Source organism: Coffea eugenioides, chromosome 6 (genome assembly GCF_003713205.1).
Source record: "Coffea eugenioides isolate CCC68of chromosome 6, Ceug_1.0, whole genome shotgun sequence".
NCBI classification, from domain to species: Eukaryota; Viridiplantae; Streptophyta; class Magnoliopsida; order Gentianales; family Rubiaceae; genus Coffea; species Coffea eugenioides.
The window spans coordinates 52,741,193-52,801,945 of NC_040040.1; the positions used below are offsets into that span (position 1 = coordinate 52,741,193).

Here is a 60,753-nt window from a genome sequence, read left to right on the forward strand (position 1 = left end):
TTGATGTTGAAAATTGTGTCATGTCTTAGTGGCTTTCTAAACTTTTTCTCATTATTAAAGTACTGGAAGCATTATGACTGCTTTTGGTTTAGTTACAACTAAAACTATGCTACTATTAATACAGCAATGCACATAGAGTGTATTAATTCTCTTTCCTTTTTGGATATCATCATAATAGTGGTTCAAAAATCTTTATTCAAATCACAGTAAATAGGGAGGTTGACTTCATAGATGGAATTTCTCTTCACAACAAATTTTGAGGGAAATTTTATTTATACTCCATATTTTGTTAATTGTATTCCTACAATAAATAAAAGCTATATGATAAAAATAATAGTGGAAGTGTTATTAACAAAAGTGAGAGTTCAAATAACATTCGTCAATTTTAATTGTTTTGATACTCAATTTTGCTCCTATATTTCTATTCATTCATCATGTGCCAAAATAATTTGATGTTATGTGTTCGACTAAATTTCTAGGGGCCCAAGCTATGACCTGTAGTTATGGTTTACAAGGTCACATATTTTTTCAAAATATTTGATGTAATGAAAATGAGACTTTTTTTGGTTTTGGTGGGGGGGGGGGGGAAGTGGAAGGGAGGTGTCTTATCTCCTGATTTCTACAAGATTATCTTGTAGCAGACAAAAAGAATGGTCAAAATTTTTCTTGGGGAGCCTTCAAAGCTTGAATCAGTACAAAAAAAAAATTTTTTTTTTGAAGAGGAAGAGAGACAAGGATTCGGGGCTAGAACAATTACCAATGAAATCGTCTAGAAGTGTTTTGTGCATTTGAACAAAATGTAAAAGCATTTGTTCATGATGCAAATCAATTTGAACATAATATAAATTTAGTTATTTTTTATGAACCTCACGCACGACATTAAAATCAATGCTCAACTTGTAATTCGAGTCGTACAATTTTTTCTTGATTAATCAAGACCTTGAAATGTTCAGGAATAGTTGCTACTACAGCCGTTCCTGTTCCTGCTCCAAATTTGGGGTGGTTGTTGGGGGGGGGGGATGCCTTGAACCTTGTTCCCCCAAAAATTTATGAAATGAAATACTCCCCCCTCAAAAAATAAACGGGATGTACATGTTGGTTAACAGGATTTGAGAAGACATTAACAAGGTTGCATAACTAACTAAAACCCTAAATTAAAGCACTTGTACATAGCAATTTGATGCATCAAGTTAGTTTAACGATTTTGGCATGGATATATATCATCACTTTCCTCGTACTGCTATCTGTCCTTCTTTTTTTTTTTTTTTCAATTCTTTGGTTTGGGAATCTTGGCAAGGCATCTCCAACCAACAGGCAAACCTCCAAAACCTTTTGTCTCAATTGACTAAACTATATCTCATCAATCACAAATGAAAACAAAATCATCCCATTCGGTATTGGCACGGAAAAGGACTAATAATTTCAGTTGGGTCTCTTCACACCTAGTTTACACTGAGAAAATCTGATCTGATTCCTCTGGACATAATTCTCGAATGAACTCTTTCCTCTTAATAGGTCCACTATACAGTGTTTCCTCAAGTGATCATCGACTTTATTGTTTGTTAATTGTTGGTGGTGTTGTTATTCGCTTATTTATTTTTGGCTGGATCAACATGGTGGAATCTTTTTAGGTTATATATATATATGTCACCTTATTGTATCTATTCTAAGAATGAAACCCGATAATCTTTTCAAATCCTAGAAGACACACAAAAGCTAAAACACCAACAATTTGTAGGACAAAAGCACCAAAAGAATCAATGAAACCTACAATGATAATGTAAGTGGGACTCTAATAATGTTGGGGAGAGGCTAAATCTACAGAGAAACCAAGAAAGAAACAATTCAAACCAATTTCAACTAGTTTTTCAACAGACAAAGAACTAGAAAAAAAATTAACCAAAATCCTCAACCGACTGAGGCAAGCAATCTGCCAAGAAAATCCCATGTGACACACTCACAGCTAACTTAATTTGGAATACCTATACCTAAACCTAAAGAGAAAACACTTCGACATACAAGCAAGATAAATTAATTGATTTTTTTTTTTTACTAACGCAGTGGGTATCCGAGCCTTCGGCCCGACTAATCCCACTGCGAACCTGCAGAGCCCGCCCAAGGATGCAGATCACGATAGACCCCGGGACTTAAAACCTGGTGGGCATGCATAAAGAGGAACAACCGCACCGCCCGAGCTACCTCGAGGGGCTGATAAATTAATTGATTAAGCTTAGTTTAATTTATCCCAACAGCAGTGCCCCTATCAATGAGTATTCCTAGTTTTGTTTGATATGTATTGTAGTACTTGGATTGTAATACTTATCTAACGTTTCTGGAAAAAAAAAAGATTGTAATGCGTTGGATTAATCTTTTGCACCAATTTGATGTTAAATATTTGTACAAATACATATAGAATATAAATGAATTTTGGCAAACAATGGATAATAAATTCGTATTGTAGTAGTTGGATTATAATACTTATCTAACATTTCTAGAAAAAAAAAGATTGTAATATGTTGGATTAATCTTTTGCACCAATTTGATGTTAAATATTTGTACAAATACAGATAGAATATAAATGAATTTTGGCAAACAATGCATAATAAATTCGGACATTTTTTTTTGATAATTCTTTTTAAGTTTTATCTTTTCACCAGGGAAGGGGTGAGATTTAAGAAGTGGGGAAGGAACGGGAGAATTTGAACTCAGGATTAATGATTGAATACTTTAATTGGAATTGACATTAATCTTAATTAGTCAATTCAAAGCAAGGTGCTCTGAAGTTCCATTTTTTTTAAAAATCTTTTCAAGTAGCGAAGAGGTTGGATTTAAAAAACGGAAGATTTGAACTCAAAATTTTTAATTCTTGGAGTTTTAATCTTAGCCACTAGATCCTGAAGTTACACTGGTTTGACAATAATTTGGAAGAATGATTTTTTTCACTTTTGAATCCCAACTTAAAGTAATTTTTTTCTAATTGCTCACTATTTCTAAGTTTCATTATCTACCAAATGAAAGGCTTGTTCAGCAAAACCATCTAATTCTCCCTCAATCATATTCCTAGATTACATCTAATATAGAAAAGAAAGAAACAGATCACTACACATTGAATGGACCCTGTGATTACTTTGTCTCATTTTATGGCAGAAGGAAAGAAAAGCCTCAAGTAAAAATTAACTATCTCACATCAGTTGTTTCTTTGTCAATCTTTTAAATAGAAAGAAAATTGTTTTCAATCATAGTCAGGAGCTAAAAGGACTTGTCGATAAACCACTTGTCTAAATATACTTTAACCCGGATTATTGTAAAATATACTTACTTTTGCTTTCAAAATGTCGTTATATATATATAGATATGTCATTTCGAACATAACAACTCAAACATGCATGTCGAGGTCCAGAACATGTCTACCAATGAAAGCAAATGATAACTTAACTAAAATTCGTAAGGGTAAATTACATTTTACCCCCCTGTGATTTACCCTTTTTTTACATAACCCCCTATAGTTTCAAAAGCTGTACATAACCCCCTCATGGTTTGGATTAAAGTGTCAAAGTAACGGAAATAGTTACTCGTAACGGAACTTCTAAAAATTTTACCATATGACCCCCTTATGATTTTTATATTTTACCATATAACCCTCATATGATTTAATATTTTACCATATAACCCCCTTATGATTTTCAAAATATACATATAACCCCCCTTGGTTAATACATAAATTTCAACTTTACATAGGGGTATTTTTGACATTTTAGATGACGCCGTTACGAGTGACTATTTCCGTTACTTTGACACTTTAATCCAAACCATAAGGGGGTTATGTATAGCTTTTGAAACCATAGGGGAGTTATGTGAAAAAACGCTAAACCACAGGGGGTAAAGTGAAATTTGCCCAATTCGTAATATTCAGCTCATAACTACAGGTTAATTAAGCATCTTAATTTCTACATCTTCGACTAGTTAATTATTGATATGTGTATTTATTTTTGGACAAGAGAAGGGAGAGGGGGACTCCATAGCAACTATATATTCGGAACATATAAGAGTTCATTTGGTTCTCATAGGGATTTCATGCAGGCATCCTATTCTGTAAGTCTCTCTGTCTCTCTTTCCCTTTCTTGTCTAGTAGTCTTCTTTTATTGCTAAGAGCATTGTTTCTTAGCCATAAAACAGTTTTTTGTACTTTAAATTATAGCCATACAAAGACATATATTTGGCCTGTGTGATTATATAGCAGGATGTAAATGATGGTAATTTGAGTTTATTTTTCTTGATTTTAGTCCACTAATAAAGCATAACTTTGACAATTTTAACCACGAAATTAAATTTCCATAATTTTCCCAAAATCCTTCTGGTGCCACATGATTTTTGGGTTTCTGTCAAACTGAGGTAATTTCTATCGAAAAGTTGCATTTGACCCACATACATCTATACATATATATATATATATATATATATATATATGTATTCCTGATTTTTGCTAGTAATTAGTTTATAAGAAGCGTAATTATCTTTCTCTTTGCCACGCCATTTCTTCCTTTCCATCTTTAATATATCCATGCAAAATTTGGTAAAACCCCAGAGCTTATTATGACGTCTCAAGCTGACTACCACATATCACCTTAGTTGTGTGAGTGGGGAAAGAAAGAAAGAAATTTCAATTGAGCTACATGGATTACATATCCACCTTTTCTTGTCAATTAGATTTCGTATTCAGCAATTGAGAGTTCAAATCATGACTTAAGATAAATTCCAGAATGCAACATGGATCAATCTATGAATTTGTGAGGAGATTTTCAGTATCCAGGACTTCAAAAAGAAAAATCTGTAAATTAGCCAATGAGAAAATCTAATGTTGTCAAATGTAACGTTTTGCTGTGAAACTAAGCATTAGAAAACTAGCCGATCGAGAAAGTAAGGCGAAGGAAGGCAATGTGGAAGCTTAAATTGTCTGAAGCAGATGAAGATGATCCAATTTGGCTTACAAGCTCAAACAATCATGTCGGTAGAGAATTTTGGAAGTTCGATCCAAATCTTGGAACCCTTCAAGAACGAGCTGAAATTGAAAAGGTCAGAGAAGAATTTCGTAGGAAGCGTTTTGAGATCAAACATAGCTCTGATCTCCTACTGAGAATCCAGGTAAAAGAACCAGTCAATGATTTGTACTTTGTAACTTAACCAGCTGGAAGGTATTTTATTTCATGTACTCTTTCTTTTCGACTCTGGCTCTCAAAATCTTGAAGAGATTTTTCCTTGTGGAGTTCATTCACATAGAGCCAAAATCTTGAAGAGAATCTTCCATATAGACTTCAAATTGTTTGCTGTTTTTAAAGTTCAGCAGATTCTTTTATAATTACACATACTTCAAAAAAAGCAACTATTTTGATATATAGGACAACGATACTTACACTCCTAGATCATGTTTACTTAGTATTTTCTTTCTTGTTAGCAAGAATTGATCTTGATGGTGTATGATACTTCCAATTACATTGATATTTCGAGTTAATCTTGAAGAGATTCTTTCATATAGAGTCCAAATAGAGCCAAAATCTTGAAGAGATTCTTTCATGTAGAGTTCAAATTGTTCGTTATTTTCGAAGTTTGATAGATTCTTTTATTATGCATACTTAAAAAAAAAGGAAAGAAACTATCTTAATACATATGACAAACGATGCTTACTTATACTCCTAGATCATGCTCATACTAATCAGCAATAAAAGAAATCGAATTTGTAATTCAAAGTACAATAATAAAATCTTAATTAAGAGACAGGAGGACATTACTGTAACTAGGTAAAATGGCAAATTACCAAAAATTATACTTCATAATTCAAGAGGAATGTCTGTTGTATATATGTTTGATAATCCCCAAGGAGTAAGATTACTGTTTTCTTAGCATACTACTATTTAAGAGTTTGTTTTGTAGTTTGCCAAGGAGAATCCGTGTGAAATGAATTTACCACAAGTAAAAATAGCAAGTGAAGAAGAAATTACCGAGGAAGCAGTGGTAACTACCTTGAGAAGGGCACTAAGGTTTTACTCAAATCTCCAGGCAGAGGATGGGCACTGGCCTGGTGATTATGGTGGTCCTTTATTTCTTTTGCCAGGCTTGGTGAGGCATTTTTTTATTTTCTTTTTTTTGAACCATAAGCTAAATGAGCTAGTTATCGAGTTTTCTTATGAGCTAAATGATAATTATTGGTCAATGGTTCAAAATATTATTTGGGTTTCTTTTGGATTTTTGTATAAAGATGTATACGTCTGAATGCGTTAAGATCTAAACCTATTAAATTTAAGTGCTGAATTGAACTAATAAACATAACGTTAATGACCTTCGCATCGATGCACTTGTTATAATTATCTATTAGGCTTCTAAGGAATCTATTATCGTCTTGTCCCTAAACAACAATTTCCCATCAATTATATGACCCAATTGCCTGAGAAAATCATCTTGATTTGCAGATTATAGGTTTGTACATCATGGGAGCCATAAATACAGTTTTATCAGGAGAACACCAAAAGGAAATACGTCGATATCTGCACAATCATCAGGTTGGTAAAATATTCTTTTTATTAACAATTATTTTTTTCACTTAGGTTGGTGCAACATTTCTTTCACATCGATACACATTTCGAGCTAGATTCTTAATTAATATACAAAAGGATACACAAAATGTGGAATAGTGGATTACAAGGCATCTTATCTTTTTACGTGGGCACTAGACATCCAATCATTTGATTATTAAAGTGAATAAAACAAGTCATCAAATAAAAAAAAAAAATACTACATTGATATAATAGTGCATGATTGGACGGATTAAAACTTCATTGAATAACAGAAAATGAACAAACGCTTTTATCTTTTTTTTTCCCCCTCTTTTGTGGGAATGGAAAAAAGAATTGAAAGAGAATGCCTTTGGCAGAGTTTTATTGTAAACCTAAAAGTTTACACCGAAGAGCTCATTACTCATTCTTCTAGCCTTAATGGATTGCATTCTCTTGTAGTATTCTTTTTTTTTTTTTAATTCATTTATTATCACATTCCTTTATAAATTTTTTTTTGGGTATAATATCGATAAAGCATCTTTAAACCTTATATTATTTCCTCAATTTTTTATTATCGCATTCTTTAATAAAATTTTTTTTGTACAATTTAGTAAAGCCTCTTTATTTCTTGATTTATATTTTCTTTTTTTTTTTGAAAAGAAAGATAAGATAGACAAAATAAAGATATCTTAGAATTAATACCTCTTCACACATCATAAACACACTGGCAGGTGGTGTACGAGGTAGAAAATAGCGTTTTTAAGCACTATAATTAATAATAGCGTAATAATATTTACATGTCCTGAATGTTTTTTTAGGCCAAATGACAAAGAAGGAAGAGTAAATAATTAAACTAAGCAAATTTTTAAAATAGTCCTTAAATCTTTATCTTAATCCTTAAACCTCCAAATAAAACCAATTTCTCAAAAAAAAAAAATATTAGCATTTTAGTACCTAAGTATAAGTCTAATTTTTTTCAAATGCATATAACAACAATCAACTTGACTTAAGTTCAAGACCTGTACGAAGATGACTTTTTCCTCCAGAATGCGAGTAGAAATGGCATATTTATCATCAGACTGCTTATTACTGAAAAGAACCATTTGCAAAGAACATACTAATTAAAGAGTTACTTTTTTTTTGTTCGAACTGATTGATTGATCAAGTATTTCACAACATTTGATTTTGTACCCTTGGTAATCAGTTTTGCTCCCTTGTGGATTCTCCTTTCAACCTCTTGCTATGATTATCAGGGACATACTTATTTAATTAATTAAGTGGATGAAACAAAAACCAACAAACTAATTCATTTCGATTGAAAAATATTTTTAATATTTTCTTTGAGTAAATATATACTATTACTGTTGAATGCATGATAGATATACAGAATTTAAATTTTAAATATAAATTTTGATTAGTTATCATGCATCAGGATGACGGTGCACATATATTAATCATTTTTCTTTTAGATATTATTTATCGCATTATGTTTTTTGACGTGATATATGATTTATGATATCAAAAGGTGGTTGAAAAAAGTAATTAATTTTTTTTTCTATTTTTTAGTTTATTATGAACAAGTGTTCATCTGTATGTGCAGAATGAAGATGGAGGGTGGGGTTTACATATAGAAGGTCATAGCACCATGTTTGCTACTGCCTTAAATTATGTCTCTTTGAGGCTGCTTGGACAAGCAGAAGATGGTGGAGATGGATCCATGGAGAAAGCACGAAACTGGATTATCGATCATGGTGGAGTCACTTTCATCCCATCATGGGGAAAATTATGGCTTAGTGTAAGAATCCTTAACTGTTTTCCAAGTTTTCAACATTTACAAGTGTGAATGTTGCAATGCTATCACAAGTCACTAATAAGAAGTGTTTTAAGTGTGTTTGAATTGGAAATTTTTGGGGTTTTTTGTTTTTTTTGCGCATTTTGTACTCTTGCACTAGCACAGTTTTTGTGACACGATATTTGTTTAAAAAGATAAAAAGTTTATTAAAATGAATTTTTTAGGAATCATATGAAAAAGAATTTCGAAGTAATCTCACTTTTTGGACAAAATTCACTAGAATTACTTATATGTTTTCACCAATTAGCTAATTGAACACGAGACAAGTATATTGAATTACTAAAAATAGTTAGTTGAAGTGTTTGGTGGTAAGGTGTTTTTATCTTTCTAATTTAGGTACTTGGGGCTTATGACTGGAGTGGCAACAATCCTTTACCCCCAGAACTGTGGCTTCTTCCTTACTTTCTTCCAATACATCCAGGTCTGCTTGCTGCTCTCCTCATGGTCTTCTTGTTCTGTACGTGCATTTTCATTTAGTTAATATTCCAAACAAGCAAACAAGTCATGAAATTCTTTGGCAACCAAGTTTTTCTACAACTTCTACAGTGATATCTACAGTAAAGTTTTATACAAACACCCAAAAAACTCACCTTCCAAACTGACAAGTTTTCTAGATCAAAGACCGAATGCCTCTTTTGTGCATCTTTTCCATTTAAATAGAAAAACTCTGTACCTTCTCTCCTCCGTCAGAATATCTACCTCCCTAATGTATTAATTACATATATGCTAATATACATCTAATATAGTAGACCATAATCAGCTCTCCTTGATTAGTGCAATTAGTAGACTAGATCCCATAAGCAGCTGTTCTTGTCTCTAGCAGATCAGATCTCATAATCAGTTGCTGCCCATGACTTCCATAAGCAGCTGTTCTTGACTTTTACTTTTGCTAGCAGGCTGTCCTTGACTTCCATAAGCAGCTGTTCTTGACTTTTGCATTTAGTAGACCAGATCCCAACTACTGCCCTTGATACAAACAGGCCCAATATTTCACAGTTTAAAACTCATTATCAGGAATGTTACATCCAAAGCTGAGATGAATTGCAATTATACCAGCTTTGTTCTTTAACATTTTTAGATATATTTGCGAATTGGTAATATATCAACTGGTAAATAATTTATATTAAAGATGGATGTACTGCCTTTTTTTTTCAGTCATTTTATATGCTTTCATCTGACGTTGTTCTTGCCTCTCCCACTCATTCTTAGTTATCAAAGTACTTTGTTTTCTTTGTGAAAATGAATATTTCAACCAATTATTGATTTAACATGTCTTTTGTTTAACTTTATCATTTTCTGATGAGTTCTAAATCCTAATAATCTTGATAAGATATGTTTTCCAAGAGAGGTCATTTGAGGAAAAGGCAGAATCCTGCCAATCAAGTATTTCAGCAATTGGAATCCACAAGAAACCTGAATGTACTGCTCTTGCAGGTCGTATGTGGTGCCATTGTCGCATGGTGTACCTGCCTATGTCATATTTATATGGGAGGAGGTATGTTGGAAGGGTTGATGGCACTGTTCTATCACTCAGAAGAGAGCTCTATGCGCAACCTTACCATCAGATTGACTGGAATTTGGCCAGAAATCAATGTGCAAAGGTATGACATGATATCATGCTACTTTATCAATTGATAGAACTTTTAAAAACCAAAGGAGAGGAATTGGATGTTGGCAATGATATAGTGTCCATATACATTCATCGAATGCTTGCCATCGAGCCCTTCTTGAACCTGATAACTGGATAAATCTTTAAACTAGTTTCAGTATCAGATTTCACTCAGATAACTTAGATGCCATATGTTGGATAGCTATGTTATGGACCAGTCTGTCTAGTTTCCTGTTTCAGTTTGTTGTTGGCCAATCCCCATTAGCCCCTCATAGTCATAGTATAACTTTGTACTGAATCCTGAGTTCATTTGGCTTGCTTAATCATGTTGTGAGAGTTTGAAAGTTAAGAGATCAGATGGTTGAATTTAAAGCATAAGAAACTAAGTTAATTGAGATGCGTGGGGATCATGAGGTATGAAATTATTGCAGCTCAAAACACGTGGGAGCATGGGACAAGAAGAGTGATACTGGTCCAAGTTATCACGCCGCAAAGCTGCACTTTGCCCCATTGGCTAAGAAGGAATGATCTTGCCGTAGAAAAGAAAGGAAAAAGGGCTTCCCATAGAAAAGCAATCAGAAATGCCTTACCAACTCCTGTTAGGTTACATCCATTTCAAGAAGAAATCTATCCAAATGAACTCTTGAATCTTTTAAACAAAGAAGTCAGCTATCACATTTGTATGTGTGATCGAGTTGAGTCTTGCAATTATCCAGTTATCCTTACACTTCTATTGAACAAGAAGCTTATTTGAGTGAAGTCCAACCATCTTGATATCATACTAAATGAAAATTGCAGGAAGATCTGTACTACCCACATCCATTAATCCAGGACATTCTCTGGGGTGGTCTACACAAGGTTGCAGAACCTCTTCTGATGAATTGGCCTCTCTCTAAGCTGAGGCATAGAGCTTTAAGTATTGTAATGCAACATATTCATTATGAGGATGAAAACACTCACTATGTTTGCATTGGACCTGTTAACAAGGTATTTACTTCTGTTTAATCATCAATTTGCACTTCGAGTTCATTCAATCCATGGATTGTCTCATAAGTCAACTATCTAGTTACTGTAAATTAATTCAAATAGGAGACAAAGATCGTACTTGGCTTTCAATATATGACTATATAATCAGGCTTAGCTAAGAAAACAGCTTGAGCTAATTCCCAGCATGGTTTTCATTAGCATCGGCAACTTTAGGGAACTGCTGAGCATCGCTTACATTGCATATGCCAGAACTTGGCTTTGTTGGGCTGGTCATGTGCAAATGATACTTAGTTTGAACTAAATTCTTCTTGGCAGCAAGATATCATTATTGATAAGCTTCAAGATGTACTTATACAATGGGAAGGTCTTATATATCTCCTTTTAAGTTTTAACAGGTGCTAAACATGGTCTGCTGTTGGGTAGAGGATCCAAACTCCAATGCAATCAAATCCCACCTTGCAAGAATAAAGGATTACCTCTGGGTGGCAGAAGATGGCATGAAAATGAAGGTTTTGACACATTATTTTTTTACTATTTGAATTTTCCAAGTTTTCTGTTCTTATTGCAGACAATCTGTATATAAAACTGCGACGGCTTTTCTTTCCAGAAAATTTTCAGGCATTTTGTTTCCAAGCATACTACCAGCTTTTAATGCTGTGCAAACAATTGAATGACAGGGATATAATGGATCTCAGTTGTGGGATGCAGCTTTGGCAGTTCATGCAATAATTGCAACCAACCTTCAGGACGAATATGGGTTAATGCTTAAAAAGGCACACAAATTTATTAAAGCTTCTCAGGTACGTCACTTGGGGTGAAAATATAAGACATCTATACGATTTCTTTTGCTATGTATTTGTTCAGTAAATTAGTTTGGCCTCAAAATTTGTTCAAGATTGGGAAAGACAGTTCTGGAAATCCTGTTTCGTGGTACCGCCACATTTCAAAAGGTGCATGGCCCTTCTCCACTCCAGACAATGGCTGGCCGGTATCAGATACCACTGCAGAAGGCCTGAAGGTTAGATTCTGTTTATTCTCAGAATCCCATTTTTATCTTGCAAGATATTCTATTTGATTTCAACTGCAAAAGGAGGCATGCTTATTTGAGTGGTTCTACTTCCACTGACCTTACTTGCAGTAAGATCATTTAGTAATGACCGAACAACTGGGAATTATAACTCTTTCCTCTACATATGAGTTTCACCTGCAGCTGAAGCATGTCCATAACTAAAACGTTTTCTGCTTATTTTGATTCTATTGAAAGTTTGCTGTTATCAAAATACAAAACAAAATTGTAACCTTGGGCTTACCAAGTCTAGAATTTCAGAGACTGGTTATCCAATTTTTTAACACATTGAAAGAAGATGAAACTCAATACTGAGGGATGGAGAGCTAACATGCATGTTTGATATGTCATCTTTTCTCAAACTTATATACCTTTTGTTACAAGAGTATAATCTCCAACTCACATGCAGGCTGCTCTATTGCTGTCGCGTATGTCATATGATGTTGCTGGAGAAGCAATTGAACAAGAAAAGCTATATGATGCGGTTAATGTGCTTCTCTCCTACCAGGTATTATGTCTCTCTTCAGTCATCTATTACAGTCCATTGAGCTTTAATGCGCATTCTTTTTGTTTGATAGGAGGAAAACTCAAAAACACTTGGAACGTGAAATGGCCAGTTAATTCTGTGCTAGGTGTAAGATAGAATATGATTTTTGAAAATATACAAGCAAATCTAGATGTTATAACTGCAGGAGTGCGATAAGAGTGTATAAGTCTCAAGACAATTGTTCAAAAAGCTCTCTCACCTATTCATAGTCAGTGCACATATTGAAGTGCATTCTTAAAATGTATGAGGACTATGAATTCGATTCGAATGTGATTCAAACTCCATTTCCGTCAGTTGCCCCTGAATATTAATTTTACAATCTCTTTCACGACTGCTATTCATCCTATTAAGAATGAAGCAAGATGATATAGTATTAGTTCTTACCTAGAAAAAATGTGACTAATCTGTCTCACAAACACTTCTGAATGGCAGAATACTAGTGGAGGTTTTGCTTCCTATGAGCTCACAAGATCCTATGCTTGGTTGGAGGTACTTAAGATGCAACTTTTAGTGCTTGTTACTTAATAATGGATTTGCATTTGATTCAAGTGCTGCTTTTACCATGTTTGCCTTGTAGATGATCAACCCAGCAGAAACATTCGGAGATATCGTCATTGATTACCAGTAAGATTAGCCACATATACTTGGTATTCATGATCTTTCATGACATAACTTTTCTAAACTGAAGAAATTACTGTCTTGATGCGTCAAAGAGAACAAAATTAATGAAATCTGTGATAGAAGCAGATGCTTAAACAGGACCATGTTACAAACAAAGCATATTCATTTGTTATGAAGAAGAAACTTTTCTTCACTTCTGAGCTGAAAGTTTCTTGATATAGGTATGTAGAGTGCACTTCAGCAGCAATTCAGGCTCTCAAGTTTTTCACGAAAATATATCCAGGATATCGTAGTAAAGAAATAGAAGCATGTATTCAGAAGGCAATGAATTTCATCGAAAGCATACAACTTTCTGATGGCTCATGGTAATTCTTTTCTTCCATTCAGATGTCGCAACTTCTTTGAAAGCTTGACAGTTCAATGCCTAGTAATATATGCAGCAAGCTCCAAGTAAAACTGTGAAAACCAGACGAGGGAAAATCAACATGCTGGCAGTATGGATAATTGAACTCTGCTACTGCATGCAATTATTGTTAGCCTATGTTGAATCCGCAAAGCACATTGTTTGATTTTTAACATTCTTTAAGTGCATGACTCGAATTTAAATGCAGGTATGGATCTTGGGGAATCTGCTTCACCTATGGTACATGGTTTGGCATAACAGGCTTATTGGCAGGAGGAAGGACCTATGAGAATTCTGAGAGCATTAGAAAAGCTTGTGATTTTTTACTATCCAAGCAACTTCGCTTTGGTGGTTGGGGAGAGAGCTATCTTTCTAGTCAAAACAAGGTAAATGATTAACAGTAATTTTCACTTTAACATATCTATAAGTTTATCACAGTACAAGTGGTACAAAATCAAAATTTGAAGGAATACCTCTATGTAAAAAGAATATATATCAGTGTCTTTGATTAGTGACAGGAGGTGCTAAAAAACTCACTACTTATTTTTACCTTCTACCGCAGCAATAGGGTACCAGGAATCTAGGCTTTGGATTAAGCCATAGCTTTACACATTAAGAACATAACATGGGAGAAAAGGTTTTTGTATTTCTGCTAATACACCAGTTAATAGCTCGAAACAAGCATCGTTGTGAAGTTAGTAGGGATGTCATGGACGTGAGTTCGATTCATTTCTGCTAGATCTTTCTTCATCAAACCTTTGATGTTTCGAATATGTAGGAAGAATTGACAGAAAGGATCTTGTTATAATGTGTTTCATATCTCTGATTAGGTATATACAGAAATTGAAGGGAATAAATCACACATCGTAAGCACATCATGGGCAATGTTGGGTCTTATTGAAGCTGAGCAGGTACCTATCTCATTCATTTGTGAATCAAATTTTGAAGAATTTACAGTACATTGATTTCACAATCTAATTCTAAGTCACCGGTTTTTCTGTCATTAACATGCAATGGACTAGGCCAAAAGAGATCCAATACCTCTGCACCGTGCTGCAAAAGTGTTGATTAACTCACAATTGGAAACTGGAGACTTTCCACAACAGGTATAATGCATCAGAGTTTACATTTGCAAGGATAAAGGAAAGAACACACGCTCATTAGAGTGCTCCAAAGCACAATAATTTGACTACTATAAATCTACAGAAGTATAATTTGCTCATTTACGATTTTTGACAGGAAATTATAGGAGTGTTCAATAGAAACTGCATGATAAGCTACTCAGCCTACAGAAACATCTTTCCCATATGGGCACTAGGAATATACCTCAACAAAGTATTGCAACCTGGGAGGTGATCATGTTAACTCTAGATCTGAGCAACCAGAAGAGTCTCATTATGAAAGAAGAAAATGTACATTATAAATAAACTTGACAATGAGGTATCTTAGTTGTCAACGTGAAAATCCTATCAATGACATGGTGGAACTGAGCTGTAAATTTTATGCTGACACAGTTCTTTCTGCAAATAGATCTGTTTCATGATGGAAGAATAAGTGCTTAATGAAGAGTTGATTACATACTTCTTGTCATCTTTCTTTGCAAGGTCATAAATGAACTGATGTAAACAGCTCAAGTAATAGATAGGATTAAGCAAGAACTCTTTTCATTTTATCTCAAAGATTCAAGTATATGCAGTTTTAAGGACCCCAAAAAAAAAAAAAATGCTCCCAGTTGAGACACAGCATCCATAGAGCTTATAATATGCAGAAACCGGAATGAGCAAAGCTAACCAGCTTGAATAATGCGAGTTGGCCACCTGTCTGGTTGGGATTTATGTCCAATATTAGCTCGTGTAGTAGTGCACCTGTCTGGTTTAGAGGTGGATTTTTGCCCTCCACTCTCCAGTAACGCTTATGGTATTTAATTAGAGAGAGTAGATTAGTGCAACTGCTGTTTGACAAAATCATTATGAAAAAAAATAAATAAAGTGAGCTAAGCTTAATCAGTTCACTAGGAAGGGCAGGAAGCCATGAACTCACAAGAATCAAAGTTCCTGCAAATTCTTTCTAGAAAATAGCTTTTCGTTACTGCACCTTTCTAATTACAAGACAATCAATGAGAATGGGAAGAAAATTCCAAGGGGAATTTTTATTTTTTTCACAGATTCGCTAGATACAAAGAAACAGAGAACACAAATTCACAACCAACCAACCAAAGGAAACAAACATCTTTAGTCGGTTAGCCTGGAATTTCCCTGGCTTAGCGCATGTTGACATGCAAACAACTGTCCCAAGATCTCCTATTTTATGACTTATTCTGCTCAATTTGCTCCTGAATAAAATGATATTTGTTTCTTTAAATTGCAAAAAAACATATTTTCAAGCATCATTGGACAGAACGGTTAGATACAACAGCAATGAAGCTAGTTACATTCACAAATAGCAACAGAAGTTCAACAACTTTTGAAAAACTGTACGTCTCTTACAAGCTGAAAAATATAGGGAAGCAAAGAAGTAGGAGAAGAAAGAGAGGAGAAAACTTAAAGAGTTGTTGATATGCTTGTTCATCTTATGATTGCTAGACATATGTTTATGCCACACGCGTGGCAGTTGACAAAAGAAATTGTTCTTTCCTATGATCATTTGGTCCTTTTCATTTTAACGTTCCATGATTGTGGGAAAAATTGGCATTTGGAAAAAATATTAAAAACCCTTACTTTTGTCTTTTTTTTTTTTTTTTTTTGTCGAAACATTAGTTTTATATTTCATCACAAAAGCTTTACAGTAATTGGACAAAGGTCCAAACAAAAGAGACAACTGTCCCATGATGATGCTTGATGCGTTAGCATCTAAGATTGCGATTGACCCATTCTTCATCAAACCAGCTATTAAGAGCATGCAAGCTCAGTTTAATACTATCTAATTTCCCTGTATTAGCTAATGAAAAGGAGCACAGATGAAACAGGCTGCTAATGGACTGAATATCCTCTATTAGTGTTGCCAACCGTCAGCTACTATGTCTTGAGTCCACAATGTATCCCTTCAGTTTGCTGTTGTCCAGCTCCACCTCTATGTTTCTCCAACCTTGATTGGCGGCATTCATTAGAGCTAGTTTAACAGCTTCCGCTTGATCTTGCAGTGAATCTCCTGACATTCTTTCTCTAAGTGCCCAAACTGCATGTAGTTGGCCTGAGTAGTCTGTAGCTGTAATTCCAATTCCCACTGTAGACTGACTTTTATCTATTTGGGTATGGATCTTTAGTAGCATTCTCATGCACCCAGCTTCGTGATTTTGTTCAGCCCGTTGTTGTACTCCTGTTTCCTACATGATCCTTCTCTCATTCCTCCCTCTGTTAGCCTCTTCAAATTCCATCCACTCCATAGAAGCCTTTTCAATTATCCCATGAGGTTCCTTATCCTTATGATTGAACTCCCTATCGTTTCTGCCTTTCCATATTTGCCAGAGAATGTTGACTATGAGATTGATATGCTCATCATTCCCTCTGATCATTTGAGCTTTTATCACAGCAGACCACCACTTTTGGAAGTTATCTGTTAGGTGCACTAAACCATCCCACTGATCTGGAGCCATCTCCCATATTTCCTTAGCTTTCGTACATTGAAGCAACATATGTTCTAAGGTTTCCACACTTTCTCCATAGCCTCCACACATGGGATTTCCTTTGTTTGTTCTACTGAATATTAGCTCTCTGACTGGGAGAGCATCATGGAGACATTTCCAGATGAATACCTTCAGTTTTTGCTTCACATTCTGTTTCCACAGTGCTTCCCAGACAATAGTGGAGGTACCTTTGTAGCTTGGACCAGCCTCCTCTCCTGCATTTCCATCTTCCTGTTCCCTTTCCTTCATCCATCTCTTGTATCCAGATTGTACCGTATACTAACCATTCCGAGCATGTATCCAGTAGTAGCTATCTTCTCTTCTTGTCACACTTATTGGTATGCTCATAATACTTTCAGCATCTTGAAGGCAGAATGTCTTAAAGATGAGAACTCTATTCCACCTGCTATTGGTGATCAATTCTGAGACCTGTTTTAGTTGGCATTCTTGTGGCTTAGCAGTTGTTGGTTTTCCATCTGGCCTGTTTGGGATCCAATTATCTTCCCAGATTCTTGTTCCTCTGCCATTACCAATCCTTCTCCTTATTCCTTCTAGTACTTCCGTTCTTACAGCTGAAATACTTTTCCAGATCCAAGAGGCATTATTGGGGACCTTACAATTGAAAAGAGATTGCTTGGGATAGTATTTCTCCTTCAACACCTTACTGACAAGCAAGTTTGGTTGAGTAATCAGCTTCCAAACTTGTTTTGCCAATAAGGCTTTATTGAACATTTGCAGGTCTTTGAATCCCAATTCCCCAGCCTCTTTATCCTTTGTCATCTTCTTCCACCCAATCCAGTGCATCTTTTCCTTTCCCTCTGCCTCCCCCCACCAATAATTAGCCATTTTGGAACTAATCTCTCTACATAGCTTGGAGTTCAGTCTAAAGCAAGACATGGTATATATAGGCATAGCCATTGCCACTGTTTTGAGCATTATTTCCTTTCCTGCCTAACTCAATAATTTGTTCTTTCACCCTTGCAGTTTCTTGTCAATAGAATTCCTGATAAATCCAAACACTTGCTCTTTTGATCTGGTTATGATCATAGGCAGGCCTAGGTATTTACCCTGGCTAACTTGCTGCATTGATCCCATGACCTGACAGATTTCTTCCCTCACTGTTTGGCTCGTGTTCTTGCTAAAGAAGACTGCTGATTTGTCCATGTTAATGAGCTGTCCTGTTGCCTCTTCGTACACCTTTAGGATCTTTCTAAGTTTATCAGCTTCTTGAGTACATGCTCTGCAAAACACTAGAGAATTGTCTACAAAGAACAAGTGTGTAATTGCTGGAGCCCCTCTATTAATTTTTACCCCTGTCAGCTCCTTTCCCTGCTTTGCTTTTTGTAGGAGATTTGAAAATCCCTCTGAACACAATATGAATAGATAGGGAGAGAGGGGATCACCTTGCCTTATGCCTCTGGTAGGGGTAATGTACTCCTTGTGTTCACCATTGATGTTGAAAGAGTATGTAACAGAACTAATGTAAGATAATATCCAACCTATCCAAGTGGAGCAAAATCTCATTTTTTCCATTATGGCCTTCAAGAATTTCCATTCCACCCTGTCATACGCTTTAGACATATCCAGTTTCACAGCCATGAATCCAACTCTACCATGCCTTCTATTTTTGAGAAAATGCATTAACTCATGAGACAGGATGACATTATCTAGTATTTGCCTACCTGGAACAAATGCTGATTGATTTTTGTTGATACATTGACTGAGGAAAGGCTTTAACCTGTTGACGAGAATTTTGGCTATAGCTTTATAGACCACTTGGCATAGGTTAATAGGTCTATATTGCTTAATTTCAGTGGGACAATCAACTTTAAGGATCAAAGAAATGACTGTATGGTTAATGGCTTTGAGCATGACACTGTGATAGAGAAAAACACTTTGTCGCCTTATCTCTTTAAATCCTGATAGAATTTCAATTCTTTATTTTTCTCCAATCTCATTAATTGCCTTCTCAAGATTGACAAAAAGGGGAAAGCCTCTATTGCTACTTCACAAAAACTAGGCTCCTACCTGTTGAATTGGAGAAAACTTCTTTGCATGACACTATAAAAAAGTTAATTTGAAAATCAACACGATTCATAATACGTTTCATCATTTGTGTTAGTTATACAAAAAATGTCGAATGAAATTTTGATTTATAATATGATTCATCATTTGTGTTAGTTATACAAAAAATATCATATGAAATTAACCAACTTTTGTCGTCTGATTTATCAAATTTATTATGATTTTGAGTCATTTTTCACTGTTCAAATATTTGTACAAATTGAATGCCAAAGAAATCAAAAAGAAAAAGTAGTGGCCTGATCAAATGAATTTTTAAATTATAATAATTTAGATATAAATAAATGAAGAGATCAATGGAGATAAATCCAATGGCAAAAATCCTAGCCTTCTTTTTCCGGTATACCTTCCATTCCACTGCACCCAAAGTTAGGCCTCAGATAATTGGACATAGTTTGCCATGAATATATGCCTCATATTTTGGATCAAGAAAACATTTAAGGTTTCAGCTGTCATAGCTTGCGGGTGGCAGAGATGCTTAATTTCACCTGCACTCTCTAACCTTTCCATTAAAACTAGGCCACAGAAAAGTACAAAAATTGTCCTGATTCTTGTTAATAGGTTACCAGCAAAGTAGTATACAAGCTTCATATCTCGTCTCATTGATTCTTGTCTTGAACATGATTCTCCTTCTAGGTGTATATGTTCTTGCAAAGCTAGAGCCCTATTGGATCCAAAGATTTTGAGGAAACGGAAAGTAGTCTTGTATGCAATAGTAAATCCATACCCATTGTGAATTGCCCTTCACAGTACGTCAGAGAATTTTGAAGTACAAAAGCCAGATTCGACAGATCAAATTTTACACACAAGCTTTCATCTAAATGTGTTGCAATTTCCAAGCTCTCCACCTTCTTAACAGTACTAACATATTCTAAAGGGTAGGCATTATCGGCCAAGAATCACAAAAATTCTAGAGGCTTGAATGAATGTACCAATAATGGATGTGTTCTGAACATTATTGACCTTCGTCCATTGGCTCACTTTGATTATGCATTTGAGATCTCAGTTCACTGCCATCTCGCCTTGACTCCTCGCCTTCTGCTACTCTAGTAACAGAATCTTCAAGTGCCTCTAGGAAAGATGGAACAGTGAAGTTGTCTGCAACAAAGGGCAGTGAATAAGTTTCAAAAAGGCAGAGAGAGATGGCAAGAACTGCACATCAATAGGCCTGAGCATAATGCGGTTTAACTTCACACCACTAGACTTATCTAACATCAATACATAGTAACTTTATTACTGCTGGAATTCCAAAGCTACAAAGTTAGGATTTAAGTACAAAGACATGCCAAAAAGAAAAGGATAAAATACCAAAAAACTCCTTATAGTTTGCTAAATGTTCAATTTAACTCCCTCTGGTTTGAAAACCTACACTATAACTCCCTATGGTTTCAACTAAATTGAAAATTGGACGGAAAACATCCAATCTAACGGTTATATGTGATATGTCAATATTGCCCCTATATAAATGAACTCCCTATGATTTGTCGAATGTTCAATTTAACTCCCTCTGGTTTGAAAAATTACATTATGATTCCCTATGATTTTGACTAAATTGAAAATTGAATAGAAAGCATCTCACATATGGTAGGAGCAATATTGATATTTCATACATAACCGTTAGATTTGATGATTTCTGTCCAATTTTCAATTTAGTCGAAATCACAGGGAGTTATGGTGTAGATTTCCAAATCAAAGGGAATTAAATTGAACATTTGTCAAACCACAGGCAGTTTTTTGGTATTTTACCCGAAAGAAAATCCGTTAGGCAACAATACTCTTCACAGAATGGAAGCTTTCACGCTGCAAAAGCCGAAGCAGGAGCTGCAACTATATTAAGAAAATAAAAGCTGGTTCTTATGTCTGATAAGAGTAATGGAAAAAAAAACGCTGTCAAAATTTCTCACTAGTCAAGTCTTAATTTGCAAAACTTTTTTTGACATTTGACACGTGACATGACACTGCAAAGGAAACAATTTTCTAGAAGAGAATGTTAATTTAATCATCAAAAAGAATTCGTTATTTGAAATTCTGACCAGCAAAAATCAGAAAAGAGATTCCAACAAGTGGTGTACAACATAAGACACTTTCTCAGTGTTCGTATAGAATGCCTGTGCTTTCATTCAATAACTTCATCCTAATTGGCTAGTTCAGCTTTTGTCATTTAGAAAAATGTTAACAAGTGCTATTGATGAGAAATAACACAGATTGCTTACATTTAGTTGCATCAATGCCAAATTGAGAAAGGTCTACCTGGCCAGTTCGAAGAACCTACAGTGAGCAAGGGGAAGAATTAAAGTCCATCTAAATATCCAAAAAATATCGAAGGGAACAAATGGAGGCCCAAGCAAAGAAAATAAGTAAAAGAACAATTCCTCTTACATAAGTAAACGAATCTACTTGCTGGCGGAAAGGAGCGCTCTGAAGCAACTCCATTAAATCCTCTGCTGTCCAGGTGCCCTGCAAGGTCATAGTTAGTTTCATAGATAAACCATTGATTGGATTAAATATTGACAGCGGATGCCATATTGACAAACCTCAGGTAAATAAGATGCTAGTTGTTGTTCAAGTGGTAGGTCATTTATCAGCGGGAAAATGAATTCAGGCTTCAAAATATCTCCCAATCCCAAGCCTAGAAGAAAAATGAGTTAGAAGACAGGTTCATGGCAATCAAACAAATAAAAGGGATAAAAAACTCTAACTAGATTCATGATATTTAAAAGACCTTTTTAGAATTTTCTTATCTTTTTCTCTATAAAGCCCTGAAACTAAAATGAAATACAGTACAAAGCAAGAGTAAAAGACAACTATTCCCATTTGCCATAGATCCCAATCTACTAATAGAAATTACAGTCTTAAACTAATGATACAACTATTGCAATAGGCAGTTTTAAAAAAACTTGCTTTACATATGAGACTAAGGGTTTGTTTAATAACATTAAAAAGTGCTAAAACTGAACTTTTTCAGACATCCAGATGTTTTGAGGGTTTGATAAATAAAAATCCATCTGCTGAACTTGTTATGCAATGCTGAAGTTGTGTGTATTTTTTTCAGCACAATAATCCTAACTGAGTGCTTAATTTTGATAAGAATTAATAGAATTACTTCAACTATCTTATCTTATCTACCAAATCTACCCTTGTTTGGTAATTATGTTTAAAATTCTTATCTAATTAAACAACTCGCCATTCTCTATCCAAGGGTTTTCTATTTCTCTTTTCTCCCTTTTTAATGACTTTCACACCATCTACATACTTCTCATATAATATATTTCATCTTTCATATTAATTTGATTTAAAAATAAATATTGTCATTTTCATACCTAACAATTTTAAGCTAATTAAATCATAGGTTCTATTTCTTTTTTGGATGAAAAGATATAAGGGCAAAATTGTCAAATTAACTTATTAAGCATTCAGTTATAAATGTTTATGCAACAGTATAAATAGATTTAACATTAAAATTCAGACATTTATATATTTCTTTTTAGTGCTTAAAATTCAGCAAATTAATTGTTTCAATATTCAAATTTCAGAATTCAGACTTCAGAATTCAGATTCAGTTTTATCAAACGAAACCTAAGGGTGCATTTGATAAAACTGAAGTCTAAAATCTAAAATCTGAATCCATTAACTTATTGAATTGTTAAATATTAAATTTAATACATTTGATTGAATATCACATTCAGTGATAAGTGAATAGTTTTATCATTTAATTTTGGAAGCAAGTTTTGCTTAGAAAATTCAATGCCACTTAATTAATTCAAATGTTCAATTTTTGATTATCAAACGATTTGAATATGTTAAGATCTGAATCCATTAAGTTTAAGGATGTGTTTAATAAAATTGAAGTTTAAAATTTAAAATCTGAAATCTGAATTCATTAAGTTATTGAATTGTTAAACATTAAATCTAATACATTTGAGTGCATATCACATTCAGTGATAAGTAAATAGCTTATTACTTAATTTTGGAAACAAGTTTTATTTAGGAAATTCCGTGCCACTTAATTAATTCAGATACTCAATATTTGGTTATCAAACAGTCTGAATATATTAAGATCTGAATCCATTAAGATTAAGTTTAAATGCTGAATTGATTTATCAAACAAAGCCTAAGTACTGAACTGACTTATCAAACAGGGCATAAATCTCTTTAAAGCTAAAAGACCAAACAAAATGAAAATGAAAAAACAAGAAAACCCTTTTTTGCTCCAAAAAACTTTTTTGCTCAAAAAAACAAGAAACAGCAAAAGCACTTTTTTGCTCCAAAAATTTGAAATTTGAAAAAGCAAACTTTGAGAAATCTAACAGAAACAGCAAAATGATTTCAAACAACTCGTGTAGCATAAAAGCCCTTTTCCAAGACTCGGCAAAAATCCATGAACCAGACATGATTTTAAATACAAATGCTTTACATGCTAACATTTCAATTACACATAACTTCAATGGAGCAAAACTTCCAAAATCTATTCCACCGTATCACAGTTACCAAGTGCATTATTGATCCTTTGGTCTTTTAACAGATCATTAACACATACAGATACATAATTAGCATAGGAAAAACAAACAAGTTCTTACCTGCATCTGGATCTCCAGCTTCACCTATGTATCAACCATCAGAGGAGCATTACACAAGAGTTAATACTAATAAAAAGCAGAAGTTCCATGCCAAAAGAACTGCACAAAAGCAGGAGAGTATCACCTGCAGACCCTATGTTACTCAATATTCTCTGTAAATCAGCCAACTTTACTGGTCCCGATGAGGTTACATCACCACTTGCTTCTGCGCCCATGCTTGGCCCAACCAAATTTCCAGCCCTACCAAGAATATCACAATAATCATGAGCCAATAGCAAATCCAAAATGCATATTGGAATGTGACAAAAAAATTATAGCTATCAAAATTAACATAAAAGTACATGGAAAGTACACATTAGATTGCAAGATGACAGGAAAAAGTAATGTTTCATCAGGTGTAATAACATTAGATTTCATGTATCCCAAGAAAAATTTTTAACATTGCTCCTTGTTAATTAATAACTTTACAAATAAATGCCAAAATAATAGTAGTACTAATAAAGGAGACCAAAAATTTCTAAGCAGACAAGAATTCTTCTTTGTAGATCATCATATCTTGGCCTCACAAGAATTACAAAATAGTCCATTTTGTGTAGGAAAATGGTAATTTTTCTGTGTACTCTTTACACAGGTGAGCATTTGTGCAGCGACAATGCAGCTTGATGAACCAAGACTCTTTTATGGATGTATATATTTAACACATCACTTCATAACAGGATCACTAACATACACAGAAGTGCAGAAATAAAGAATAAGGATACACTTGTTTTAGTGTTCACACAATTAGAACGAATTTCTGATTTCTACTCACTAAATTGATACAGATAATGAGGTTATAGTCAAAATGAAAAGCATTAGGTGTCTCAACAATCAATCCAATGAGTCCATGTTTTCTCACTCCTAGACTTTTCTCATGTTGCTTCAACTAACGAACTGCTTCAAAAAACAGACAGGGCATCAACCCCATGCTAACCTATAAGATGAACATTTTAGTGCTTGTAACAAAACAAGAACAGTAGAAATTCTCCTAGCAATCGAAATTCAAACAGATTTTTGTCATGTTCCTCAACTTCAAGAAGTTACTTGAAGAACACACTTCATCTTGATGCAAAGAAGAACTCAAAGTACTTTCTTCCAAAGCAATCTCTCAGCAACCAAAGCACTGATATAGACAAATAGTTGAATTAAACAACCACCCCAGGTGCCTTGACCTCCATCTGAACCGTTGCATGAAGTAAATCAGCTATCCTGCCTTTTGTCCTTTATGACTGGGGCTCCAGAAAGTGTAACAAGAAGAAATCTTCCTTAAATTAGCAGACTTATGACTACTCCAAACACCACCACATTCTACACTTTTCCATTTGGGTGGGGTTTTTTTTTTTGTTGGGGGGGGAGGGGGGGGGGAACCCCTCAAAATCAAGTTTACAGGTAAAACACACAATGGTCCAATTTCTCTCATCTTTCTTGTTAGTATCAATATTCAAAGATACTAATCTTTTTTATACAAAAAGATATTTTATACACAAACCAAAAAGTTAAATGGTCTTTTTTGATGCCAGCATTACCTAGATGAAATATCTTCCTCTTCAGCCATGTCTTCAGACGGTTGGGGAACTGAAGCATCAGGTTCCTCCTCACCAGGAAAATCTGAAGATATAAATTCAAATTTCCACCCAGGTCATGCTAGAAATGTAATAATAAACAGGCAACAACTACGGTCACCCAAGAGATGTCAAACAATTTAAAAAGCCAAACCAAAAGAAAAGGATGGAGGAGCACTTTGAATGGATTAAGGTTAATTAACATAGTTAAAATAACATAAGTGTAATGATAAAGTCTAATATTTCAAGCACCATTCAACCCTTCAAATTCCTCGTACAGTTGCTCAACAAGCCAGAAGTAACTAGAAGAGAAAATGTTCCCATTTGCTAACCTATCCTGGAGATATGCACTGCTCTACTGGTGTACTCTATGAGGAAAACAAGTGGATCAACAAAGAGCAGGCATGGCTCAAGAAGAAAAGGTAAGGCATAAAAGGCGCTCACTGAGTAGAACCAAAGTGATAGCTCATGGAAAGAGAGCAAATAAGATCATAAGAGACTTTGTAATTGAGGTTATTTGTTCAAAGAACACAAATAGTAAGGAATTGACGCAACCAGAAGAGCAGAAAGGTATTGCAAAGGATTGAAACTGAAGTCATAACTGACGAGTCATTAAGAAGAACACATACGGTGCATGAAACAGAGAAGCTGGCCGGACATGTGCCAAAATATTGATTCTCATCATGGTAAGTGTCAAGGAGATTTCGAAACAATTTGCGTCCAGCATGGAATTTGCAGTAAAAATAAACAAATATAAAGAATTCAGTACCTAATGGTTGATTGAGGTACAGATTCACTTGGCTACATAGTTGTGCATCATTGTCAGCTTTTGGCTCCTGGAACCAACAGCAAGCAATAAAAAAGATCAGGATACAAAAATATATACCTGACAACATCCCCCAAAAGCACAAAAAACTAACCTGCATCCAGAAGAATAACTTCCTATCATCTGTCTGAAATTTCAAAATATAGACCCTTCCTGATGATTGACTGACCTAGGTAGTCCAACAAAGGGTGAAGTAATATAATCAGGATCTTATCTCACACAAATCTGTTTAGAAACAATAAAACATCTAAAAGATATACCTTTTCAAAAACAGCTTCATCCGGAAAGACAATCTGATCCTATAATTATGACTGTTAAAGAATAAAGCTCCAGCAAATCACAAGTGTGCAAGGCTAGAAAAGAGCATTCAAGGGTATTGAGTGTTCAAACTCGTCATCTAGTATACATACAAAGAGGCTTGTTCAAGTAATGCTTCACATTTGATAAAGAAGGTGGTACTAAAGGGACTCAACTTGGCAAAGTGCAGACATTATCTAAACTTTGTCAAGCTCCAGACTTTGCATCACAGCTGGTACCATAGTAGTTGAGTCTCACTAAACATACATGACTAACCTTCATCGCCAAAAACCAAGTTTTCTACACATGCGCTAAAAGGAGAAAGAGTTGCATACATTTCCCAATTATTTCCAAGTATAAGGAACCTAGTGTGCCATTGTCACACCATATCTTACAAACTATACCAAGCCAAAGCCTGCTATATTCCCTTTGCATTTCATTGAGTTAAAACAACATCAAACCAGTTTCAACATTAATGACCGAGACAAAGAAAGCCATGTAAGACAAAGAAAGCCATGTAAGATGGCCCCAACACTGTTTTTTATGACTTAGGTCATAGCAACCCTATCAATAAAGGAAATGAAAAGCACAACCGTGATCAAAGAAAAGTTGAGCCACAAGATCACCAACAACAGTATTCTTCACAGTACAAAAAATTACAAAGGATACATCTTCAACAACATTGCTTGATCGATCAACCCATTGAAAGTGAATAAGTCCCTCGTCACGCTAAAACAGGGACATAAGAACAGAATCAGAAGGAAATCCACAACTTGAAATATTAACAAGTGTAAAATCAGCTCAAATCATAGGCTCACAAAAATGCAGACTTCATGGATCAATGCTATAAAATTCAACCAGACAAAAGAAAAGAGCAAGAGTAGTTTTAAGTCAGTTCCTCGATTCATACCCTTCCTATGCAAACAAGACCTTTACGTGAATCCGGAACAACCTGTGTTCCCTCCATACGCATTTTGCCAGCTCGAAATTGCAACAGAACATCCTGTACAAGAAGAAGAAAAGATATTTAAGTGCCAGTCAAATAAAATTACCTAGCATTCCCTCACTTTAGATAAATTGACAAGTCAGACATCAAGATACAACGAGTCCACAGCAATGAATAATTCTTGAACACGACAAATATCTCTCTCAAATCAACTCTACGAGCATAAAGGAGGACAAAATCAAGGCTTTAACTTCCCTTTTCTACATAAATCAACTATGGTCCTCTATTTTGCCTCATCTTTAAATTTTAACTTTTCCCTTCTGATGTGGCACTGAACTACAATGAAAAAGCCAAGACCAGAGATCCATCATCATCTTTCCTCAACTTTCTCCTTTTGTCCTTTATTTAGTCTTATCCTCGTTTTTCCTAATGCTATTTTCATATGCATGATCTTGCAAAATTAATAATCATTGCTCTTGGGCTTTTATATACAACATCATACTCATTGTCACAGCTTCTCTTTAAAGATTACTAGTTTAGGAAGGCAAAGTCTCGTTGGACAAGCAATCAAGCAGATCCCTCATTTTGACAGAATGCAAGCCCCACACACACGTGTAGCACCCAGAAAAAAAAAAGCACTGTTGATCACCGCAATAATAAATACTATTACAACTGCTAACAAGTAATACTATTCATACTAATGACATTTGAAACCTTGTCATCAGGCATTTGTGGAAAATCTACCAAAAATGCTTCCATTATATTTAATATATTGTGAAGCATGTATCGCCACACATCGATTCCCCCATATAGGCTACTTCAGATTCTGTACTCTAGAAGCAAAGAGGAATAGTCTCAGCAGATATGCAATCTAGCAGATTGCCCATTCAACAGAGTAAGCATCTGCACACGCACAGGCAATCAAACAACCAAAATTGAAACTCCGACAATGAGGCCGACAAAAAAAAATCTCTAGATAAGTGCCTAATACTTGAGGAGGCAGAGATTTAAAACCGAGAGTATTAACTTTCTTTTTGAGGAAAACGGAGCTCTGACCGAGAATCATTCATCTTTACCAGATTGGACAAAAAGGAACAAAGTTCTAATTTTTCCCGATTGAAATAACAGCATTGTCACAGTAAAATAGCAAGAATTGTTTTCCTTCTTCAAACTCGAATCAAATCATTAAAAAAATTCCCGAGTTGCCCAACAACATTCAGGCAGAACAAAAACGCATTTACTAAAAAAAAAAATTTAACCATGCACATGAATTCGAGCTGACCTGGAGGTGAGGAAAAACCTCTGTAGCTGAAGAACCCATGAATCTGCTAACCTCACGAGATTCTTTTTCTTCTAATACCTATGCCCACAAGAAAAAAAAGGCTAAAAAAAAACCCACCAAAAGAATTAATCAAGTATCACAGGAATATCAAATACTAATACTCAATAGCAAAAAAAAAAAAAAAAAATTCAGGAAGAGGGCTAGTTTTTAGTTGCCTACGGCCCTCTTTAGGCAAAGAGAAGAAATATTCCAACAAGGGGTCGTCTAGAATAGAAGATTCAAGAAAGGTTATTCGAGCTGCCATGGATACCTGAGAATAAAGAGCTTTGATTGAGACGCAGGGGTTTGGGGGGTTTGAGGAAAGACAGAAGAGCGAGAAGGAATACGGAAAGAAGACCCCAAAGCGATGAGAGGAACAATCTGGACCAAACCTTAATAGGGATTTAAAATAAATCCCATCTGCCTAATCAAGCTTTTAAGTATATACTAATTAATAATAAATCCCAATTTCTTGGCTAATAAAGACATTTTGACATATAAGTATATACTAATTAATAATAAAAGCCAAAGTGTTGGCTAATAAAACATTTGAAGTTTTGGTCGATATGCATAAACTTTAGGAGTTATTACATAATCTGTTTATATACAATAATAAAGACAAAGAGACGGTAGTTGGGTTAAATATTTTATGTCATTTTTTGAACTTTTAATTTTGCTTCTAAAAGAATTAATTTTTACTCAAACTACCTAATCACATTTGCTAATACAATCGCCCTGATTCTCCCATAACTTCAATTGTAATTACCAAATTAATTATAACTGTATTAAAGAAAAAAATTACCAATAAATTGCAATTTTTTTCTTGAAGAATTTATATAGAATTTCATTTTGTAAAAATCAAAATTAATATATTCAAAAAAATTAATAATTATTTCTAAACTGTACAAATATTGAGTGTGTTTTCAATACTAGTTAACTAGCATTGTGACCCGTGCGCTATGTACAGATTTATATTTCAATTCAAAACAATACTTATATGGGATAACTTCAGAAATCTCCTTTAAGGTTTCTAACAATTTCACTGAGCTTTCCTAAAGTTTGAAAAATTACATCTACCTTCTTTGATGCGATAGTTTTAGTAACAAAACCTTAAAATAATATTGACTTGGTCAAATTTTTAAATGAATATCCAGAAATGCCCTTGTGTAATGAGTTTTAATTTACTTTTCTATACAAATATAAGATTATCCAGTATAATTATAAGAAAAAAGTGCCAAATTTTTCATGTCCATACCTATTATTTGATAAACAACTATAATAACAAATTTATCACTATAATAGGATATTTTTTATGGTATTTTATTATGAATTTAGATTTATAAGATAGAAAAGAAAATGTTGAAATAATTTATTTAGAGTTTATGAATTTTTTGAGTGGTGGGATTATCATAATTTAGTAGTGATTTTGGATCTTTTTTATTTATTTTTAATTTTAATACCAAAAAAATAGAAAACAAAGATTAGTAAAAACATTAGATTGCATATAAAGTTAACTCATAAAAAAATCAATAGTTCGACATTTGGTTACAATAGAAACTAGAGATAATAGTGGTAGTTCTATAGTTTTATTGGCAAAAAAAAAGGAAAAAATGAAAAAATAATTTTAAAAGTCATTCTGAGTATAAGTATACAAAACAAGAGAATTTTATTAAAATAGTTAAGGGCAGTATTGTCATTTCAAATGACAAGGGAGCTATGTGTAATTTTTAAAATCTCGAGGGAGCTGAATGAAATTGTTAAAAACCTCAAGGGAGGTTTCTGAAATTATCCCTACTTATATATTATAGTATAGGATAAAGTATATGAAAAAGACAGAAAAAATTCAAAGAAGTGTATGTTTAACATATTTAAAAAACGTTTATTTTGTAAATATAAAATGGACTTTTTTATTTTTAATATCTTAAAAAAGTTGAAACCAAATTTTGTTAACCTATTGTTTGTCAATATATGATAACAATTTGAATAAAATAATTTAATTTATAACAATTTACATGACAGAGCAATTGTAAACTTATTTATCAATATATCATGTTATACCCATATATCAAAATTTTTAACATTAAAAATATAAGGTATAACCAATTCATTTTCCTCAATTTTAGAAAATTATTTCTCCCATCTTGCAATTCTAAAATTGTTGAGTGCTTATAGAATAATGTTCTTTCGTCAACTTTAATATAGATTTAACACAATCTTTGTTAGATGTGTTTTTAAAATTTTGAAAATTGTTAAATACTATCACCCTTTTTCATTCTCTTTTACCAGCTAACTAGCTATCTGTTGCTTTTTATGACTTTTAGATTTCTTACCACGGTACCATCCTTCCTGTCATATCCCCACAATTTCATCCTTTCTTCTCCCCTCTCTTCATCCAATCTTGTAATAGTTGACCTTTCTTTTTCGACTTTTCTTACCACTCTTTTAACTCCTCGTTATTGTCTTTCTCTCACCTATAGTTAGCGTCTAGCTTTTCATTGTTGCCATCCAATTTTCTATTATTTTCCCTTCACCATTCTCCCAAACCCTTTAAATCCATAATTTATTTTTTTAGGCTAGTAGTATTTTGTTTTTTGTTCAGTGATTTCATAATTTAATATTCACAAATGGTACCATAATTGATATTTTAAATCCATGACCAACGAATATTATTTTCTTTTTATTTTCTACAAAATTTGGCCTTTCAGTTAGGATTACTAAGTTGAAAGATAAAATATTGTTATTTACTTTTAGTAGGGTTGGTGATTTTTCCTCTTCATTTTCCCTCACATTAATAGATTTCAAATCAAATTCATATAATAAGTGGGCCACTTCTTACTTTTAAATTCAAAACACATGAAAGGATATATAATAATTTAAACAATTCAAAATTCTATTAAACAAAAAAATGAAGAGTTATAAACATTCTGATTTAACCATCCTAAAAATCCTTCCCACAATACATATAGATATAGATATAGATAAGAAGGGCAAATTATCGGTTTTGCCGCTGAACTTTTAGTTTAGATAAAATTTAATCCTCCAACTATTAATAGTCAACTTTTAGTCCTCCAACTTGTAAAATAGGGAACCCATGGTCCTTTTGGCTAGTTTATCAGGTTTTGTAACTGGAAGGTCAAATAAGAGGAATGGCAATATGCTTTGTAGAGGGCATTTTTTTCCACACAAAAACAAGCCAAAACCATATGAAGTACATTATCTTCCCTTTTCCTAACCCAACTAAACTAAGCCCTTGAACTAACCCTTTTTCCTTGCCCCTCTTCATCTTCTCTTGAGGATCTTTGTTAATGGAGAAGAGCATGAGACGATCTACACTCTCGAGCTTCAGAATAGCTGGGTATCATCGACATTGAAGCAACAATGGAATGGCAAATCAGGCTGCAAAATGAATACTTCGATCCGGTCCTTCTTTATTTCTCTTACTTTTGCCTTCAACCTAGCAGCTTTTGCCTTGGATCTTGATGCTGCAGCTTCAAATTCCTCTCTTTGCTTTTCTGTTGCATTGATCCTCTTGGAAGGCCAGGTATCAACTCAATAGAGCGGCGGCACATCTCCTCGTCAATCCAATCCCAATATCCACAGCTACCAACTTCTTGTGAGCAAACAGTGTACTTTCTTCTTGGGTTTATATCAGTTCACGAAGCAATCATCTTTGTGATTTTACCGCAGGGACAAATATGAAAGGAAGGGATGCAATATTTACGCATTCTTACTTGCTCTCAACAAACACTTCTCTCCCTTCCCTCTGCAATTCGTGTGTTGAGATCTATTAGGGATTTGGGTTGATGGGGAACATGATATACTTCGTTCATTTTTGCTTGTTTCTGTGTAGACAAAAAGACCCTTCTATAAAGCATACTGCCATTCGCGTGATTTGTCTTTCCGGTTGCAAAACCGGATAAATTAGTCAAAAGAGCCACAAGTTCCCTATTTTACAAGTTGGAAAGCTAAAAGTTGACTATTAATAGTTAGAGGGTTAAGTTTTATCTAAACTAAAAGTTCAAGGGCCAAACGGATAATTTGCATTAATAATAAATAAGAATTGCCAATCTGAAGAGATAATAGCAACTCATTTAAATCTTGACTTAAAAAATAATAAAGAGAAGATTAAGCACAATTGAAGTTAGGTAAAATTAATAACTTGAGCATTATATTATTCAACTCAAATTCATTAGGTAAGTTTTTATTTTATTTGAAATCGAAACAATATAAGAATTTTGACCAAATGGTAAGATATGGAACTAAGATATTTCGCTAGAGTGTGATTTTTTTTTTTCACCATGAAACCTTTAAAATGAGGATATAGTTGATGTCTAAAAGATATATTTCACTGAATCAAACTGAAATATTTCTGGTTTCTGAGTCATCTGATTGCTGTTTGCATTAACTGCCTAGACAACCAAGATATTAGTAGATGCAACAAAGATCCAGAGAAAAGAGCCTTTTATTAGTTTACTGGACGGTAAGTAGTTGAAATATGGTCAACTGCAATGTAGGGCCTAGTTTTAGCAGCATCCCCAATGACATGAAAAACTCCCTTTCACCTTTAATTTCACAGAACACTTGTTCAACGATTATCAGAATCCACCATACAAAATGTACAAGGCATACCATTTCATGCACAATACCGATCAATCGAGAAACCACATATAATCCAAAGTCTTCCATCCTCTTGCCTGGGTAAGTCTCATTGCACCACTTAAGCCTATGCCATTTGCTCCTTTTGCCATTTACTTTCAACGAGTAGCTTTTTCAAACTTTACCATATTGTCCTAAATGCAAAAGAGAATTATGTATGACAATTTACTAATAGTTTTCTTCATTCCGTAAGAGGGCCTTTACCTTAAATAACCAGTTCCATTTGAATTCTTTAAGCATTCTTAGATATTAAAGTTGCCCTATGAGTTTTCAGCAATCTTCTGGTAACATGTATAGTGCCCATTCAGGCGTCCAATAATATTCATTGAATGATTATTCTCCAGGATGGCAGTTTGCTCTAGATGAATTTTCTTCTTCCGCTGATGCAAATTAGGTCAACAGCAGGTAAGAGACGAAACCAAGAAATAACCATCTTAGCCAACAGGTACAAAAGATTAGCTCTAAAAAGGTCAACATTAAGGTTTACAAATATTAATATGCTTTTCCATTACGAATTTTATTTTATGAGTACCTGCTTAAGCTACAAAAGTTACATCAAGCAGCAAAACCCTTGGATTATCACCTACATGTACAGGTTTTATGGTAACAAAATATTTCGTGGAATGATGAAATAGACAAAAAGAAAAACTAGTGTACCTGACGCATTTTTGTCAGTGAAAAAGCAACAGGATTATCCCCGTGGCAACATTGTAGCAGGCTTCTAAGAGAAATCACTGACAATACAGAAAAAGGATAAGTAATGTCACTTATAAACTACATCTTCCCAAGAAACAAGTTTAAATCTCCATCAAGGAGCAATTATCCAATAGTAGCCAAAGATAAATCAAAAGGTGCTGAACATGTGTGTATATATGGTTTTCTGTGACAATTTAACTAGACACCATAGTTCAGTTTCATGAATGCTCTTTTTTGCATGTGATCCACGTCAACTGATAAGAAAGTTGTATGAAGTAAGCATCCACAAAATTAAAAAAGAAAAAGAGTTGAGGGACTGGAAAAGGATGGGGAAATTGGACGTTAGAAAACCTAACAAGGTAAACCAGCTCGAAGTTGTGAACTATTTGGTTTCTTAGCCGCTAACTTGAGTAGTTGTTTCAGAAAGCTAATGTGCAGTGCCACTCCACAGCCTAAATCTCTTTCCTTTTTCCCACTCCTTTCAACTAACAAATGGAAGTAAACCAGTTCAGACGATTCATGAATCGGAAGCATAAAATTAACTACAGAAGCCAGATTAAAAAACACTTTCAAGCAAATTAAGAATTCATTTGCTGCAATTCTTGTCATTAAATGGTGTCTAGGCCTAAACATCTTTAACCAAAATAGAAAAGACGCAAGGAAAACAACCATATAATTAAAAAAAAAAAGAGAAGGAAAACTAACTGACTTGTTTTTCTTTTTTTTGGTGCTTGTAAATGGAACTCCTCTTCTGCTTCCAATCTGTCACTTGATTTGTTTCACTGACCAGTTGACCTCCACTTCATGGAAGTGTAAATAACAAAGAAAATGCAACTTTAGTAAATAATGTTACTGTCTAATTACAAGAAGGAATGAACTATTCAATACAAAAGACAGCATACAGACTTTTACCTGAGAGACACAATCTTGATCAAGATTTGTCTCAGAAAATGAATAGTGCTACACAAGATAACTTTGATCAAGAATCTTTTTCACATTATATGACAAAAGCCATAATGGCTATCCTTTCCAAGAGGCAATTGTCCCCAGTTTGAGATTAGTAAAAACCATTACCTGCAATTCATTTTTCCTAATAGACTGTTGTATTGCAAAAGAACTTTGTGAGAAACAGAGCTTCTTGGGAAGGTTTTTCTGCTGAACCGGTTATTCCACAACTCAAACTTGCATTTGCTTGCAAGATGGTCCTGACTTTCAGCAATGAAGACATCAATTCCAACAACTGTATAGCTAGCTTCCATAAGACAAGAAAATTTCTCCACTGCTGCTACATGTAGTCTTGTTAGTTACCATACCTGAGGAAGAATAACTTTTTTTTCCCTCCTTGGCTTTTCTTCACCAAGACGCCTCTGTTCAAGGTCCAAGCTTTTATAGCATCATCATTCACGTTTCACATTTCAGATTTCAATAGTTGCAATACCCCATAAATTTCTGTTGAGCCAATATGTGTTCCATCCTGGCAATAGAAAACATGAATATGATTTCTCTCCTCAATCCAACTACAGCCTCCGCCTTTGTATAATCCTTTCTCTATCATCAACTTTCTAGTGTTAAGAACATCAAACCATCTACCAGCTGAAGCATAAACGTTTGATAGCATGACATAAACTTCAGACTTCTCCTCCACCATTTTTGAGAACTTTTTTGCTGCCTTTTCTGCCACAATTTTATCCCTGTATATTCTAGAACCATTTAATAAAGCTACCCAGGCATTAACTTCATGTTCACATGACATGCCCGTGATAAATTTTTCAGCCTCTGATAGGCATCCTGACCGAGAAAGCATGTCAACTACACAGGTGTAGTGCCTACCAGTTGGTTTAATGCCGTAAATCTTCTCCATTGAATTGAAATAATGCAGTCCTTTATCAACCAGCCCACAATGAGAACAAGAAAACAGAACTGCCAAAAGAATGAGCTCATTAGGTGCAAAGGATGAAGAATGTTCAAATTCATCAAACAGGGCAAGTGACTCTTCAGCAAAACCATTTTCGGCAAATGCCTGAATCATAGCTGCCCAAGATACTTCATTTTTCCTTGGCATTCTACTAAAAACTTGCTTAGAGCATTCAATATCTCCAGATTTTGAGTACATACTAATGAGTGCGGTGCCGACATAAATATCATACTGGAAACCATGTTTAACAATTTTTCCATGTAGAACCTTGCCTCTTTCTAACGAGGCTAAGCTTGAACAAGCACGTAGAACACTTGAGAAAGTGGATTTGTTTGGTGTTTCTCCAGACAAAAGCATCTCATTGAACAAGTCAGTAACTTTATCAAATTGTTCATTTTCTAAGTAACCCACAATCAGGCAGTTCCAGGAGACATTATTTTTACAAGGTATCAGGTCAAACAGTTTCCTAGCTTCTTCAAGCTGGCAATTTAAACTATAACCAGCAACCATGGAATTCCAACAAGCAACATTTTTCACCTTTGTCAAGTCAAAAACTCTGCGTCCATCTCCAGTTTCTTTGCATTTGCAATACAAGTCCACTAGTGAGCTACTAATGAAAACATCCGTCTCAATTCCAATTTTTATAACATGTCCATGGATATTCCTGCCTGCTTGCAAAGCTTCCAGGCTGGCCAAAGCACTAATAGCACAAGAAAAGCAAGATTTGTTTGGCTTAAACCCACTCTGAACCATTTCATGGAACAAGTTTACTGCATCTTCAGCATAACCATTCTGACTATACCTAGCAATCATGGCACTCCAAGAAATTTCATTCCTTTCTGGCATCTCATCAAAGATTCTACGAGCCTCTTCCAAACTATCCATCTCAACATACGCGTCCAAAATCGCAGTCCACGAAACAACGTCCCTCTCTTTCATGCCATCAAAAATTCTTCTAGCCAAGTTAATTTCTCCCACCTTCAAACTGAATGTAATCAATGAATTACACACAGGCAAACTCTCATCAAAACCAACCTTCACAACCAAAGCCAACGCACTCATTCCCAACCCAAAGTCAGCCGAATCTGCACAAGCTTTAAAAAAAGTAGTAAACGTAACATTATTAGGCATAACTCCAGAATCAAGCATCCTCAAGAAAAGCTTCATAGCCTGCAAACCCAGACCATTTTGCACCAATCCACTTATCATCGCAGTCCAAGAAAATACATCCCGAAAAGGGTTCCTCTCGAAATACCAAAGTGCTTCATCCACTCTTCCATATCTCAGCAAACCAGAAACCAAAGCAGTCCAAGTAACCTCACCTCTCTGTGGCATTTCTTCAAACAACCGGCGCGCTTCATTCAAATTTCCCCACTCAACATTTGCAGCAATCAAACAGTTATATACAACTAAATTGAACCCGTTAAACTCCTTCAACATCTGATTTATTTCACCATATTTCCTACACTTTAAGTACATAACAAGCAATTTTACAGCTACATACTTCTCTGATGAAATTCCCTTTTTAATTAAATGGCCATGAAGTGCAGTTCCTTGAGTGATTAATCTTTGGTTTGAGATTTCTTTCAAGAGGTTAAGGTTTCTCTGCATGTAAGCTTTGAAGCTTTTTCTCGAGTTTATGGCGAAGACAGATTTGAAGGCCGTCTTCATTGTAGAAAGAAGTCGTTAAGTTGGTGGGAAGAAGAGGAGAATTCCCGCCAGAAATTAGTACTCCTTTTTGTATTTTAGGTGGCAAAGAAGCGATATGCCAATTAAACTATTTGCATCATTTACTCTTTTTTTTTTAAACAAATCTTGGGATGTTAGACCCAAATTTTATTAATTTTATTTGCATCAAAATTTGCATCATTTATTCGTGGCTATTATTTTATTAAAATTTTTTTTACTCACCAATGAACATTTACAATAGGTTTTTTTTTCTTAGTGGGGGAAGAGCAATTTGATAGTTTAAAGGAAAGGAATGTAAGTGAAAAATTTCGAATTCAAGTACTTCCATTCACACTAATCAAAATAATACTTCCTTCGTCCCAATTTGCCTTTTTTGGAAGAATGTGCAATTTATGTATAGTGATATTATTATCTTTAGTGATAAACAATCTTTTATTTGAAAAACAAAATTAATTTATGATTAAAATTTCACGGAAAAAATTGGATTGGCTTGTCTAAGATGATAATTAATTTAGGACAAGAAAAAGTGACTAAATTATATATTTTCTACTCATCCAATTAAACTTAATTTGTATTTTATTCATCCGCTGTTCTAATATAATTCACTCTCCGAATATGTTGATGTGAAATTTCATATAAGAAGATGACGGGAATTGAATATATGAGAATTCAAATTCTATTAGTTTAAAAATGCGAGGGAGTAAAAAGTTTTTCTTCTTAATTCAAGGCAATACTTGTACAAATTATCAAGCAAAAAATTAAAAAAAGAAAAAGAAAACTCATAACTAATAAACCAAAACAGTTAAGATTAATAATATCGGACATATTGAACTATTATTGATCTAGACACTATCCCCTAAAATTGACAATTTTGTCACCCTAATATTACTTCTTACTATCAATTTGTGTGACATTATTCAACCAGTTAAAATGCATATCAATTTATATAACATTGTTTAATTAGTTAAAAAAGAATAAAATTATTAACTATTTTTAGCTGAAAAAAAATTCTATTATCCCTAACCTATGTTCGTAAAATTATTCAATAAGGACTACTCAAATCTTTCTCATTCGAAACTTAATGGTTTGGGGAACAAAATACAAATAGGTAATAGTTTAGGGTGCAAATTGCTCTTAACCCAAAATTTTATCTCAACGTTCGTAAAAACCTCAAATCAAGTCCCCCCCTTAAGTTGGTTGATTTTCAAGCATATTGTTGAAAAAGTCTTCTTCTGCAGTAATTATCATCCTCAACAACAATTTCAATCTTGTTGGAGATTGCAGCTCCAATTGGTAAGCCCTCTCTTTCTCTCTCTATCTCGATCAATCAATCTCTTTCTATCTTGCTGTTCAGTTTTCTCGAATTTCTCAATTTATCTCTGTTTTTTTCGGCCTATCATTTTAAGTATTGATAACATTAGTTGGGGTTTTCAATTGCAAATATTTCAGTTCTGATTTTGGAATTGATTTTGCAATTGTTTCGATCATATAAACAAATTATGTAATGATACCTGAGGCGTCTGCAGCTTGTAGAACTACAAAAAAGAGCTAGATAAAGACAGAAATGGCTGTAGTTTGTGGTGCAAAAGCATCTACTTGGGAAGGAATTGAGCGTTCGGAAAGGTATAATTCTGTTTCATTTGTTTTTGGATTTGAAAAGGGGCATGCTGTTTACTACCCTTGTATGTTGCTTTCTTGAATAACTGTTTTTGTATGTCTTTGATCGAATTTTGCAGTTACTTGGTGAGTTGTATGTTCGAGGAAGCGGCTTCGTTGGCTTCCTTAATTATCAGGAACTTGATGCGTGAGAATCATCAAAATGGAAATGTTGACAATGATAGTAATGAGAATGAATTGCATGACATGTTGGAGTCATCTGGTATGGTGTTTGTTCAGTCCATGAAGGAACTTGCAAGGTGACGTGCGATGTGAATTCTGAAATTTCTCCTGGGTTGTTTGTCTTATTATTGATCTTAATGATTATGCCATTGATTTACTCTTTGATCTCACAAATTAAATCCTCTGAAAATGCAACTTCTGGATTCAATTTAGTTTACGAATGATCTTAGGATTTGCTTTGAGCTAGAGGACTAATTATGAAGCAACGTTTCCTTTCTCGTAGTTCTACCTGGCAAGAAACTTGATGCATTTGAATCTCAGGCTATGAGGTCATTCTGGGTGTTGCGATTGACCTCTCTGATAGATTTGAAAAGGGATGTTTTCTTGTGGAGTGACAACTAGTGACAGGACAAAGTTAGGGGTGAAGGGCAAATGTAAGCATGCCTATGATGATTCAATTGATTCATCATGGCAGCGAAGAAAATTGTCAAGGCACTTGAGCTTGTCCTGAAAAGGAAAAAAACATTTTTTTTGATTAGAATCTGAAATTGCCTAATTGCTTTATAGACAATAATGAGTTTGGTTGTTAAATTTAGTACTAGAATACAGAACGCGATTAGAATCTAAAGAAACAGGAGTATTAGATGATCTAGGCAATGCAAAATGCTTGAGATATGGGATGGAATAGTGGGTTACCTATTTGGTAAAAGTATTGAGAAAGAATTTGGGTTTCAGTCATATTATTACCAGAAGTGCAATTTCTATTGGAGCTATTGTGTTTATTATCAGAAGTTGATGACTTTTAAAAGGAGAATTAGATACTTTAGAATATAATCTGGGCTTGCACAGTGCAAGAATGATATTGGTGTTGTACATTTCAAGCTATGGTTAACACTCATAATCTTGACCAAAACATATTGGGGATTTTTTTTTGTGTGTGGTTTTTTTTTGGGGGGGGAGGGGGGAGGATATTGATGCTTGTTGCACCTAGATTTCTAGTATTCTTTGACTGTCTTGGTAATTGTCATAATAGTATTGATAATTGAACTTATACAAAAAACAAGGCACTAGCTATTTAACATCTGGAAGTAATTTAAACTCTCATAATTGTAGGATAATTTTTTTTTTAACTTTGCAAATTTAGAGCCATTATTGCTTATTCTGATGCATCAGTTTAGCTGCCTGAACACTGTTTATGGAGGTGCATGAGTTATTTGTCTATACATCTGTTTGTTTTTGCTTTAAGGCAGTTTCCCTTCTGCCTGAATGCTGCTTACAGAGGTGCATGACTTATTTGTCCATACATCCTTTTTTTTTGGGGCTTTAAGGCAGTTTCTCTTCTGCCTGAATGCTGTTTATGGAGGTGCATGACTTATTTGTCCATGCATCTGTTTGTTTTTGCTTTAAGGCAGTTTCCCTTTGCCTGCGTTAGGGGAAAAGAAAACAAGAAATAAAAAGGAAACACTCTAATGACCAAAGTGTTTAGTTCATGCTGTATTCAATAGGATTTGTATTCTCATTAATAAATACTGAGTGTGTTTTTGGAAATTTCATGTAATTTGCAGGACCTTCGAAATTCTGAAGGAGCTCAAACATCTATTTGGTTCAGTAGCTGCCATCCCTGTGCAAGTTTTGGTTACTGGGTAACCTTTCTGACCTTCAGATGTTAGTTCGTTGCAAATTAGAGTTTCTACACAAATTTTTGAAAAATGAATGGCATAACTAGTTCCATTGAGATGTTAGACATTCACCACTATAGTTAACAGCATTATGCTTGCAGAATTGTAGCTTTCCTCTATGTTCCATGCTGCAAAATTTGTGGATCGTAATGCTGGTTTGTCCTTATAAATGTTTTAAAATTTTTTAAGCAATGGATTGTCTATTCATTGCTCATGACTTGAAGTTGTAGAATTATCTGATTACAACATGCCCTGAGAGTTATCTCTTTTTCAGAATTCTTATTTGCCAACAGATAATTTAGAGTTTTTTCTTTCTAAGGATTTTGATTGTTTAGGCATTCTATTGGGAGGCAAATTGCATATTGTTACTCCTTAATGCGCAACCTCTTTTCAACACTTAACATGTAATCAATGATAGCCCTAATTAAGCCTTTACCATTTGTGCTATTTATTTTTGGGTTGAGTTTGTTGCGCGTTGTAATCTACTTATTCTGTCAATATCTCCGGAGGAAGAATTCCTTGAGTTCTAGTGCAGATGTCTTTTACTCGAATAAAAACAGGAGATACACTTTTTGAACTACCTTGTTGTTTCTCTCTTCCATAGTCTGCTTTGCCTGTTTAGTTGAATAATGCCAACTTAGCCACCTTGGATAAGAGATTGAAATGGTGAATTTCTTCTTTATTTGTCAATTTGACCAAGTCAGTCTTTGTCTTGTCTCTAAGTTTATTAATTAGCCCATATGAAAGATCCCTCCCTTCATCTTCTTTGAATTTTCATGTGGTGATGCACTCGTTTCAAGAAAGCTATTTTGGAAAACTGAGTTATATTCAAACTACATGTTGTTTTTAGTGTTTGTTTTCAGATATCAGAAGGCACATCTTCTGATGTTGAAGGATATCTTAAGGAGTTCCTCAGCAAATGGATTTACAAGGATGAAGGGTATTATTTTTCGGTAGAAGCTGATGGTGAAGAACCTGACAGACGATTTTCTCTTGGTGTTGATGAGTACCTGGAAGTTGTTGACCTCTATGTGATGACATGTCTTGGGATGGTTTTGAGAGACATCGACTCTGCAATATCTTGGGTTGAGAAGGCTTCTCTACCTGAGGATAAGCGACAGGTATAGAAGTCTTGATATCTAAAACTGCTACGAGGATTCTGGTGTTTGATGGTTTGTATATTGTGTTTTTGATGTGAAGGGCTTCTGACATGACCTTGATGAATAGTTCTTTTATTTGCAGTAACTCCCTCCATTATTATTGCCAAGTATAGAGAATATTGCTTCTTACCCATTTTGCTTTCTCCTAGTTGGTCCTGGTCATTTCTCTGAAAAATTGTGTTGTTAGATCATTTTTTTCTGCAAGATTTTTCTTTCTTTGATGATCTGTTTACCTCCGATTATAAATATCCATTCGATATGTGCTTCATTTGTTGGGATTGGAAGCAATTATTAATCTGGCTGCATGTTGTTTGTGACATGTTTTGTAGACGTGCACTCATTCATCCTTGCATTGCATAATGTTTCACTGTTTTTACAGGAACTTTTGAGGCGACTGAACTCTATGAATGCTTCGAAGGCAACCAGTTCATCACAGGCTCCTGTCTCATCTCTGCATGCAGATAAACATGGAGTTGAATCAAAGAACTCTTCGAAGAATTTGGAACCTGGACACGTAGCCAGCAAAGAGAACTCTGTAAAAGAAACAATTCTGAAATTGTCTGGGCGGGGAGCACCATGCTTCTGGTGGTTCCAAAATACCACTGTGAAGTTTGGAAATTTTAGGTTGAATCTATCAAATGGAAACATCTTGCTGGGCTGCATTTTGTTGTTCATGTGCTATTTTCTAAAGAGGAAACAAGCTTCTTTAAAGAGGTACGATGTTCTTCTTTTTATGAAAATTTGGTTATGTATCTGTTGATATGACAGGAAAGAAGACTAATTTCTGCTGTTACAGGGTTCTCAGGAAGCAAGCGTTGTCTGTTAAAAAGGGTTTGGTGGACTTATGGCAACTTGCATTCTCTTATCAGGTGAACCCTCTAGCAGCTGTTCAACCTCTTCCTGCTGCAACTCGTGGGAGCCTGTAATGGGACGTTAGTAGTGAATACTCATAGGACGAAACATTTTTTGTCAGGAGAAATGGTAATGAAGCTCTTGGCTCATTCATCTGTAGATGCAAATGTTGTATCCCAGTTGCTGAAACAATTTTCAAACAACTGGTTCATAACTTTTCCTGACAATGTAAGAGATCAGATTTGTAGGCATGTTTCATGGTAAATTCTAATGTAGGTACGTAATGGGCCGCCAAGTTTGCTTCCTTTTCAATTTTGGTAAATCGAGGTTCATCTCTTTTGTAGTACTTCGAAAAAAAATATGTTGCAAACAAACGCCATAAGCTCAAATAAATTAAATATATTCAGTGGTAAATTTAAAACATAGTAAATTCTTTTCACCATTATACAAAATGTTAAATCTGAACATTTAGGATTGATATTGGAAGGAAAAAAAAAAGTTCTAATCTTGAATATTTCTTTTCATGCATATATTAGTTTGAAATCTTCGTTTTTCAATTCAAAGCTAATACTCACTAATAACGCACCATATGATAGAAATGAGTCTGTTTGGATTGGTGGTTTGGTTTACTTAGTTTACTGCAGCAAAATAATTTTTGAAATTTTTATTTGGACACGTCAGAGTACTCTACTTGAAATTTAGTTCGTGGATTAAGAAGGACAACATTCGTTGAGGGAACCCACAAATGTTTTAAAATATGGTGTAATTCCTCCATCACGTGAAATGGTCAGAAAAGTGGTATTCCTATTGGGATACGAGGCAGGAGCGGTCGTCAGGCCAACCGCTCCTGAACGGTCTCCTCACAAGGTCCAACAAATAGACCACAATAAGCCACGTCAGGAAGGCTTCAGTTGAGGAGAAACGGAAAAAACAAAAAGAAAAAGAATTGACGGACTGTTTCATGAAGCGCTGGTCCGTTACCGCCCAAATGAATCCTCAAAACGAAAAGTTAAGTCACACTCCCTCCAAAATAATTGCCCATATTCATTAATGCAAAATTCTACAAAATAGAGCAAGAAAGAAAAGCAAAAGGAAAACAACATTGCAGAATTATACAAGGGATAGCAAGAAGTAGTAGAAATAGAGTGGCTGCGAAGGAAAATCACGGCGAGGAGAAGCAATAAGTAGTGGCAGAAGGAGAGAATTTAAGATTGGCACTCAAATATCAAAAGACTTGAGAAGGTGAACGGGAATTGTGGAGTACAAGATTGGGAGATCCGAAGAAGAGATAAAGCAGAAGAAACACAAGTAAGAAAACATCAATGGTATCAGATAAATTGTGGATCAATTTGACTTGTAGTTATCTTTTGCTGTATACATCATTGTGAACAAATTGGCTGATTATACTTGTTATAGTTTTGGTTAAAGTAATTGTTTAATACAATGGAAAATAGCTAATACACTGGAACCTTCGGTTGCACATAATAGATATTATAATTACCAACACGGGGAAAGAAAGGTATTGAAAATTTTGCACACCAAGTGCTTGCAAAATTGCGTGCATGGGTTAGGGATTGTTATGGTTATTGTGCATGAAGTTGGTGTAGGTTTTATTACATAACAGTGGCTGAGTGGAGATTAAATATGATATGGGCTTCTAAGATGGTACATACTGTTGAGGGAGACATACAAAGTGAAGTGATTGGGAGTGCAACCACCTTTCGAAGGCAAATGTCACAACCTGTCGAAGAAAGTCAATCTACGGTGCAACCATCTTTGATTGGGAGTGCATCGATGTCACAGCTGCATGACCCAGAAACACCACATAGATTGCTGTCATATGGTCGAAAGAGGAAAGGTTGGTACTGCTGTATTATTCATAAGGTTGTAATTCAAGTAACATGACTGTAAAAGGTAGACACATACGTTAACTGTGTTTATACCATAATGATGATACCTATATAGAATATAATTTCATTTCTTAGTCATGATAAAAAACTTGTAGGAAGGGATGTCATAACATACCAATTTGTTTGCTGCATAAAGTACAAACTAGACAAACTTCATTTAAATCGATAATAATCACATGTGATTTCATTTAAAACTGTTTGAATAATAGCAGTTACAGTGTGTATGAAGATAGTTCCAAATTAGTGCTCGTTTTTTTATAGTGTGTTTGAAGAGTGTTACATGATAGTTATTGGGAAGTTACAGTGTGTTTGAAGAGTGTTACAAAATAATTTATTGGAAAGTTATAGTGTTTGAAAATTAATACAAAACTATTTAAAGACTGTCAGTTGCAGTGTGTTTGAAATTATGTTACAAAATAGTTATTGAAAAGTTACACTGTATTTGAAGAGTGTTACAAAACTGTTTGAAAACTGTTAGTTATAGTGTGTTTGAAAAGTATTACAAAATAGTTATTGGAAAGTTACGATGTGTTTGAAGAGTGTTACAAAATAGTTATTGTAGTGTTACAGTGTTTGAAAATTAATACAAAACTATTATTATAACTGTTAGTTACAGTGTGTTTAAAAAGTTTTACAAAATAGTTATTGGTAAGTTACAGTGTATTTGAAGACTGTTACAAAATAGTTAATGGAATGTTAAAGTGTGTTTGAAAATTAATACAGTGGTATTTGAAGACTGTTAGTTACAATGTATTTGAAAACTGTTACAAATTGATTTACAATTTGTTACACAACGATAGATATGAAATCATATGAAATGCATGTTCTTCGCTTTTTAGGAGACTTTGACATTGAGATAAAGTAAGTCTACACATGCAACAAATAAGAGCACCGTTCCGCGATCAGCCGAGTACATTCTACCAGCACATGTGACAATAAGCCTGTATGATAAAAATGTAGCTGCATACGAGATTGTAACATCGGAGCCTTGTAACATAATCACCTTGCTACTTCCAAATATTATGTTTATTGAGTTTAACGAAATTGTATGGTTACCTTAATACACGAACTTCATATTTCATAGTAGAACAACAACAACTCACTATGATGGTCAACACCAAAGTGCATATCTAGTTACAATTCGTGCGTTCTTACTTATAGTTTTGTTCGTTCTTATTACAACAATGAAAATTAATTAAGTGTTTGAGACAACCCTAACTGCAAATTACTAGAGCATTTAATAAAGTATCTAAGAAATTTAATGTGACGGGAGGGGAAGGAATTATTATTTGTGCTAAGAGCAATTGCACAAACAAGAGAAGAGGAAAGGTTCATCGGACGTTAACTAATTATAGTATCACTCGTTGTAACATCATAGAATATCATTAGTTGTAAAATTACTAGTTGTAATATCACTAGTTTTAACTGGAGAAGACAAAAAGCTGCCGATTGCTAATTCATTAGTTGTAATGAATTGTAACATACACCTAATTCATTGTAACTCAATCTGTACATCTCGTTATAATTATTTGTTGTATTTTAAATATTAGTTACCCCACTTTCAAATTAGTTGTTCCAACGAAGTATCATGTTCTTTTATGAAACGGTTACTTGGCATGTGGTCGTGTGGAACCAATCCGAGACGCCAATTATAACTTCATTTCCGTACTAAAGGAGTAATACCCATTGAAATGCCTGTAATACTATCTGTAATATGCATTGTTAATACAATTGTAAACCACATGTCTAAGTTTTAATATAGACGAACATAACAAGGTGCCTGTACAAGCACTCAATTGTTTGGAACAATCAATTATTTTGTATTCATAAAAATTATAGATACACATCATTCATCAACTTGCAACTGAAAGGAGTTGACGTCAACAGTTAGTCGCAATCCCTAGGTGTTATTTCTTTCCTATAATGCGTAACCATGGCAAATCAGCCAATACATTTAATGAAACATACGGTTAATGATATACGCTATTGAAGTATCCAATTAACAAAACACCATAAATATGTGGGGTAATGATAAAAGCTTGCCACCTGGGGTGATGGTGAAAATACATGATATGCATCATTATCACAGTGTTTTAAAATTGTTGCACGCTCCGCATATATTGTATAATATAACTATTCAATTGTCAACAACTCATTAGCAATGCCTATATTGCTCAGTTACAAAGCTAAATTGGACTAGACATTATAACAAAAATGATGTTTCAGACCATTAAGATATCTGTGACGGAGTTATGGTTAGAAAATATAGAAAATTTAGAGTGCATCCATTCTATAGAGATACTTCCATGAGGCTCCTGATTAGCCAATCTGTGGACCTTCGGATAATACAAAACAATATGTCATTAAACTATTATATGTTAACTACAAAATATGCATGCTTCGACAACGTTCGGGTGCCCACCATTACAATTAAAGAAAAAATAGCCCTACGCTACGAAAAAAGAATCAAATTTTACCTACTAAATATATATATACCGTTGAACTTTCCTTGATTTCGAGAGCAACAACGTTTGGAGGGTCATTCACTGACTGGGTCATTGAATGCTTCTACGAGTTTTGTATGGACCAAATAATTGTATAAAATAGACAAAAAGGATATATCAGGAGGGATGTCAGCTATAACAAAATCATCACACAATGTAACATCATCATAACTAATTGTGCTGTAAGAAACATCCAAATAAAAGTTAAAGTCATGCCCATTTTATACTAACCGAAACTGAGTCAGTTGATGAATGGCATCCCATAAACATGTGTTCATAAAATGAAACCGATGTCGGCTCCGATTTTGAGACCTGTATTATTGACACGACAATAATGTTATTTTATAGTGAATGGTACTTATGGATTAGTTAACTGTATAACGATAACATTGTTGTAGCATAAATATTTACCATCCCATGTATATCCCACATTACTTATCCAAAATCTGTCTCCTTTCCCATAAGCTCATGGCTCTGTTTCAATGAAAATCTAGCATCCTTGCTTATTTCAGGTTGGAATCCTTGAACCCCACTCACTTTTCTTTGTGATAGCATCATGTGCGAACATTGAGTAATGTGCAACTCATGGTTATATTCTAAGACAAGGTCATGCACACGGTACTTCATTGTCCCTCTAAGCAACACGATAATCATTTCAGCTCCACACCCTATTTTCGTCGGCGTTCGTGTCCTCTTTGGCATCGCATCACTTTCGTATTTGCGCTTCACACCTTTCTTGCAACAACTATATCTCCTAGACGTGATCACGCCATCTTTGTCTTTATTCAGATAGTCTTTGCGTACACTAAAACTCATTTCAAAGGCATATTTGTTGTAAAATTTGTACGCATCCTCTTCACTGTTGAACTCCATTCCTAACTCAGGGATCTTATCTTCTGTCAATTTGCTGCAATCCATTACTTCTGCTTCTATCAATTATGCATCAAACACCATAATTGGCAACATTTCATGAATTGTATATACATAAACGACAAGATGAATGTATATTACCATTCAGAATGTGTCATGAATCACATATTACTCATATACCAAATCCTATTATTATGCTTATCAATACGATTAATGAATCACATCACCTTACTTTTACTCTAAGACAACGACAGTATCTATGTACTAATAGAACTCCATGTACACTAAGTTATACGGATTGCAATGTATTGGTCACACGATATAAGTCTATTTTAACTGTATGTACATCTACTCTGCAGATTATATTTAGGTTCTAAATTCTTTAGTTCAATGGACCTTATGTCATTCATTAATGACAACCGCCTAAGTCAACTGTGCATTTTTTACTATTTCTACATTTTGAGGACCAAACAAGTATTTTCTACTCATTATAATATATTTCTTACATCATGTAATTAACTTACAACACCAGGTACATTCTTTTATTATTCACATATATGTCTTTTCCTCTACATCATGTAATGAGCATGGACCAACTACATATTACTCATTTAACATACTATATTCAGTCACGTTACCTTGGTCTTAACCATATGCTTTATGTTTCACCAAATTCGGAGAGTGCAGTTGCTTCTGCTATTAAATTGCACGACAAAATCTGGCTTCATGAGATGATGGATTTCCTCTGTTTGCTTCTACCTTGCCGCCTGCCTTGCACACAATCAAAAAGGATACAACACTCTCATACCCAGCTTCAAAATGCATACAACACTCTCACTGCACTGTTTGCTTTCTTCCTTATTCACTCAACATCATACCCCAGCTTTCTCCACCCACTTTTCTGTCAATTGCTACCTTCAGCAAGATGCCTCCTCTCTTCCCTCAGCTTTGTTTTGTGCGACTCTCTACTTTTCTATTTGTTTTCTTTTTTATTCACTCAACACCATACCCCGGCTCGTTCCACCCACTTTTCTGTCAATTTATTGCCTTCAACAGGATGCCTTATCTCTTTCCTTAGTTTTGTTTTGTGCGGCTCTCCACTTTTCTATTTACTTTCTTCCTTATTCACTCAACACCATACCCCAGCTCTCTCCACCCACTTTTCTGTCAATTGCTACTTTTAGCAGGATGCCTCCTCTCTTCCCTCAGTTTTGTTTTGTGCGGCTGATTCAAATTTTCAACTTGATTTTCAAAATTGAAACTCTTCCGTTTGGTCTGTCATGTTCTCGTTTTGGCTAGACATTTTTTTTTGGAACGGCGTCGTTTTTAGGGCCTGTTGAAGGCTTCCTGACGTGGAATATTTCTCGCCTCACATTTGGATCTTGTGAGGAGACCGTTCAGAAGCGGTCGGCCTGCCCCGTATCCTAATATCCCTTCAAGGGCCAGACACCCATGCTTTGTCTAGACATATCCTTCCGTTGGGGTTTCTGTATTGATATTAACAAAACGAAAACCCATTCCATCGTTTAATTTTTTTTTCCCCACAACCTCCTTATACCTCGTTCTCCTCCTGTAAAACATTCACCCCACAAACACCCGAACAGGCTGCTGCGAACGAGTAAATTGGCAACAACAGGCAAAGTGGGTTGGCGGTCAAAATGAGTTGATTAAGCGCTGATTTTGTCAATGTGGGTTTCGACGAAGAAGCTATCATCTGGGTTTGCTGTGCGCCGGGCTCGACGGAGACAGAGAGCGAACGCAGAAATAAGAATTCCTTATTTGCAGCTCAGTTAAGGCCAAATTCCTAGCTATTAATTGACTGTTGGCAGGTATTTATCTTGGTGTTATCATTTCCTATCCGAAAATGGAAGATAATTTTCGATTCAATTATAATTTGACTAGGATTCTTAACACGCCTATATCCCATTCTTTTGCCAATCATTTTAGCGGTTGCTCAAATCAATGGGGGAGATTAATTCGCGGCAAAACTAATTGGTCAACCGTACTTTGTAGATCCAACTCTAATGTTTTTGGCTTAGCTGTCTGATATGAAGCAATTCTTGCAAAATATAAGATTAATATAGTTGTAACGAGAAGTCTTTCTTCGTTTGACAGCTTTTGTTTCTTTACTTTAGATCAATTAAATTATAGGATATTGGTAGTGAAATTGTATGTATAATTGCTGAGGTTGTTGTCAAAAAGGTGCCCAAATATAATGCACCATAAATTGGATCTAATAATTAACTTTGCCATATTCTAATAATAATGGTCAAATTTCATATTTGTAAATTAATTCCCCATCTAATTCTGTCCCCAACCAGAATTCATCCTCATGTGATGAGAAGTTTAATTATGAGACGTGCTTGGTGATTATTTAGCATTAGTATGTTGCCTAAAAGATATTGGTGGTGCCATATTTCCCCATTATATATGGCTTAGTACTATTTCATTTCTTTAATTATGAAATTGGCTTTGTTTCAAGATTCTTATTTGTACAGAAAAGGGATTTGAACAAAATTAATAAACTGGATCTTAAACTCAATTAGATTGCGTTTCATGTTCCCTGATGGATCTTTACATGTAAAAGTAAAGAGAATCTAGAATCCAATTGTTGCATGTTATAATTGGCAGATTGTGTTTTATTTTGGTTGTGCATGCTTTTGTGTTTATTTATTCTTGGTATAGACGTGATTTTTAACAATTTAAATTTCTAATTTGTTTACATTTGTCAGTGTTGCACCAATAAACATCATTCACTACTACCAGACTACTTATTTTTTTAACCCTTGCTGCTAGTACAACTTTTATTATGTCGTTGTCATTCACCCTAGACTTCCCCAGTTGTTTTTTCTTTCATTTCCTTCTTTTTTATTTGATTTTATGATGAATTCAATAAAAAATAGTAAAGAGATGAGAATTTCAAGAAGTTATAGCTGCTGGAATCTTAATCTGCTATGCTTGTTGATTCCTTTGTTCCTGATGTAATCCATTTATCATGATTCCAAAACCAGAAGAATTCTCTTTGACAAAAATATGGTAGCAAAACTTGGACAAAGGTGGAGCTTCCTTGTATCCCTTATGAAACTTTTTCATCAAACCACTACGTAACTTCTAAGTAAAATCCAGGAACCTTCATGCAACAACTGAGGCTCCAGTTTAATTAGTATAATCAAAGAATTGCAAGATGCAATGCAAATTAATCTACTGCAAACTAAATTTTCTACATGAGATCATGCAATCTTAGCATTCAAAGAAGGCTGCCATGTAGCTAGTAAATAAATCCAGTTCGTTTAGGAAATCCAATTATTAATGTATCATTAATGCTACTGTAGATACCTTTATTACAGGTCATGGAATATACTCTGGTAGCTTTGCCGCCTTACTCATATCTTCTTAGGTCACTAGATTCACAGAATTTATGAACTGCCTTAGGAATCAAAGCCCTTCTATGTCATACAGCCAGCTAAATTACTGGATTTCACACTCAACCTCAAAACAAGATTTTTAGAGAACATGAATTCTATTGGCGGCCATATTAAGAATTCTACAAGGACAAAATAGGCTTGCTGCTTTGTAATATCCACTGTATGCATAATTTGTATTTGAAACACAGTAGTAGCAAATCCACAATTATGGCGTTTGACATTCTCAAATATTACCTGCAAACTGAAACAGGAAATTGGCTGGCCACCACAAATCAAATTTGCTGCCGCAGGATCTGGTTTGAGGTCTAGCTCGGCATGACTTGCTGTCGATTGTAGAGCACCAGTAAATGCCCAACAAGCGGAGGAGATCACTGTCTGGCCCTACTACTCCGGCCCGTCTTTCTGAAGCTTCATCCGTCCACTCCGTCACAGACTCGAACGACTACATCCAGTCCCTTGTCAACTACTTCAGAGTAAGTTTGGACTGTATCCATAACAATGGCCGTTGTTATTTGTCAGTCCATGCATCTGTCTCAAATAAAAACATTCCTTAATGAGAAGTTAATTTCCTGAGTACTTATATTTGGGGTGTAGACCAAATTTGCATGTCAATGCTAGTATATCGATAACTAAGGAAATGTGGTGTCTTTCCCTGAACTCTATGGCAGTGACACTATACCTGATTTGAGAAGTAGTTAGCATACTCGTGACATATTTTTGAAGCCTTTGATTCTTATCACTTAGTCCCAATTAAAAAACATCAAAGTAGTTTGGTGTCCTTAATTTCAGGGGTGCAAACGCTTGATAAACCAGATTTTGTGATTGCTGGGCATATGAACGAGTTCAGATTTGCAATTTCTTGGCTGCAAATGCTTGATAAACCAGATTTTATCCGGTTCAAAGTTGCCTAAATGTTGTAATCTGATTTTTCTTCCATCAACCAGATTGTTATTAATGCTGACCGCCCTTTTGGTTTCTCATATAGATGCCATGAGACCACACCATTGGAACGGCCCATTGGGATGAAAACATGGAGATGCATTTCTGTATGACATACGTTGAATGGAAAAAGAGTGGAGAGTGGAATCCAAACATTGCATCAAATGCCAATTGGATGAAACTTGTTGCGCACCTGAATTCGACCTAGGGGAAGCAGTATGGTTGGATTGTGTACCATTCTAAATACGCGCGCTTGAAGAAAATTTGGCGTGCCTTTGCCAAGTTAAAGGGTCTGTGACAAACTTCCAAAACTGGTATTGGTTGGGACGAGAATAGGAGATGCCTCTTGGCTGAAGAGTCTCAATGGAACAATTTGCAAATGGTAACCTCTCCATTAACTATAATTCAGTTCCAGCCATTTAACTTTGCCATATCTAATTTCGTCCAGTTACGTACTTCGGAATGACTTTTCCTGTTTCTTGAGACTGTATTGTATATGTAAGACTGCATATAAGATTAATTGTTTATTCATATAAAGGCTTAACATCTTTTATATCAAACATTAGTTATAGTAAGACCTGTCCATGAATCTTTGGCATATCCATGGTCACCTAATCTGCCAATTGTTATTAATTTCTGCTCCATTTACTATATGCTGCTGGTTACAGCAGATGTGCACATTCAGGGGCTGGAATTTTTAGGTACATTTTACATTTTGTCTTCTGGAGGAGGGAAGTGCATAAATATTAATCTATTGACCGTAAAACATCCCTTGCTGTCTCTTGTTTCGGTTTGTCCTTGCACAAACCCTTTAGATCAGATGTGAATACTCTCATGTTTCACCTTCCTTTTCGTGCCTTTCAAGCAGGAGAATCGGGATTATAGGAACTTCAGATATTGCCAATGCGTCGACAAATATGCTATCCTGTTCGAGGTCTTAGAAGGAGAAACTGTCACAGGGAGTCAAGCTCAAGCCTCTTCAGTACCGCCTTCAATTTACAATCCACGCAAGCGAGTTGGGCACAATCGTGGGCAAATTTTCTCTTCGCCTTTTGGTGATGAAATGTACAACACCGGCCAGGATGCCGACTTCAACGAAGAAGCTCCAAATGTAGGGGTTAAGCGAGATTCGAGCAGTCAGGGAGCCACGACCTCGCTCCCAACTGAATCCCGGAGAAGCAAGTCAAGTAGAAGTACGGATAATCCATTCGTCGAGTGTGCCAACTCGCTCTCCACCCTAGCAAATTCTAAACTACATATCAAGGGTCGCCGAGAATCTAAAAAAGAGAAATTTGATATGGATATGGCAGCTCAGGTTATGGAATCGTTCGAATCGCTGGACAAAGGGAGGAAACTCACTGCAATTTTTCAACTCCAAGACAACAAGTGGCGAAAGACTTTCCTAAGTGACAGTCGCAATTTTCAAGAGTATTGGTTGAACTCTTTGGAGATTGCCTCTCAGAGGGGACCCAATGGAAAGTAGTCGAGACTTTAGATTTTAATGGGAGCTTCAGAGCAACTACTTTGGGAATATAGATTGCTCGGCCTATACAGTTATTTGAGTGAAAGTCCCATGTAATTGGGATTTGAGTTGGGACTTTTAGTTCCTTGTATGTGATTTTAAATCTACTACCTTGAATAAACTTGTTTGGATAATTTGTCGATGTTGAGTTTCTTATTTTGCAAATGTTTGGCCAGCCCTGTACTTTTAAAACTTTGGCTTGTTAATTCACTTGTTTGGAGAAATTGATAATAATAGATATATATTATGCTTAAACTTGCAGGATATTGGTAGCATTCTTTTATTTGTAATTTTTTTTCTTGCTATACGGATGTCAGTTTTGATTTGCATTTTAAAGTGTTGTGGCCTTATTTTACATGATGCAGGTCTAATGAAGGACAGGACGGTCCAACCATGTTAAAATTAGGAAATTGAGTTTACAAAAGTCTGGATACAAATAATAAGAAATTGTTCCAATTAGTAGATTGATTGCATAGTAGAAATAGTAGAAAGTCCAATGATGGGTACTTGGATTAGGAAATAGTAGAAATAGTAGAAATTAGTAGAAAGTAATAAAGTAGCTTTCTACATACCCAGACTTTCTATTTATTATGCCAAGTAGCTTCTGTACAAAAGTAATAAAAAATCCAGTAGAAATTAGTAGATTGATTGTGGCAATTCATGCATTCCCTTACAAAAGTGCATTCCCTTAAAAAATGCTAGATATACAACTATAGTAGACAGTAAAGCAGTAGCCTGCTGCTATATAGTATCCATCATCGACCAACACATGCACCCTATATTCGTAACCTTTCAAATTGTCAAAGTATTGGGTGCTCAGACAGGTACCACGTGATTTGAAAAAATATCTGGTTTCAGATTTCTTTTTATGAGATTTGACCTCTCATACAGCCTTCTCAATGGACGTTATCGTAAGCATACAAATAAAATGCTCACAGGGTTGCGCACATGGAAAGGCAAAAACTGCTTACAGGTCATTCGTAATGGAATTCAAAGATGACTCATGGAAGCTAGTAATAATGGTAAGAACTCCTGACTATTATTCATGTGAACACCTCCAAAGACCCCATGAAAAAGAAAAATTGTCTTGCGAAGAGTCATGCCTTTAAAAGGATGCAAAAAATTTTTAAGTGCATTTTACATTTTGTCTTCTGGAGGAGGGAAGTGCATAAATATTAATCTATTGACCGTAAAACATCCCTTGTTGTCTCTTGTTTCGGTTTGTCCTTGCACAAACCCTTTAGATCAGATGTGAATACTCTCATATTTCACCTTCCTTTTCGTGCCTTTCAAGCAGGAGAATCGGGATTATAGAAATTTCAGATATTGCCAATGCGTCGACAAATATGCTATCCTGTTCGAGGTCTTAGAAGGAGAAACTGCCACAGAGAGTCAAGCTCAAGCCTCTTCAGTACCGCCTTCAATTTACAATCCACGCAAGCGAGTTGGGCACAGTCGTGGGCAAATTTTCTCTTCGCCTTTTGGTGATGAAATGTACAACACCGGCCAGGATGCCGACTTCAACGAAGAAACTCCAAATGTAGGGGTTAAGCGAGATTCGAGCAGTCAAGGAGCCACGACCTCGCTCCCAACTGGATCCCGGAGAAGCAAGTCAAGTAGAAGTACGAATAATCCATTCGTCGAGTGTGCCAACTCGCTCTCCACCCTAACAAATTCTAAACTACATATCAAGGGTCACCGAGAATCTAAAAAAGAGAAATTTGATATGGATATGGCAGCTCAGGTCATGGAATCGTTCGAATCGCTGGACAAAGGGAGGAAGCTCACTGCAACTTTTCAACTCCAAGACAACAAGTGGCGGAAGACTTTCCTAAGTGACAATCGTGATTTTCAAGAGTATTGGTTGAACTCTTTGGAGATTGCCCCTCAGAGGGGACCCAATGGAAAGTAGTCGAGACTTTAAATTTTAATAGGAGCTTCGGAGCAACTACTTTGGGACGATAGACTGCTCGGCCTATACAGTTATTTGAGTGGAAGTCCCACGTAGTTGGGATTTGAGTTGGGACTTTTAGTTCCTTGTATGTGATTTTAAATCTACTACCTTGAATAAACTTGTTTGGATAATTTGTCGATGTTGAGTTTCTTATTCTGCAAATGTTTGGCCAGCCCTGTACTTTTAAAACTTTGGCTTGTTAATTCACTGGTTTGGAGAAATTGATAATAATAGATATATATTATGCTTAAACTTGCAGGATATTGGTAGCATTCTTTTATTTGCAATTTTTTTTCCTGCTATACGGATGTCAGTTTTGATTTGCATTTTAAAGTGTTGTGGACTTATTTTACATGATACAGGTCTAATGAAGGACAGGACGGTCCAACCATGTTAAAATTAGGAAATTGAGTTTTACAAAAGTCTGGATACAAATAATACGAAATTGTTCCAATTAGTAGATTGATTGCATAGTAGAAATAGTAGAAAGTCCAGCGATGGATACTTGGATTAGGAAATAGTAGAAATAGTAGAAATTAGTAGAAAGTAATAAAGTAGCTTTCTACATACCCAGACTTTCTATTTATTATGCGAGAAAATGACATGTTTCATCCCTCACATTTCATAAAAATATTCTTTTCGTCCCTCACATTTAAAACGAAGCAAATTGGTCCTTCACATTTAAAAACCCAAGCTTTTACATCATAGAAATGAACTCTCAGTTGTGAATCAAACCATCTAATAACTCAATTACAAATTTTGGGGATAGAATTGATAGATCACTTGCAAAAGCATATTTCCAATAAATAAATTAAAACAATTAAAAATTCTTAATTAAAACCCATTTGCTTTTTCAAAAGAACGAAATATTGCTAAAGCTCTCAAGCACTATACCCTTAGACATCTTCCTCAGTTTTGTTGCACTAAGGGTTTAGTGCTTGAGAGCCTTAGCACTATTTCGTTCTTTTGAAGAAACAAATGGGTTTTAATTAAGTTTTTTAATTGTTTTAATTTATTTGTTGGAAATATGTTTTTGCAAGTGATCTATCAATTTTATCCCCAAAATTTGTAACCGGGCTGTTAGATGGTTTGATTCACCACTGAGAGTTTATTTTTAGGATGTAAAAGCTTGGATTTTTAAATGTGAAGGACCAATTTGCTTCGTTTTAAATGTGAGGGACGAAAAGAATATTTTTACTAAATGTGAGGGATGAAACATGTCATTTTCCCTTATTATGCCAAGTAGCTTCTGTACAAAAGTAATAAAAAATCCAGTAGAAATTAGTAGATTGATTACGGCAATTCATGCATTCCCTTACAAAAGTACATTCCCTTAAAAAATGCTAGATATACAATTATAGTAGACAGTAAAGCAGTAGCCTGATGCTATATAGTATCCATCACCGACCAACACATGCACCCTATATTTTCATAACCTTTCAAATTGTCAGAGTATTGGCGTGCTCAGACAGGTACCACGTGATTTGAAAAAATATCTGGTTTCAGATTTCTTTTTATGAGATTTGACCTCTCATACAGCCTTCTCAATGGACGTTATCGTAAGCATACAAATAAAATGCTCACAGGGTTGCGCACATGGAGAGGCAAAAATTGCTTACAGGTCATTCGTAATGGAATCCAAAGATGACTCATGGAAGCTAGTAATAATGGTAACAACTCCTGACTATTATTCATGTGAACACCTCCAAGGACCCTATGAAAAAGAAAAATTGTCTTGCGAAGAGTCATGCCTTTAAAAGGATGCAAAAAATTTGTATCAAAACACGAACATACAGATAGCATAAAAGGAAAGAGAGCATGTGAGCGCATTTAACCATACAGCTTTCATTTAAGAAATCTAGTCGGAGAAACCATCATTATATCTTTGTTTTGGTGGAAAAAATCCAAATGAGTGCATTTGGTGATGTCCAGGGGACGAGCTCGTCTTCGAACAAAGATGATCTTCTATTTGCTGTTGGTGCTGCGCTATTATTTGGACCACATGCAGAACCATATGGAGGTCCAATCCAGAAGATACCATGTAGGACATCTGCATTAACAGGAAGACACTGGGTTGAAAAATTGATGTCAGGCCACCATACCCGAATTATGGATGCAACAAGATTAAATGTTGATTCTTTTATGAGATTGTGCCAGTTTTTGGTCAAATGTGGATTTGTTCTCCAAAATCATCAGAAACGGGTTACAATAGAGGAGGCACTTGCCATGACATTGGTCATGATGAGCCACAACATGAGAATACGCATGATTGCTGATCGATTTAACCATTCGACGGAGACAGTGCATCGTAATATTCACGAAGTCATTCAGGGCCTATGCACATTTGCGCAATTCATCATTACTCCAAGACGGCAGGACGAAATTCATTCGAAAATTCTGAACGACAGGAGGTTTTATCCTTGGTTTGAAGTACAGTTAAATCACAATTGCTTTCGAATAAAAATCTCTTTCTTTTCAAATTTCATCTAACACCAGTGAATGCAGGTGTCGTTCCGCCTTCCAATAAGATGACACTTCACCATAGGAATTCATAACAGGGACATTAAAAGTAGCAAAAAATGTTGTACATTGAAGTTTTAGTTGCCAATTTTTAGTTTTTCCTTGTTTGGCGTTAACATAAATTTAGTGGATTATTTTTAGGCCATATTAATAGTGTACTTAGATCACGTGTCATTCATTTACTGGTTTATACCTCATCCATTTAAGAATTTCTTTTTGATGGACTGCGTCGGGACTATTGATGGGACACTTATACCTGCTTCTGTCTCAAGCGGACAACAAGTGGCATACACTAATAGACACGGTGTGCAATCACAAAATATTTTAACTGTATGCGATAAAGATATACGATTTGTATATGTGTATGCCGGTTGAGAGGAAAGTGCACATGATACCCGAGTCTTGGATGGGGTTTTGACCGGTCCAAATCACTTCCATGTGCCTCCTCCAGATATAATTTGTAATCCTTCCATGCATATATGCCCGGAATTTAATTGTATCTTTTTATCCCAATTTTTAGGAAATCTAATTATTTATCTTTTCACTAGTACTGTGAACAGTTAAAAATTTGATTTTGTCCCTTATATTATTTGTTTTGCCTTTTTCAATTGAAAACCCTGGGCCATAATCATCTTTTATGTTTATCAAATCGTACGGACCTTGAATAATTTGAAAAATAGTCAAAAATTACAAAATGCAACTAATTCGATCGTATCTTCTAATTGTCATAGGAAAATATTATTTGGTTGACTCCACATATCGAAACTTGCCCGGTTTCTTACCACCATATAGGGGACGCCAAGCAGATGTAAGTGGTCGCAGAAAGGGGAGATTTGCAAGTGCGAAATAACTTTTTAATTACCGACACTCTGCACTACGGAATGTCATAGAGCGAAGTTTCGGTGTCCTTAAAAGGAGATTTGCCATTTTAAGGGGAGTCGTACCAAACTACATGATGACAACACAGATAAATGTAGTTATTGCTTGTTGTGCCATGCATAACTTTATTAGGGATCAACAGCCGAAGGATATGTACTTTGCTAACCCGGATGACGGAGATCCAGATATTCATGGTGCAATTCCTCCATATCCCGAGATACAGCCATTGCATTCTCCACCTGAAGTTGTTGAGCAATGGATTATCATGAGAGATACAATAGTGACACATATGTTCAATACCTATAGAAATACACGAAACCGTGCATGAAGCAGTCAAAGTTTTGATTTGCTATTCGCTACAGTCTCGTAGAGTTATTTGTAGTACTGTCATATTTGTGATGCCCAAATATATTTCTCGTTCTTAGTAATATAGTTGTTGCCTTTCGTTGTAATCGGAACATTAATGTCGTGTAATATTTATACCATGAGTCTTGAGTTTTTAGTGCTAGTCGCTTGACAAGCTGGAATAACAAACTTGGGGTTTATTCTGTCCTAAGATTTAACAACAAAATTGGTTGCGTTTTTAAAAAAACCAAAACCAATAATTTGTTATTAGTCATGTGAAAAAAGTTGTTGACGCTCTCGAGTATGTTATATGGAAGGAATACCGATAACTAATTCGCTTCCCATACACCCCAATTTATCAAGTGCCAGAAAACGAGTGAATAAGAATCCTTTTGATCAAACTGTGGGACCCGCGCATGATTTAGCAAAGGAAGTGAAATGTACCACCTTCCTGACAAAAGTCACGTAATCATTCCTCTATCATTACACCAATC

At 35.0% G+C, this 60,753-nt stretch overlaps 5 protein-coding genes across 8 annotated transcripts; 2 read left to right on the plus strand and 3 right to left on the minus strand.

Moving 5' to 3' along the window:
* The first annotated feature begins 4,935 nt into the window (after positions 1–4,935).
* Positions 4,936–15,118, plus strand: LOC113775380 (cycloartenol synthase 2-like). The gene is made up of 18 exons (XM_027320226.1): positions 4,936–5,142; positions 5,929–6,114; positions 6,465–6,554; positions 8,149–8,343; positions 8,737–8,821; positions 9,835–10,001; positions 10,808–10,996; positions 11,392–11,505; positions 11,674–11,796; positions 11,892–12,014; positions 12,472–12,570; positions 13,042–13,098; positions 13,187–13,233; positions 13,452–13,595; positions 13,842–14,019; positions 14,464–14,544; positions 14,656–14,739; positions 14,873–15,118. The coding sequence occupies exons 1-18, from the start codon at positions 4,936–4,938 to the stop codon at positions 14,987–14,989; spliced, it is 2,286 nt and encodes a 761-aa protein (XP_027176027.1). The 3' UTR covers positions 14,990–15,118.
* A 4,899-nt stretch (positions 15,119–20,017) lies between these two features.
* LOC113775667 (26S proteasome regulatory subunit RPN13) lies at positions 20,018–29,286 on the minus strand. 3 transcript variants are annotated; one of them, XM_027320641.1, is made up of 15 exons: positions 29,177–29,286; positions 28,867–28,944; positions 27,549–27,641; positions 27,308–27,367; positions 26,602–26,640; positions 26,436–26,510; positions 26,285–26,351; positions 25,480–25,561; positions 24,039–24,154; positions 23,915–23,938; positions 21,872–21,966; positions 21,717–21,794; positions 21,551–21,605; positions 21,084–21,164; positions 20,348–20,435 (listed from the first exon to the last, which is right to left on the minus strand). In XM_027320641.1, exons 2-14 carry the CDS (start codon positions 28,903–28,905, stop codon positions 21,133–21,135), a joined length of 855 nt encoding a protein of 284 aa, XP_027176442.1. In that variant the 5' UTR covers positions 28,906–28,944; positions 29,177–29,286; the 3' UTR covers positions 20,348–20,435; positions 21,084–21,132. The 3 variants fall into 3 exon arrangements, with proteins under 3 accessions (XP_027176440.1, XP_027176441.1, XP_027176442.1); XM_027320639.1 differs by lacking the exon at positions 21,084–21,164 and having other exon boundaries at positions 20,018–20,435; positions 29,177–29,281; XM_027320640.1 differs by lacking the exon at positions 21,084–21,164 and having other exon boundaries at positions 20,018–20,435; positions 28,867–28,967; positions 29,177–29,276.
* Positions 29,287–34,137: 4,851 nt separating this feature from the next.
* On the minus strand, positions 34,138–37,843 carry LOC113772782 (pentatricopeptide repeat-containing protein At2g13600-like). The gene is made up of 3 exons (XM_027317258.1): positions 35,332–37,843; positions 34,967–35,057; positions 34,138–34,295 (listed from the first exon to the last, which is right to left on the minus strand). Exon 1 carries the CDS (start codon positions 37,841–37,843, stop codon positions 35,666–35,668), a length of 2,178 nt encoding a protein of 725 aa, XP_027173059.1. The 3' UTR covers positions 34,138–34,295; positions 34,967–35,057; positions 35,332–35,665.
* Positions 37,844–39,063: 1,220 nt separating this feature from the next.
* LOC113775395 (protein APEM9) lies at positions 39,064–43,695 on the plus strand. 2 transcript variants are annotated; one of them, XM_027320248.1, is made up of 7 exons: positions 39,064–39,154; positions 39,388–39,484; positions 39,598–39,777; positions 41,266–41,343; positions 42,230–42,500; positions 42,919–43,253; positions 43,336–43,695. In XM_027320248.1, the coding sequence occupies exons 2-7, from the start codon at positions 39,426–39,428 to the stop codon at positions 43,463–43,465; spliced, it is 1,053 nt and encodes a 350-aa protein (XP_027176049.1). In that variant the 5' UTR covers positions 39,064–39,154; positions 39,388–39,425; the 3' UTR covers positions 43,466–43,695. The 2 variants fall into 2 exon arrangements, with proteins under 2 accessions (XP_027176049.1, XP_027176050.1); XM_027320249.1 differs by having other exon boundaries at positions 43,345–43,695.
* A 4,545-nt stretch (positions 43,696–48,240) lies between these two features.
* On the minus strand, positions 48,241–48,723 carry LOC113774424 (protein FAR1-RELATED SEQUENCE 5-like). Its single transcript, XM_027318962.1, has one exon. The coding sequence runs from the start codon at positions 48,721–48,723 to the stop codon at positions 48,241–48,243; it is 483 nt and encodes a 160-aa protein (XP_027174763.1).
* Between the last annotated feature and the right edge of the window lie 12,030 nt (positions 48,724–60,753).

Bases quoted from the DNA above. Each gene is read 5' to 3' on its own strand.
- LOC113775380 (XM_027320226.1), top strand. From the start codon at position 4,936: ATGTGGAAGCTTAAATTGTCTGAAGCAGATGAAGATGATCCAATTTGG. The intron at 12,571-13,041 runs GTATTATGTCTC...TCTGAATGGCAG, and splicing joins ATGTGCTTCTCTCCTACCAG to AATACTAGTGGAGGTTTTGC. The intron at 14,740-14,872 runs GTATAATGCATC...GATTTTTGACAG, and splicing joins CTGGAGACTTTCCACAACAG to GAAATTATAGGAGTGTTCAA.
- LOC113775667 (XM_027320639.1), bottom strand. From the start codon at position 28,905: ATGGGTTCTTCAGCTACAGAGGTTTTTCCTCACCTCCAG. The intron at 27,642-28,866 runs GTCAGCTCGAAT...CTTCTTGTACAG, and splicing joins AGGTTTTTCCTCACCTCCAG to GATGTTCTGTTGCAATTTCG. The intron at 26,352-26,435 runs GTTAGTTTTTTG...TGTTGGTTCCAG, and splicing joins AGTTATTCTTCTGGATGCAG to GAGCCAAAAGCTGACAATGA.
- LOC113772782 (XM_027317258.1), bottom strand. From the start codon at position 37,843: ATGAAGACGGCCTTCAAATCTGTCTTCGCCATAAACTCGAGAAAAAGC.
- LOC113775395 (XM_027320248.1), top strand. From the start codon at position 39,426: ATGGCTGTAGTTTGTGGTGCAAAAGCATCTACTTGGGAAGGAATTGAG. The intron at 41,344-42,229 runs GTAACCTTTCTG...TGTTGTTTTTAG, and splicing joins GTGCAAGTTTTGGTTACTGG to TGTTTGTTTTCAGATATCAG. The intron at 42,501-42,918 runs GTATAGAAGTCT...CTGTTTTTACAG, and splicing joins TACCTGAGGATAAGCGACAG to GAACTTTTGAGGCGACTGAA.
- LOC113774424 (XM_027318962.1), bottom strand. From the start codon at position 48,723: ATGGATTGCAGCAAATTGACAGAAGATAAGATCCCTGAGTTAGGAATG.